This window comes from Trachemys scripta, chromosome 1, assembly GCF_013100865.1.
Source record: "Trachemys scripta elegans isolate TJP31775 chromosome 1, CAS_Tse_1.0, whole genome shotgun sequence".
Classification (NCBI taxonomy): domain Eukaryota; kingdom Metazoa; phylum Chordata; order Testudines; family Emydidae; genus Trachemys; species Trachemys scripta.
The window spans coordinates 46,099,393-46,171,481 of record NC_048298.1 but is presented as its reverse complement, the minus strand read 5'-3'; the positions used below and the strand labels follow the sequence as shown (position 1 = coordinate 46,171,481).

Below are 72,089 nucleotides of genomic sequence, written 5' to 3'. Positions count from 1 at the left end.
CAGTTTTTTCAATCTAACCTCATATGTAGGGCTCCGGGTCTGTCACAGAGGTCATGGAAGTCATGGATTCTGTGACTTTCTATAACCTCCATGAAGGATTTATTGAGCGATTGAACACAGCATAGGAAACTCTCAGGGCCCTCAGGCCTGGCCTCCCCCAGCACCGCATACCCCCACTTAGTCACAGAGGCCTTATCAGAGCTGAGTAGAATGGAAGAATTACTTCTTCTGTCCTGCTTACAACACTCCTGCTAATACATCCAGAATGATGTTTGCTTTTTTTGCAACAGTTTTACACTGTTGATTTATATTTAAATTGTGATCCACTATAACCCCCAGATCCTTCTCTGCAATACTCCTTCCTAGGCAGTCATTTCCCATTTTGTATTTGTGCAATTGATTATTCGTTCCTAAGTGGAGTACGTTGCAATCGTCCTTATTGAATTTCATCCTATTTATTTCAGACCATTTCTCCAGTTTGCCAAGATCATTTTGAATTCTAATGCTGTCCTCTAAAGTGCTTGCAACTCCTCCCAGCTTTGTATCATTCATAAACTTTATAAGTGTACTCTCTATGCCACTGTCCAAATCACTTATGAAGACATTGAATAGAACTGGACAAATCACTGCAGGACCCCACTGGATATGCCCTTTTAGCTTCACTGTGAGCCATTGATGTAAGGAACCAGGGCGTAGGCGGTCTGGCCTAGCATTCACAACTGATCTAAGGTCCACACATCAGGGACAGTAGTCAGTTAGCATGGGTTGGAGGAATTGCTAGAGCCAAGTTCAATAAGCAAGAGTCAGGATCAAAGTCAGGCTGGGGTCAGAGACTGGAGATCAGGAGACGAGATGAGGTCGGCAGGGTTAAGTAGGACACTTACCGTCACTCTGGGTCCTTTGGGCAGTACTTCCTGAGGCGCCTACTCTCCACAGTGCTCCCTGGCTGTGACCCTGCATGGCCTCCGGGTGGCACTGTGGGAACATCAGCCATCCCAGGCTCTAATCCATGGATCCTTACAAATGGTAACTATTCTCTGTGTACAGTTGTCCAACCAGCTGTGCACCCACCATATAGTAGGTTACTCTAGGCTATGTTTCCCTAGTTTGTTTATGAGAAGGTCATGTGAGACAGTATCAAAAATCTTTCAACTGTCAACCTACCTCACATCTAATGCTTCCCTTCCTATCCACCAGGCTTGTTACCCTGTCAAAGAAAGCTATTAGGTTGATTTGACATGATTTATTCTTGACAAATCCATGTTGACTTTTACTGGTTATCATCTAGGTCTTATAAATTAATGTTTTGATTATTTGCTCCATTATCTTACTGGGTACCAAAGTTAAGCTAGGTTGTCCTCATTGCCCTCTTTATAGATAGGTGCTATATTTTCCTTTTTACAATCTTCCAGGATCTTTCCTGTCCTTCGTGAGTCCTCAAAGATAATCGCTAATGACTCAGAGATCTTCAGCCAGTTACTTAAGTATTCTAGAATGTATTTAGTCAGGCCCTGCCAACTTGAAGACATCAAACTTGTCTAAGTAATTCATAACTTGTTCTTCCCTATTTTAGCATCAGATCCTACCCTATTTACGCTGATGTTCACCATGTTAGTTGTCTGATCACTGTTAACCTTTTTGGTGAAAACTGAAACAAAGGCATTTAACACTTCGGCCATTGCTCTGTTTTCTGTTATTGTCTTTCCCTCTCTATTGAGTAATGGGCCTACCGTGTTCTTGGTCTTCGTCTTGCTTCTAATGTATCTGTAGAATGTTTTCTTGTTACCCTTTATGTCTCTAGCTAGTTTGATCTCGTTTTGTGCCTTGGCCTTTCTAATTTTGTCCCTACATGCTTATGTTTGTTCTTTTTACATTCATCCTTTGTAATCTGACCTAGTTTCCAATTTTTGTATGACTCTTTTTTTGACTTGTAGGTCACTGAAGATCTTCTGGTTAAGCCAGCATGGTCTCTTACAATACTTCCTATCTTTCCTACACACTGGGATAGTTTGCTCTTGTGCCCTTAATGTCTCTTTAAAAAACTACCAACTCTCCTGAACTCTTTTTTCCCCTTAGACTTGCTTCCCAAAGGATCCTACCTACCAATTCTCTGAGGTTACTAAAGTCTGCCTTCTCAAAGCTCATTGTCTTTATTCTGCTGTTTTCTCTCCTAACAGTCCTTAGAATCATGTGAACTCTTATTTCACACAAGCTGCCTTCCACCTTCAAATTCCCAATCAGTTCCCCCCTATTTGTCAAAATCAAATCTAGAATAGTCTTTCCCCTAGTTGCTTTCTCCACTTGCTGCAATAAATATTTGTCTCCAAGAATTTACTGGATAATCTGTGCCCTGTTGTATTATTTTCCCAACAGATGTCTGGGTAGCTGAGCTCTCTCATCACAAACAATTCCTGTGTTTTGGATCATTTTTCTAGTTGTTTAAAAAAAGCCACATCCACCTCTTCTTCCTGATTAAGTGGTTTATAGTAGACCCCTACCGTGACATCACCCTTGTTCATTTATTTTTTCTTTACCCAGAGACTTTCAACAGGTCTGCCTCCCTCTTCTATATCAACTTCAGTGCAAGTGTATACATCAGGGGTAGGCAACCTATGGCACGCGTGCCAAAGGCAGCACGTGAGCTGATTTTCAGTGGCACTCACACTGCCCGGGTCCTTGCCACCGGTCTGGGGGCTCTGCATTTTAATTTAATTTTAAATGAAGCTTCTTAAACGTTTTAAAAACCTTATTTACTTTATATACAACAATAGTTTAGTTATATAATATAGACTTATAGAAAGAGATCTTCTAAAAATGTTAAAATATATTACTGGCATTCAAAACCTTAAATTAGAGTGAATAAATGAAGACTCAGCACACCACTTCTGAAAGGTTGCTGACCCCGGTACACATCATTGATATACAAGGCAACACCTCTTCCCTTTTTTCCCTGCCTGTTCTTCCTGAACAAGCTGCACCCTTCTATACCAATATTCCAGTCATGTGAATTACCCCACCAAGACCTGTGATGACAACTATGCCATAGTTGTGATCATTCACTAATATTTCTAATTCTAATTTTCCTGTTTATTCTCCACACATTAATATACAAACATCTAAGATGTTCATTTGATTTCCCCTCTGCATTCCCTCTTGTCTCTCCTTTGTCCCTGCTATGATTAAGTGCCTATACACAAATGCAAGAAGCCTGGGAAACAAGCAGGGAGAACTGGAAGTCCTGGCACAGTCAGGGAACTATGATGCGACTGGAAAAACAGAGACTTGGTGGGATAACTCACATGACTGGAGCACTATCATGGATGGATATAAACTGTTCAGGAAGGACAGGCAGGGCAGAAAAGGTGGGGGAGTTGCGTTGTATGTAAGAGAGGAGTATGACTGCTCAGAGCTCCTGGATAAACCTGAGTGTCTCTGGATAAAGTTGAGAAGTGTGAGCAACAAGGGCGATGTCATGGTTGGAGTCTGCTATAGACCACCAGACCAGGGGGATGAGGTGGACGAGGCTTTCTTCTGGCAACTAGCAGAAGTTGCTAGATCGCAGGCCCTGGTTCTCATGGGAGACTTTAATCACCCTGATATCTGCTGGGAGAGCAATACAGCGATGCACAGACAATCCAGGAAGTTTTTGGAAAGTGTAGGGGACAATTTCCTGGTGCAAGTGCTGGAGGAACCAACTAGGGGCAGAGCTTTTCTTGACCTGCTGCTCACAAACAGGGAAGAATTAGTAGGGGAAGCAAAAGTGGATGGGAACCTGGGAGGCAGTGACCATGAGATGGTCGAGTTCAGGATTCTGACACAAGGAAGTAAGGAGAGCAGCAGAATACGGACCTGGACTTCAGAAAAGCAGACTTTGACTTCCTCAGGGAACATATGGGCAGGATCCCCTGGGAGAATAACATTAAGGGCAAAGGGGTCCAGGAGAGCTGGCTGTATTTTAAAGAATCCTTATTGTGGTTGCAGGAACAAACCATCCCAATGTGTAGAAAGAATAGTAAATATGGCAGGCGACCAGCTTGGCTAAACAGTGAAATCCTTGCTGATCTTAAACGCAAAAAAGAAGCTTACAAGAAGTGGAAGATTGGACAAATGACCAGGGAGGAGTATAAAAATATTGCTCAGGCATGCAGGAGTGAAATCAGGAAGGCCAAATCACACTTGGAGTTGCAGCTAGCAAGAGATGTTAAGAGTAACAAGAAGGGTTTCTTCAGGTATGTTAGCAACAAGAAGAAAGTCAAGGAAAGTGTGGGCCCCTTACTGAATGAGGGAGGCAACCTAATGACAGAGAATGTGGAAAAAGCTAATGTACTCAATGCTTTTTTTTGCGTCTGTCTTCACGAACAAGGTCAGCTCCCAGACTGCTGCACTGGGCAGCACAATGTGGGGAGAAGGTGACCAGCCCTCTGTGGAGAAAGAAGTGGTTCAGGACTATTTAGAAAAACTGGACGTGCACAAGTCCATGGGGCCGGATGCGCTGCATCCGAGGGTGCTAAAGGAGTTGGCGGATGAGATTGCAGAGCCATTAGACATTATTTTTGAAAACTCATGGCAATCGGGGGAGGTCCCAGATGACTGGAAAAAGGCTAATGTAGTGCCCATCTTTAAAAAAGGGAAGAAGGAGGATCTGGGGAACTACAGGCCAGTCAGCCTCACCTCAGTCCCTGGAAAAATCATGGAGCAGGTCCTCAAGGAATCAATTATGAAACACTTAGAGGAGAGGAAAGTGATCAGGAACAGTCAGCATGGATTCACCAAGGGGGAGTCGTGCCTGACTAACCAAATTGCCTTCTATGATGAGATAACTGGCTCTGTGGTTGAGGGGAAAGCAGTGGATGTGTTATTCCTTGACTTTAGCAAAGCTTTTGATACAGTCTCCCACAGTATTCTTGCCGCCAAGTTAAAGAAATATGGGCTGGATGAATGGACTGTAAGGTGGATAGAAAGCTGGCTAGATCGTCGGGCTCAATGGGTAGTGATCAACGACTCCATGTCTAGTTGGCAGCCGGTTTCAAGCGGAGTGCCCCAAGGGTCGGTCCTGGGGCTGGTTTTGTTTAATATCTTTATTAATGATCTGGAGGATGGTGTGGACTGCACTCTCAGCAAGTTTGCAGATGACACTAAACTAGGAGGCGTGGTAGATACACTAGAGGGTAGGGATCGGATACAGAGGGACCTAGACAAATTAGAGGATTGGGCCGAAAAAAACCTGATGAGGTTCAACAAGGACAAGTGCAGAGTCCTGCACTTAGGACGGAAGAATCCCATGCACTGCTACAGACTAGGGACCGAATGGCTAGGTAGCAGTTCTGCAGAAAAGGACCTAGGGGTCACAGTGGACGAGAAGCTGGATATGAGTCAACAGTGTGCTCTTGTTGCCAAGAAGGCTAACGGCATTTTGGGCTGTATAAGTAGGGGCATTGCCAGCAGATCGAGGAACGTGATCGTTCCCCTTTATTCGACATTGGTGAGGCCTCATCTGGAATACTGTGTCCAGTTTTGGGCCCCACACTACAAGAAGGATGTGGAAAAATTGGAAAGAGTCCAGCGGAGGGCAACAAAAATGATTAGGGGTCTGGAGCACATGACTTATGAGGAGAGGCTGAGGGAACTGGGATTGTTTAGTCTCCAGAAGAGAAGAATGAGGGGGGATTTGATAGCAGCCTTCAACTATCTGAAGGGGGTTTCCAAAGAGGATGGAGCTCAGCTATTCTCAGTGGTGGCAGATGACAGAACAAGGAGCAATGGTCTCAAGTTGCAGTAGGGGAGGTCCAGGTTGGATATTAGGATACACTATTTCACTAGGAGGGTGGTGAAGCACTGGAATGCGTTACCTAGGGAGATTGTGGGGTCTCATTCCGTGGAGGTTTTTAAGGCCCGGCTTGACAAAGCCCTGGCTGGGATGATTTAGTTGGGAATTGGTCCTGCTTTGAGCAGGGGGTTGCACTAGATGACCTCTTGAGGTCCCTTCCAACCCTGATATTCTATGATTCTATGATGGCCCATGTTCTGAGCCTTCACCCAGGCCTTCCTGTTTTGAACTCACCTGTGGGCTTTTGTCTTCTGCCCCCATCAAACCAACCTTACAGCCCACCTCCCTAGGTTAGCTAATTTGTATCTGAAGATACTCTTCCCTTTCTTGATAGGTAGACCCCATCTCTGCTCAGCAGGCATTCTTTTTTGGAACAGCATCCCATGATCAAGGAAACCAAAGCCCTTCTAGTGATATCTTCTGCACAGCCAAGCATTCACCTGCAAGGAAGTATCTGGCTCTGCCTGGATCCCTGCCCTTGACTGGATGGATCAATGAGAATGCCACCTGTGCCCTCACCTTCTTCACCCTCACTCAGGGTCATACCTTGGAATATCATTAGAGCACACATGGATGAGCAGCATGGGGTAGTAGTCAGGGGGCCGGAAGATCCTTGGCAAACCTTCCGTAATGATTCAGATATGGGTCCCTGGCAGGCAGCATACCCCAGGACGCCAGGTCAGGCCAGCAGATGGATGCATCCATCCGCCTTAGAAGGGAGTCACAAACCACCACAGCCCTTTGTTTCCTTTTGGGAGTGGTGGTCGTGATTCTCCCCTCTTGGGGGTACATGGCTTTTTTTTCTCCTCCATCTTTGGGGGAGACTCCTCATGATCCTTATTGCCAAGGTAGCATACAGACTATTTATCTCTTTGGAGGGTGGACTAGGAGCAGGAGTGGAGCACTGCCTATTGCCAGAAGTAATCAGCAGCCAGCTTCCTCACTGTGAAGTAGCAGTTTCTTTCCACCCCCCGCCACTCCCACTCCCAGTGGTGCTACTGCTTTCTATGATGGGGAAATGAAGGCTACAATCTCTGCAAATCCACAGCAGGACCTGGGTAGAGGTATCCATGGTCAGATTCTCTGTAAGGACACAGATGCAGGAGCCAGGAGCAGTGTTGGCATTGATAATGCTGCCTTTCCAAACCATGATGATTTTATTCTCTCTTCTTCCTACAAACTTCCTCTCAAACTCCTGTTTGCTGGCCTGTTTGCTAGCTCCCCTTGATCGCTTAGCATCTTACTTTTAAGCTCTTCTCTCCTAGGTCAACCCTGCCGCCTTATCAACACACCAGCAGAAGGGGAGTCACAAGGATGATCAAGGGTCAAAGGATAGAAGGCTAGAGCCTTGCTAGTCCACACTCAGCTAGTGCACACTTGCTAGTGCACACTCAGCCTCTGGTAGGTGACAAGACAGCAAATGTGAAAAATCAGGATGGGGGTGAGGGGTAATAGGAGCCCATATAAGAAAAAGACCCAAAAATCAGGACTGTCCCTATAAAATTGGGACATCTGGTCACCCTAGCTTCTGGCCCCCGTCCTACACAGTCCTCAAAAACACAGTCCCCAACAAATCACACTGTAAACTTTAAGCAACCCAAAAGAGAAAACAAACAGACAAACAAGCTCACTCACCCCAAGATTTAGTGCTTGCTCCTCCTTCATCGGGGGATCTCCCTCTCAGACTCCTGTTGCTAACTCACTAGCTAAATAGGTTACAAACACTTTGACACAAAAGGCGTCGCGATTGTTACTAAGATAAAATATTTTAAAAGGCTACAGTTCATGCTAAGTCATCATATTATATGCACTGATCTGTTTATGAACATGACTACTTTTGTAAAAGGAACTTGCTGATTTGATTGCATCACAAAAGACCGGGGCGGGGGAGAAGGGGATCCCACTGACTAAAACAGGAAGTAAGGGAGAGGAACGCATGGCTCTATCCATTTGCTGTTGTCAACTGCTATCTTAACAAAAGAAAAGATACTGGAGACTTCTTAAGTAATACTTAACTTGTGTATTATTAACAGGAAAACCACCCAAAACATTACTGACTGGTCAAAAAAACAAAACAAGCAAACTCTGGGGAGGATTTGCTACACGGTGTCATGATGCTAGACATGGATTTGCAGCAAAAATGCCTGTACAGCACAGTCCAAGAAAAAGAAAACAGCCTCACAAGCAGGGGGGGAAATGCAGGCATGATTGTATGAAAAATCCCACTCAACTTCACAAAAACAAACCCGAAGTTGCTTATTTTACACTAGTTTGGCTAAGCTCACTACAGAATGACCCTCCCCCCCCACAACATTATAGGTAACTTTGCTTCGTTCTCCAAAGTTCCTATTATCATATACATTTGTTTACACTTAGATGTATGATGTATAATTTTTCTGTTCTTATCACTCTGCCTTTAGATGCAGCTCAGGATTACAGTTTTCCCTGTATTCGAACTGACCACTTAAGAGTTACACAACAACATAAAAATGGCCATACTGGGTCAGACAAATGGGCCATCTAGCCAAGTAGCCTGTCTTCTGACAGTGGCCAAAGTCAGATGCTTCAAAGGGAATGGAACAGAAGAAAAATCACCAAGTGATCAATTCCCTGTCATCCAGTCTCAGCATCTAGCCATCAAAGGCTTAGGGACATCCAGATCACGGGATTGTATCCTTGACCACCTTGACTAATCGTCATTGATTGACCTATCTTCCATGAATGTATCTATTTTTTTTTAACCCAGTTATACTTTTGACCTTCACAACATCCTTTGGCAATGCATTCCACAGGTTGAATGTGCATTTTGTGAAGAAATATTTCCTTTTGTTTGTTTTAAACCTGAGTCTCTTGATCAGGGCTTTTATTAGAAGCAGGACACCCTCCAGTGCAGTGGTTCTCAAACTAGGGCCGCCACTTGTTCCAGGAAAGCCCCTGGTGGGCCGGGTCGGTTTGTTTACATGCCATGTCCACAGGTTCGGCCGATTGCAGCTCCCGCTGGCCGCGGTTCGCTGCTCCAGGCCAATGGGGGCTGCAGGAAGGGCAGCCAGCATGTCCCTCTGCCCGCGCCGCTTCCTGCAGCCCGCATTGGCCTGGAGCGGCGAACTGCGGCCAGTGGGAGCTGCAATCGGCCGAACCTTTAGACGCGGCAGGTAAACAAACCGGCCCAGCCCGCCAGGGGCTTTCCCGGAACAAGCGGCGGCCCTAGTTTGAGAATCACTGCTCCAGTACATGACTGCATGTCTGGGAGCTTACTAAAGGTTGACTTACACTCCAATGCTTGCACGTATTTTTCTGGTTTACTCAGCCATTTCAACTGTTTCGACATATGTCCACAGCATGTATAAGGGTTAAATTAGTCTCCTCAGCAACTTTGCTTGCTCTGAGTCTGACGCAATACCACATACAATGTAGTCTTTAATGAGCAATTCACACAGTTCTCCAAATTCACAAGTCATTGTACTGCCAGTTTTAAATCAGTCATGTATTGGTGTATACTTTCCCCATCTATTTGACTTCTGGGTGCCCTCCCATATGTGACATTTCTTCATAGTGCACAGTATGCTTCCAACTTATTCTTTAAGATCTGTATTTTTTTCTTTTATCTCCTGCATCTAATTGAGTGCTTCTTAAATGTTTTTGCTTCTTAAACTGCCACATGAAGAAGTAATACTGTTTGCAGCCATTCATCTTTGTTTGCACCACTCGCAATTCTGTACTGCTCAAATCTTTGCTTCCACTTTCTCCAGTTTTCTGCTGCATTTCCTTCAAACATGAACTTTCCTGGAGGCTTTAGTTTGTCCATTTTTTTTTTCAGGTTTGTTATATTCTTCTTACTTTTTGTTTTGTTCTGGCATTATGTAATAGCTGTTGCCAACTTGCTATTCTGACATAAAAAAAAATACTGGAAACATTTTAAGTAACAGTAAATGCTTTACTTAACTTGTTGTTTGCTAAGAACTGTACGTAGGTGTTGCTGGCATGCCTGCGAAGTATAAGCCACATGCTTCTGCTGATAAGGCTCACTTACACAGTGATTCCTCCATCCAACACTATTGGTAACTTTAACAAAGTTCCTACTATCATTACACCAATCATGATCACTTTATTGCAACTACCGTATGCCAATAAATATCAATATGTTTATATTTATGGAAACTTCCAGAGTGTATGATGAAGACTCACTAGTCAAATTACATAGATCTAGTAACCACCTCAAACACACCAAGAAATCTGTTATCTACAGCCAGGAACTCAGATACCAGTGAATATGCTCCGAGGAGAAAGTCCAGGATATACACCTTAAACATACTCAAAACTGCTTTCACCAAACAAGGACACTCCACCAGAGAGGTAGATCGCATCATGAACAGGCCACCCAAATACCCTGAAAGAGCCTGCTTCAGTACAGAAATAAAACCCCCTCTGACCTCTAGTTCTCACCTACTACCCACACACTGAACCCATAAAAGGTATCATCAAACAACTACAACCCCTACTTGATGGGGAGCCCATCCTGAAAGAAGTCTTTCCTGAACCCCCTCTTCTGGTCTTCTAACAACAACCTCTGTAAGCTCATCATCAGAAGCAAGCTCCCAGGACCAGGACACACCAACTCAAGTGGCACCAGACCCTGCCAGAACAACAGATGCAAAACCAGCAGACATATCTCCACTTCTACAATGATCAACACCCCCCCACACAACACATCTTTCAAGATCCAAGGATCATACACATGCCTATCACATGTGGTGTACCTCATCCAGTGCAGTAAATGCAACTATATGAAACCAAACAATCACTAGGCTCTTGAATGAACTCACACAGGAAAATGATAAAAGACAAAAACACTGTATTGCCTGTGGGTGAACACTTTTCACAAAGTGATCACTCTATATTCAATCTATCAGTCCTCATCCTGAAAAGAAACCTGCACAACACTTTCAAAAGATGAGCTTGGGAGCTTAAATTTATAACTTCACTAGACACTAAAAATCATGGACTGAACAGAGACACTGGATTTATGGCTTATTACAACAATCTATAACCCACTAACAACCCCGCAGTTGCCTTTCCCCTGTATGACTGGAAGGGTGTTAATGGGCCACTTCACTTTGTATGGTCCCTTGAAATACTACTAATGCTAGACAATCTGTTCCACCTTGTATTTAGCTGTGACACTTTGTGCCCTGCTCTATGCTTTATAAGACCATAAGAACGGCCATACTGGCATCAGACCAAAGGTCCATCTAGCCCAGTATCCTGTCTTCTGACAGTGGCCATGCCAGGTGCCCCAGAGGGAATGAACAGAACAGGCAATCATCAAGTGATCCCATCCCCCGTCGCCCATTCCCAGCTTCTGGCAAACAGAGGCTAGGGACACCATCCCTGCCCATCTTGGCTGATAACATTGATGGACCTATCTTCCATGAACTTATCTAGTTCTTTTTTTAACCCTCTTATAGACTTGGCCGTCACAGCATCCTCTGGCAAGGTGTTCCACAGGTTGACTGTTCTGTGTAATTACAGAATTACTTTGATATAACTACTTGGCTCAGGGATGTGAATAGTCCACTTTCCTGAGTGACGTAGCTATACCAACCTAAGCGCTGGTATAGACAGCGCTATGTCGGTGGGGCAGCTTCTACCTCACCTACCTTGTCTCTCTAATCAAATTGCAGACATTTGTAGAATCAATGATTTAGAATATTTCAATCAATTGTTTTCACATTATTTACTGTACAATTTCCCCCATCTCTTTTCTCCCGTCCTGTTTATTTCTTTCACTTTCTTTTCTTCCATTGGATTCCCTTCTTCAGTTTCTGCCCTCCCCTTCCATTTCCTCATATAGTCTGTTCTTCTATTTCCTCCTCCTCTTCCCATTCCTCCACACTTTTGTTTTACTTTGATTTTCTTGTGTTTTCTGTTTTATTTCCCTCTCTCCTCTGTTCCTCTCCCCCTTGTTCTCATTCTTTCCCTTTCTGTCCTTTTCCTCTTCTCCCCGACTTCTTTGTCCCTCTCCTCTTTCTCTATCTGCTTCTGAATGCCCGTCAATTGTCTCTCAGACTGACAGGTAGCAAAAATTCCATGTGTTTCATTCAGTAACACTGGGAAAACCAGTATTGTTCTGGACTTCTTATTTGTAGAGTTCCACAGATGTGAAAGGCAGCATTATACAGATCAAGAACCACCACTGGGAAGAGACTCTTATCACTCTGTTCTCTCTCACAGCCACTCTTCTAGTATGGTATATTAGCCACATAGATTCTCAGAAGAACAGTCAAATGCCAGTTCAGACAGGAACAGACAAGCTCAGACCTCAGACAAAAGAAGGTTACTCACCCACAAAAACACAAGAGTAAACAGAGTTTTGGGATGCACACTCTTGAAAGCAATTGCTGAGTCACTGATATCAACTTTATGCAGAAAGAAAAGCTTGGCAGAAAGTCAGTGTGACTCTCTCATCAAGGATGTAGCAGACAAAGCGGTTCTTCTGCAGTAGTCCAGGTTTGCTTGGGATATTAGGGCAGATTAGATTTCTTTGTGGAGGTGCCATGAGGGAGGCATACATGGAGTAGAGGGATTGATTAGTTGAAGAAAATAATCTTTGCAACAACTAGAAGATCACAAAAAGCAAGGCTTTGCTTATTGCAGTGAACTATGGTTGTTGTTATGTCTGACAGTCTTACCGGTCAGATGAGGGATTCCAAAATGTTCTGAAGAGTGCAGAGAAGTTGGCAGAGGAACTTCACGCTGAAGCTTTTTTCCCACCCATTCAAGAATACAAGAGTCACCAAAGAAGAAAACATTTTGATTACGAGGCACGGGATAATCCCATAAGAGACCCCAAACAACAATTCAAAGTTGAATTATTTAACCAGGTGCTAGATTGTGCAATACAGTCAGTTGAAGAATGTTTCATGCAGCTCTAGGAACACAGCAGTATATTTGGGATGTTGTATGATATTCCAAAACTCCTCACTATACCTGAAGAGGACCTACACCAGCAATGCAGGGCACTAGAGACAGTGTTGACACATGATGACATGCGTGATATTGATGTGAGTGATTTAGGTGATGAACTGAAAGCCCTTTCAAGATACATTTCAGCAGGATCAACTCCAAAGGCTGTTCTGGAATATATGTACACAAATAAGATGACCACCCTCTTTCCAAATGCTTTTGCTGCTCTGCGCATACTTCTAACACTTCCTGTAACATTTATTAGTGGAGAACACAGCTTCTCCAAGCTGAAGTTAATAAAACCACATCTATACTCCACAATCACACAGGAGAGGCTGGTCGGCCTTGCAACCATCTCACTAGAGCATGAGCTGGCCCAGACTGTGGACCTTCAGGAAGCAGTTCAAATCTTTGCAATCAAGAAGGCACGGAAAGCATCGCTTTCGTTATTCAAACAGTTAAAAATGCCAATGTTTACTATGCAGACATGAAAAGTTACATTTGCTGTTCAGGCATTTGAAAGTTAAGTGTTACTTAAAATTTTTGAACAAGGCATCTTAAGTTGTTAGTTCTCCTTTAGCAGGGTAGGTAGCAGAGCAGTACCATGAGAGGAGTAGAAAGGAAGAAGGCAGAATTGAGACCTTTCAAAGTTTTGGCCCAAGCGAGGGGGTCTGGGGGCGTTATTTGAGCTCCCCGCCTCAGGTGCCAAAATGTTGTGGGCTGGCCCTGTAGATGAATAAACTCTTCAGGGTAGGGACTGTCTCTTTTTCTGTGTCCATACAGCACCTACTTTAATGGGGCTCGGATTCTGGTACCTCCACAATATAAATTATAAATATAATAATGATCTTTGTACTGATCTAAATCAGATGCAGGGCTGCAGTGAAGTAACAGTTGTAGAGAGGAGTTAAGAATCTTTGGAGAGCTTGAACAGGGACTGTGTAGTCATTCTAGTTTGATTCACCTGGGAGGGCTGTAAACTCTGAGGCTACAAAGAGTTCATTTGCTCACAGAGATGAGCTGAAGCGAGATGCTGGGACAGTGGCCAAGAGCAGCCATTATGAGACTCAGGATCTCTCCTACAACAAGTAGATACAATCCAGGGGCTCAATAGAGGCCACTAGTCAAAATTATTTGTTGTATCTCTACTTTAAGGGTTTTATTTTCTGTTAATCTTTTTTCAAAGATTGTTTTTACTCTCCTACAAATAAACATACCTTGCATTGAATATTTTATTGTTATTACCATAGTAATAATGATAATTCATATAATATCTTAATTATACATAGTTCCTTGTGCCTAAAGGATCCTAATGTGTTTCACACAGTATAGGCACAATCGTCAATTTACTCAGGCCAAAGTTATCACTGACATTTATGTGGACTTTTCCTGAACGAAGGTGTGTAGGGGGCTGCGCAGATATATGCAAGAATCATGTAACCCTCCACTGAAATGCAGGCACCCAAGGGGTGTATCTAGCAACTCTTCAAAGCCACACAATACCACTACCCAACATTTAGGGCAGGAAAAGTGAAGATAAATGATGTACGCAGCTGAAACTGTAAAGAGAACTTTGGTGAGCTGAATGTAATTTTTAGATTTGGTCAAAAAATGAAAAATATTCTTTGCGGAAAATTTCAAGTCATTATTGTTTCAGATTTCAAAAGGGAACAATTCAAAATTTATTGCATTTTTCATAAAAAATTTAAAATAGAAAAATATTTAGTTGAAATTTTGGGTTTTCTTCTGCCACCCCAGCTTCTTCCTATTTTTCAGCTTCCATGATTTTTTCTTTCTCTCTTCCCCATTTTGCCACTGAAAAGCAGGGGAGAAACAGGAGATGGGGAGAAGGAAAAACAATAAGCTCAAACACCAAAACTTATTTAAAAAAACTGAAAAAATGGATACTTTAAAGAAAACTCACCAAAATGGTTTTTTAAAAAGGCCTTTTTTCCAATGGAAAAAAATTATTCATTCCCCCATTTTCCTTCTTCAAGTAATTTCCCTTGCCACCCATCAAGCCTGTTTCCTTCCCCTCACTTGCCATATTCCATTTTTCCACCCTCTCATTTTCCTCCTTCTCCATTTGTCCCTTCTGCTCCATTTTCCCGTATGATTTGCTACCTGAAGGCAAGTGATATCCCTGCAGGCTCTTAAGCACTCATTGATCACCTGTGAGCTATAGTACTGAGTGCATCTTCCTGCAGCGCCCCCTGTCTCAGGTTACCATAGAGACAACAAAGCAGCTGAAAGGGAGTTAGCGCTGCCCTGCTGGATGAAGCTGTTGGTCAGTTTGCCAAAGCAGAAGATTGGCAGGAAGTCATGGTACCAACCACATGCAGGCCTCATTTATTTCCTCCCAATTAAAGGCAGCCTGTAGGGGAAAAGTAAAGTGCCAGTACATTTGAACTGACGTGTACGGACCCACTGAGAGTGCTTGTTAGCGCTCACCATACTCAGCATTTCCTCTCACTGATTGATAGAACGGTGTATATATGGCAGACAGCAAATTCATTACAGCACATTAGCCAGACAGGCAGACAAATGCCCACAGGGGCAGAAAAGCTGTAAGGAATAAATAAAAACTTTATTTTAAAAAAATCTCTTCTTTTTCCCCAGGCTATGGTGAGGTAGACTGCAGGAGTGGGTGATTGGAGGGGCGGGCAAAGGGAAGAGAATGGAAAGTAGGGGTGGGGAAGTTGATTAGTAGTCAAACACACTCCTAGAACACTCATGGTCATATTTAGATTTTGTATAATAACTGAACCTCTGCTTGTGTCTTTTTCCCCACTGCTAAATGTAGTTATTTTCAAGAAAGAAAGAAACCCAATAAAATTCCAGATGATGATCTCCCAGTGCAGTCCTGGAATATCACATTTGAAATAGGTGTTTGGCCATTTCATTCACTGTAAATTAGTGTCCTTTGGTTTAATACATTAAAAAACAAGCAAACTACTGTCAGCATTTATCAACTGCTAACACCGTGTGGCATTTGAGAGACCACAGTAATCACCTATTCTGAGTAGAGGGAAATACAGTTGTATGAGCTGATACCACTGTTTGGAAATTGCTGGTAAATGTTGACTTCTGTAATGCACTGCCACTACCAAAATAACATGGGTGAGTATGAACTGGACTAGGCATTATTGCCTCTAAGAGCCATGGGGCTGTGGGAACAGTGGCAATGGCAATCATCCCATGCCTGATTGCTCCTCCACTGCTGTTGACTGCAGTTGAGTTTTGAAGGCTGCCCAGGACTTTTCCCACCAGCAGTGGAGGAGGAAAGGTAAGCCAGGAAAGCTGCCATAAAATGATCCACTGATAATGAGTATAGTAGGGTGAATCAGGTGAACCCCAGGACCATTCCACTACCCATAGGGAAAGGGTTCGGCTTTTAAAGGTCACCCACAGATTCACTGTAAGGGGGCAGGTTTAGGTCAATAGAAAGCTGAGCCTAAGTTTTCTGGCTCAGGTAGGGTGTTTTTGATCAGGGATGGGCCCAAAGAGGATCCAGTGTGCTAAGATTTACTTACCACCTGCCCCTCTGTTAGGCTGTGTTAATTCCAGCAGCCTTTTTTCCTTCCCCTTCAGGATCCAAGTGAGTTCATTATACTATAAGACTGCTAAAAACCCCAGCTTTCTACAGATAGCACAGTATACTGAATTTTGCTTTATCAATGATTGTTGGTAATACAGGTACCTCAGAGAAGTCAGACGTTTTGTTTGATGGAATGTGTGTTCCCACTGGAAAAAATCCTTTGAATCCTGGATATTGTGGAACTGGCATATAGCACCACGAATAACATGCCTGGGCCTCTTCTTGATAGTGTTTGTCCATCCGCTCCTGATCCTGTATCTTTCCTCAGAGCTGAAATTGTAGTCCAGTTAGTGTCTGCAACATAGCTTTAGTTCCTCCTGTTCCACTATTAGCAGAGCTGAAAGAATCACTGTAAAAAACACAAAAATAAAATAGCAGCAGCAATTTAATTTATATCACAATGTAAGGCTACTACAGTGAAAGAACGGTTCCTTAAATAGAAAACCAAATTAATGTTATGGTGGTTAGAGTGCACCCATAAGGACACAATCCCCAACTAAAAGATGAGAAGAAACAGTTGGCATTCAGTTAACAATCATGTTTGGAGGTTTGTGACTGACTTTGTTATTCCAAGGGAAGCCAGGTACTAGTCTCTTGGGATTATGTACAAAGGCAAGAAAGAAGTGGACATGTATGAACCTCAAAGGTGACTGCTGGGTTAATAAAACAGTCTGTTTTCTGTTCACCCACTCTTCCTCTCAGTGTGCAAGTACATTAAAATATGTCAAAAGGAAAGCCATTTGCTGGGGAGAAATAATTCAGCTAAAAGTCAAAATTTCCAGCTGGTGCATTGCCTTGGTGTGTATAAGTGCACTAACAAAGTGACCCACATATCTCACTGGATGAAAGTTGATATCCTCATTAAAGTAGAAACAAACACTCAAAATAGGCACAACTGCCAGTTAAAAAGAATAGAGCACAATTGATATAAGCCTGCAGTTTTCCTTACTCTGTTTCCTACTTGTACGATAGCAGCTATACTATATATATATGTAACTTCTTGAAAAAAACAATGAAGGCAAAGCTAATTTCATATGCGGTGTCCACTCTACTTTGCTAGAAGAATTTTGTTGCTAATAGTCAAGTATATTATTGATCCATGTTTAGGGGGCAGGAAATCTTTTATAGTCCACTTTATATGCAGTCACATACAAAATAGGGACCTACTCCTGCAAAACCCTGTTGTACAATAGTAATCCTTATAAATGTGGAATAGTCCTGCAGAAGTTAAGAGGACAATTCATAGGAGCACGTAAGTATTATTCACATAAGAATTTACAGGATCAGCATCATAGACTTTAAAATAATGTTATGTAGATGGTTTCTATCGACTTGCCCCAGGAAATTCAGAATTAATGCTTCAAGTCCATCTTTAATTTACACTGGTGGGTCTAAGTGTTGCAACATGCCTGATACATGAGATCAGGTCACCCACTGTTTGTTCCAGGCTTCTGGAGGAGGGCAATATTAGATGAAAGATCAAGCAAAATGGGGACAAATTTCACACTGTGCAGTAAGCAGCCATTTTGTTTTTTTAAAATCAGCTTTAAATAATATTAATTAATACATTATTTCATTTGAAAAAAAGGGAAGAAAGAAAAAAATCTGTGAGAGACATGTATGAAATTTGACAATTTCCAAAAATCTGTATTAATAACCAAATAGGAGCCATTAGAGTCTACCATCTAAATATGAATATAGGCAATGTTCCAAATATATATCCTCAGGACTTTTAAAAATGTGCATTATTTTTCTCAAGCTCATAACTCCTTCCCGCATTATGCAAATACTTACTTAGGGTCTTTTGAAAAATGCATTTTATGAACCTATTAGACTATAATAGCTCTTAAGTAGCTGTTATGAGCTAGCGTGTCAATACATATCAAGGAACATTAAAAATGTTTTAAAGCATTATATAGAATATTACTATTTATTGTTGTTTCTAGAGGTTCAGTGGAAGACAGCTGGTAACTTTTGTGCACTTCTCTCTCACTGAGGTTTCATCCTTCTCAGTTTATTTGACATTGGCTAAAGTGAATCCATAACGAGGGCATACTTGGTTGAACCATAATGTAATAACTTAAGCACTGCTCCTACAAGTGGTTCCATGAAGGCGGACATGGAGACCCACTGAAGTCAATGGAGCTCTGCCCACTTGGAATAAGCTGCAGGATTATGGTCTTCCTTTCTTCTCTTTTGATGTCAAAACATAAGTGAATTGAGTCTCAAAACAGCACGTTGCAAAAGTTCTATATTACAGCTGGGGACCAATGATTTAGGTAACTTGCCCCAAGTGACAAAGGAAGCCTGCATGGAGCTGAGAATAAAATCATGTGGCATCTCTTGGCTCCTAGGGCTGTGCCTTAGACACAAGTACTAAATGGCTTGTGCAGCTGAACGCAGCCCAGTGCCACCAACGAACAAGAGAAAATAAACCCTGTTTCCTTTTTATTGCATTATTTTTATCCTGAAGACATTAATGTTCTTTCGATACTTAATATGAGACAGTCTATCATGTTTCCTTGAACATCCAAAACTCCCTTTCAGTTCAATGGGATTTAGCGGCTTAGTATGAACACAGAATCAGGAACAAAATCCACCCCACTCCTTGACAGCCTCATAGGCCCTGCCCCACTTGCAGCGGTAACAGTGCCATGCTTCCGCATAGAGGAGGCTGAATGTGGGGATACTGCTCAGAGGGTGCACACTCTGGGCCTGCTCCTGCTCCCAGTGACTTCACTGAGAGATGGATCAGACCCCCCGTTCACAGCATGGAGCTTGGCTCCAGCATGAACTCCCTATGCAGCACCAGGCACTAGGTGGGACATAAGAAACAAAGAGGTGGGTTAGAGGAACCTTCTCTATGCAGCTCTTCTCTTCCTTGTACTGCAGGGTTGAGAGGGCCACATAAGGTCACAGGGACACTACTTCAGTCATTGAGCTATAATAGCCTCTGCAGTGTGGCTCCACAGTCACTCTGCAACCCATTAGCGTTTCTCCTCCTAACCCCACGGCTTATATGCCTAGGGCCTAGATGAGTTAATCAGGCTGGGTACTGGATATGAGCCCCAGTAAGTACTGAGGAGTCTGCCTTATGCAAACTAACACAAGTGGCTGCAAGAACTCCTTCCTGGGCTCTGCAATCTTATGTCAATTTGGATATCACTGTTGCATGCAGTCCCATGCAGATAAAACTCCCTCTCTAGTGTGCTAAAAATGTTACTGGATATGCAGAATAGTAGCTCTTCTAAACAAAGGAACTTAGTCATTTTCATTTATTTTTCCCCTTCAAAAATGCCCCAAGGCAGCCATCTATTTCAGTCAATGGTAACCTGAAAATATATATATGAACTATAGGAGCACAAAAGGCATCTAAACCCACAAACATTATTTTTGTACACACCAACTCAGCCAAATAGAGTTCTTCGCATTTCATTGGAACTCTTGGTTAACTCTTTGTATGCCAAGTTTTGACAGAGAGTTATATACCAATGGAATTGCATATGTATTATAGAACGCTCTCTTACAATGGCAGGGAAGGAGGACAGTAAGATACAATTGCAACAGATGTAAAAGAATCTCAAGTATTTTTTCAATTTTAAAAAGTTACGTTTGTCTCAAGATTTTTCCACCCCCAAAAAGTCATAAAAGTAAAAATTAACTTCAAATATATAAAGTATTGAACAGCTATTTCTAAAAATTACTTTCAGAATTTGTTCCAGTATGTTATTAATAACAAAACAAAGTTAAAAAAAAACCCAGCCATCTAATACTGGGTTGTTCCTCCTTTCAGAGTGGGAGCTGGGGGGAGGAAGTGGGAGCTGGAATCGTTAAGCCTTTCTTCAATTTTTTTTCTTTTTTAGTTGAAATTTTGAACTTTTCAAATTTACAAATTTCAAAATTTTCAAATTTTGAACTTTTCAAAATTATCTAACTTTTCAAAATTAACTCCACTGGTCAAGGAAATTCCAAGATTAAAAAAGAAAAAAACAAATGTGAAAATAGAGTGCAGGTTGAGAATGCATATCACTAACTGAATGGTAAAAGACCTTGCAGGGATTTGGAATTAAGGTTACATTTAAAAGAAAGCTCAACATGTTCACTTATTGAAATGCAGAGTTAAAGAATCTAGACAGACTTAACTCTGCCCTGTTGTGATACCATGCTATAAACATACAATTATGATTAAGGCATTTTAGTGTCTGTGACCCCAGATTAGATGAAGCTGATTTTTAAAGACACACTAGTGCTTATTCATATTTTTCCCCTTATGGAGTTATATGAGATACCAACTTCCTGAATTCAAAACTGGCAAGACAGTCAATGACAGAGCCAGGTTTGCAACCGGGATGGGAGGGTGGGAGTGTGTGTACAGAGGTTTTGGGGGACCTGAGGCAAAATCTGAAACTGAGGCTGACCACCCTTCCAAAAAATGTATCACTGAGAGGAGACTTATTTGGGGGGGATGCCCCACATTCACTGCACAGCAATGATTCAGCTCCTGTCCCATGGTGCTGGACTTGGCTCCCTGCTCAGGGTGTTGTGACCTGGCACGCAGGATCACAGCACCACTCAGGTGTCCCGGCCACCCCTCAATCATGATGGAGGGGCCTATGTTCTGAGCCTGTGGCGTTATGACCCCGCATACCTGGTCGCAACACCACGCGGTTTGGGGGCTCTCACAAAGAAAGCTTTGGACAAACTGCTGCTTTTGCCCCACCTCTGGTCAGCCCTGAGGGGGCATAACGAGTCACTGGTGGTGCCACTAACCCCCCACAGCAGCACCCTCCATCCCAGCTCAATAATCCTAATCCTGGCCCAGTGCAGAGGGGAGGCCTTGAGGGAGGGGGGCAATGGAGAGCAATCCCATCTTGCAGTCACCCAGATCCCCTTTTAGCTCCCTACTGGTTTTAAGTAAAAGTTTTTACATAACTCAAAGCCTGGCATGTGTGTTTTACTTCCAGTCGGAGTAAAACAGAAGATGGAGATATTTTGTACGAAAGATGCATCTTTACAAAAGACTACGGGAAACAAGTCAGATGAGCTCCACTACTAAACAATGGAGATAATGAATAAGTGGGCTAGCCTGAAACTGGGTAGGATGATTCACTGAATTGGAATTTCAACAATGATGTTTAAAATGTAGACGGGAAAGGAAAGAGTGAGAGCTAGTCAGAAAATTAGGTATGAACTTGCATTACAATATAGCGGGGGGAAAGAACACCAGTGATATTTTGGGTTATATTTCCAAAGGCCTCAAATTATGGATCAGGCAATATCCTTTCTCTCTACAGCACTGATGAGATTGAGCTTACTACTATATATAGCTCTGAGCTCCCCGCAGCACAAAAAAGGAAATTATGTGAAAAAGAATAACAGCAAGCATTGCTAAGGGATCAGGGGATTGATTTATAAGAATTAAATGACAAATGGGTGAGATGCATAATAGTCCACAAGTAGGTGAAAGGTGTAACACTGAGGAAGAAGATGAAATGTTTATAATAATACAAGAGGTTATCACTGGGAGTCGTGATTAGTATATTACGAATGTTAAACAGGTAGGATACCATGAAACATTCTTGACAGTGACTCTTAAAAGACATTGATTGGGTCCCAAAGAAAGTCCCTATCATTTGAGTCCTTTAAAACTAGACTTGGCAAAGCACTAGTACAGCTACTGGACAATAGGTCATGAACCTGTATTGGCAGGGGATGGACAAAATGATCTATCAGGTCTTTTTCCTCTCTAACGTCTTTGAGCCCATAAAGTTCTAAGTCAGATGTTTGCATCACTTGTCCATGTAATCAGCAGTGCTCAGTGTGGCCACAGAGAGAGCTGGAAAGGTGAGGGTAGTTGAACAGTTATCTGATATAAGTCAGAAGAAACCCATAATAATTAAAAATTTGTTTTTATAATTATACATATAGTTTTCTTGTCAGAGTTGAGGATGGAAAACTGAATGGAAAACTGGACTTTAAGGACATGGATAAAGAACAGTACATGAAGAAGTAATTGTTGCAGGGGAAAGATGCAAAAGAAAATGACATTAAAGATATTCTCCTGCTAGTAACAAAAGCCTCAGCTTTGGGAGGGTAAACCAGTAGCAGAGTTTGATTCATAATGAGTGGTTTTGTTTCCTCCTACTTTTCATCAAATAACTAACATTTGAAGTCAAAATCCTAACTAAGGCCCATTGTTCTTCAGCTCTTCCATGATAATCTCTTTATCTCCTCCCTGCATTAGGGTGCCCAGATACGGAAAGAAAAAATTCAGAACCAAGGAACATCAGCAGTAGTAGTCTGATTTGAAGGTGCTGTGGAAGGTGAATACATTGGTGATATTATAACTTGCTTTTAGTCATTAATTAATGTAGGATTAAATAATGATTAATAATACTTAGCTCTTATGTGCACCAGTAAAAGTACCGCAACTAGCTATAACATCTGGCCACCTGGATAACAGTTTAGGTCGAATTTAGCAGTGTTAGATCGATTTAACTCTGCAACCATCAACACGACAAAACCATTTTTATCAACTTAAAGGGCTCTTAAAATCGATTTCTGTTCTCCTCCCCGACAAAGGGATTAGCACTGAAATCGACCCTGCTGAGTCGAATTTGGGGTAGCGTGGATGCAATTCGACGGTATTGGCCTCTGGGAGCTATCCCAGAGTGCTCCACTGTGATTGCTCTGGACAGCACTCTCAACTCAGATGCACTGGCCAGGTAAACAGGAAAAGCCCTGCGAATTTTTGAATTTCATTTCCTGTTTGGCCAGCGTGGCAAGCTGATCAGCACAGGTAACCATGCAGCGCTCATCAGCACAGGTGACCATGGAGTCCCAGAATCGCAAAAGAGCTCCAGCATGGACCGAACAGGAGGTACTGGATCTGATCGCTGTATGGAGAGACAAATCCATGCTATCTGAACTCCATTCTAAAAGATGAAATGCCGGAATATTTGAAAAAATCTCCAAGGGCTTGAAGGACAGAGGTTATAACAGGGACCCGCAGCAGTGCCTCGTGAAACTTAAGGAGCTCAGGCAAGCCTACCAAAGAACCAGAGAGGCAAACGGCCGCTCTGGGTCAGAGCCTCAGACATGCCACTACTATGATGAGCTGCATGCCATTCTAGCGGGTGTCCCTACAACTACCCCACCCCTGTGCTTCCCTCCTTCCCCACCCCTCCCGGACTACCTTGGCAGTTATCCCCCATTTGTGTGACAAATTAATAAAGAATGCATGAATTTGAAACAACAATGACTTTATTGCCTCTGCTAGGGGAGACCAAAGGGAGGAGGGGAGGGCAGTTGGCTTACAGGGAAGTGGAGTGAACTAAGGGGGCGGGTTTTCATCAAGGAGAAACAAACAGAACTTTCACACGGTAGCCTGGGCAGTCATGAAACTGGTTTTCAAAGCTTCTCTGATGCACAGTGCACCCTGCTTTGCTCTTCTAACCGCCCTGGTGTCTGCCTGCGCATAATCAGCGGCCAGGTGATTTGCCTCAACCTCCCACTCCACCATAAACGTCTCCCCCTTACTCTCACAGATATTGTGGAGCACACAGCAAGCAGTAATAATGATGGGAATATTGGTTTCCCTGAGGTCTAACTGAGTCAGTAAACTGCGCCAGCGAGCTTTTAAACATCCAATGGCACATTCTAACACCATTATGCACTTGCTCAGCCTATAGTTGAACTGCTCCTTACTACTGTCCAGGCTTCATGAGCCATGGGAGCAAGGGGTAGGCTGGGGTAGGTGCGACCGTGTGGTGCTGCCGACTGGGAGAGCAGCCTGAGGCAGAAGCCTCCAGCTGGCATGATATTCCAGGCAGGACTGAATCTCCATTAGACAAAACTTAAAGAAGAGAATGACCTGGACTCATTCCCATTTTTGTCCAGGCGCCCCCGACCGACCTCACCGAGGCCGGCTAGGAGCACCCATGTCTGCCCAGGTGCCTCTTATCAACCTAACCAAGGTCAGCCAAGAGCACCCACGGGACGATGATGATGGTTAGCAGTCGTATTCCACTGTCTGCCATCCGCAAGGCAAGGCAAAGCAAGGGGATGCTGATATGTAGCATTGCACTACCGCGTCTGCCAGCAGCACACCCAGGAGACATATGGTGACAGTGAGCTGAGTGGGCTCCATGCTTGCCGTGGTATGTCGTCTGCATGGGTAACCCAGGAAAAAAGGCGAGAAACGATTTTTTGCCATTGCTTTCACGGAGGGAGGGAGGCCTGATAACATGTACTCAGAACCACCTGAGACAATGTTTTTGCACCATCAGGCATTGGGAGCTCAACCCAGAATTCCAATGGGCAGCAGAGACTGCGGGAACTGTGGGATAGCTACCACAGTGCAACTCTCCGAAAGTCAACGCTAGCCTCGGTACTGTGGACGCACACTGCCAACTTAATGCGCTTAGTGGGGACTGTATCAAATCGATTTATAAAAAAATCGACTTCTATTAAATCGACCTAATTTCGTAGTGTAGACATACCCCTTTGTTGAAACACAAAGCACTGGGTTCTAATTTGTCCCCCCTTCATAATTAACATGTGTATGAAGGAGACAGTGAGATGATTAAGGGTGCAGTGCTAACAGTGTAAGGATAAAATGCAGCTTTACAGCTCCTTTTAATTAAATACAGGCTGTCTTTGCCCTGCTTACAGGGTCCGGGGCTGAGATAGTGGCTTGGATTCAAGCAAGCTGGTTGAAGCTCACACCAGGCACAATGCATGTATGGGCCAAAGGAAGAATGTGAGAGAAGTCGCTTGTGCTGGAATCCAAAACTCTGAGAAGATTCAAACAGCTACTATTTTTAAAAAAAGAGGTCAGCTTGCCAGAGAAGTGTTTCCTTCTTTCTACACAAATATGAAATAGATGGAATATAGGCTGTTCTGATGTATACTTCCAGAGCCCTCACCGCCCCCGTCCACCACTACCCCCATTATTATAATTTGTATTGCCATAAAGCCTAGGAGCCCCATTCATGCACCAGGACCCCATTGTGTTAGGCACTGTACATATCCAGAACATACCTTGCCCCCCCGTCAGCTATTTGATTAAAGACAAATTTAACAAATGATTGAGGAGTAAGGCAATTTCAGACCATTCTTTACAAAGCCTCCTGGGGTGCCTAAACTCCAGACTGCCACATAAATTGGGCTGCCCGCCACCCTGACCAATTCTGGGGCTCCCTCTCCCCTCCCCAGTGCACAAGGCGAAAGGGAAGCCGAGAAACAGCACCCACACTCAGTCTGTAGGGAAGGAATTGCTGGAGTGGCGGGAAGCTCATGTGTCTCAGTTTCCTTTTCTGACCCTTACTGGGGTTGAGGAGGGAGCCCAAAGTCTTCATCACCCCTTACAGCTTCAGCAGAGCCAAGATGGGGATGGGTTTATTTTCTTTTAAATTAAGACAACAAAAAAGGTACCTGCGGTGTTCCTTGTGCCGTGAATAGCATTGCATAGGGAGGTTGTGGAATCTCCATCATTGGAGATTTTTAAGAGCAGGTTAGACAAACACCTGTCAGGGAGGGGCTAGACAGTACTTAGTTCTGCCTTGAGTGCAGGGGACTGGACTAGATGACCCCTCGAGGTCCCTTCCAGTCCTACGATTCTATCTCCCCTATACTCAGTAACCTAGGGAAGACCCCCATTGAGCCCAACAGCATTAAGCTTTTCAACAAATTTATAGATACATCTGAAGAAGTGAGGTTTTTACCCACAAAAGCTTATGCCCAAATAAATCTGTTAGTCTTTAAGGTGCCACCAGACTCCTTGTTGTTTTTGTAGATACAGACTAACACGGCTACCCCCTGATACTTGACAAGTTTTTCAACAGTGCACGCTCAATGCCACCCCAATGTCATCCTTTATAGGTCCAGTTGCCATATACTGCAGTCAGGCTTTAACATCCCCATTGAAAATGCAGAAGAATTGGACACCAGCTATCATTCCCAGAGAAGTCTTACTCCCTCCGGATGAGAATTTATTTCTGAGTCTGCAGATCCATGTGGACCATAACGCTCCTATCGGCTCCATGCCACAGAAGACTACATATCAGGACAGAATTTGGCTTAGAACACGGTGCAGATTACAGACTAGCCATCTCTTCATATTACACAACTAAAGACAAATAAATGCTTAGTCGATAAGGCAGCCAGTCCAAGCACAGCACAGCTAGAGGAGAGAAGTTTAAAACAAAAACTAGTGTTTCTTGACTTGAGACAATATTTTCTTCTAGTTATAAATGGTATAGTTTGTCTCAGCACACCAATCCTACCTCACCAGGTAGGAACAAGAAAGGAAACCTGTGAGGAAATGTACTTATCTTTCTTTATTTCTGTGTTCCTCTTCCTCACTCATCTTGCCAACATTTTTGGATTAAGCATAAAAAACAAATTTAGAACATAGGAAACATAAGAAGGGAAAAATGGGCCCCATGCCAATCACCTCTTTCCTGTTAAGAAACAAAATGGTGCATTGCAAAAATAGTGTTGCCCCTTTTTGACCCGAGTAGCTAGTCAAAGTTTGGGCCCTGGAGATGTTCCCATTGGAAGAGAAAATTGATGGAATCTGGTGTTGTCTTTGTTCATTTTTCTATGTTAATCTTGTTTATTTACAAAGAATGTACAAAGTCCTGCTTCTCTGAATGCAGGAGGCACCAAAAACAAAAGGTGCAGTTTCTTAGTTTACAGCCCCAAGTGTCTTCAGCCAACAGACCCGAAAGCTCGCTCTCTAGCTATTTCCAGGGTCACAGTGTTCACTTGCTACTGCTTAACTTTCTTCCTTTTTGCCTCTGCTTCTCTCTGTTCAGTGTGTTCTCGGTTTCTGTATGTTCTGCCTTCCCTCACACACATTACCCAAAACAACACTCAGCAAAAGCCCTCCACTCACTCAGTCCAAACACTGTTGGGTGAGTTCACAACTCCTTTTGTCTTAAGTGCTTGTGGTGAAGTTATCCTGACAGTTACATTAACTGAAGACAGTGTTCAGACCCAATCTCAAAGAGGGTTGTGAGTCATGCAGTCACAGGTACCCCCCTCCCCATCATAACAATAGCTCCTCCTAGCAGCACACCAATTTATGGACTCCCACCATCTGCTTTTCTGTATTTTCTCTTTACTTATTTGACTATGGATTTTTCTGTGGTGCTTGATGACATACTATATGAGTGCCACACAAACATTAGCAAATTTAATCCTCACAAGACCCCTTTTGATCCAGGGAAGTCTAATTATCTCCATTTTACTGATGAAAAATTGAGGCACAGAGAGATTTGGGCCTGATTTGTTTTACAGAAGAGCAGAGCATCTAAAACACCAGGTGAAGTCAGTGGGAGTTTTGGGATCTCTGCTTTGGTACTCAGCACCTCATGAAATCAAGTTTTAAGTGCTTGGGTTCACACAGGGAGCCTCTGGTAGAGCAGGGAACAGAACTCAGATCTCCTGAGCCTCAGACCAGTGCCACAGTCAAGAGACACTCCTCCCCTTTGAACAAATGAGACAAGAAATATAGTAGGTGAATATTAGCCATTAGAGCTAGTCAGAAAATACCCCCCCCCCCCGACCGCCCTCAAAAAAGGCACTGAAAATTCAAATTTTCAAAAAATTCAACCATCCCAATATGACATTCTGCAGTGGGATTTTCAAAAGAGCCTCGGTGACTTCAGAGTCATGTCCCACTACTGACCATCAATGGGACTCATGCTTCTAGGTCATTTAGATGCTTCTGAAAACTTCACCCCTAATTTCTATTCCTATTTTCAGGCTCATCAGCAGATTCAGAGGTTACAGTACTGAGCAGCCCAGGGACTGATTTCAAGGAGTATTTTAGCAGGACAACTGCCTTGGGATGATTTAGGGCCTGATGTCAATCAACAAGTGCTGAGTGGCCTCAACTCCTGTTGAACTCACCAGGAGTAGAGAGGGTACTTAGCACCTTCCAGGAAGTGCTCAGTTCCTCTCAGTATCTGGCCCCTAATCCCTCATGTTAATTCACTCTAGAGCCCTCTATGGGTATCTCTGTACAGCATTTTGGAGTCAGCCTCCCAGCCTGATCCCAATCCCCTCCCAAGACTTCAGAGCCCAGGTTCCAGCCTGAGCCTCCACTTCAAAGTGCTGTCTACACAGCTATTTTTAGAGCACTCGCGGGAGCCCTCCAAGTCCAAGCCTGTCAACCCAGGCTGAGAGGCTGACTCCAAAATGATGTGTAGACATACCCTAGCAGGTTCAAGATAGAAATGAGACAGCACACAAACAGCTTCTATTTTAAAAAGTTGTCTAATACTCAATAAATTCTGTTCCTAATTATGTTAATGAAGCAGACAGGGAACCAGAACATTATATATAGAAGTCTCCAAAAACATCCATAGCTGGTGCAGGATATTGGATTTGCAGCAAACTTCTGGTCCAGTTATTAATATTAAATCAGTCCCTTTGATATGAACAGCATTTTTTTAATTTGGGAGGAATCTATACCTGCTGGGATTTAAACTTCCCACCCATGGATCCAAAAAAAGTAGATCTAATAATTAACAGTAGTACTAGCAATTATCATCTTTGCAAGCCACTAGAGGGCAAGATCATCACACTCAGCTATTTAATTTGAATGGCACAATTTCAGTCCTCTAGAAATTATTGCTCAGTTCTACTTTGAATTAAGCAAATTACACCAGCAGTCCAATGATTAATGATGCAGCACTTTTATTTATCTTGTCATTTTTTTCAATTTCTATAATGCACTAATCAATACCTCCATGGGTGGCCAGTGAACTGGACGTTGGGGGAGGCTAGCCCCCAGCCCCTCCCCTTGTGCCCGAGGCCCTGCCCCTCTCCTTCCCCTTCTGCCACTCTCCCCTGCCCCGCAGGAGCCCACAGAATCCCCACTGCGCCCCTACCCCCAGCCCCAGTGCTGGGCGGCCTGGCAGCACAGCCCCAGCACCCCAACTCCGGCACGGCTCCCCTGGCCCAAGTGTGCCATCCTTGAATACCTCTTAACATCCATATAGAAAAATATAACATTATGTATATTAAAACAACCTAGAAAGGCAGACTACCAAGAGAAAGAGCTTCCCAAACCATAACAGACATTAATCCCTCCCCCAAAACAAATCTTTGTTAAAAGCCTCAGTAAACACTTAGGACTCAACATGGGCATAGGGGGATCAGGGCACAAGCAGCCCTCCCTCTCCTGCCCCCTGTGCAGTGCACTGTTGCAGTCTCTAAATTAATGGGCGCACAAGGACTGCTTCATCCTAGTGCCTGGGGGTCCAAAGAGAGTGAGGCAGGCCCCACCCATCCGCCTCCATACTGGCCCGCCAAGCTGACCTGCCAGAGGGAATGGGCTGCCTTATTTTAAGGGATGGCGCAGCATGCATGCTTCCCATGTAAGCAGGGCTGTGTTGGGATGGATTATGATTCCGGAACACATGTGGGGCTATGCAGTTGCCAACACAGGCCCTGTGTATTTGCAGAATCTGTCCCTTACATAGGCCTTGAAACATGTGTTGAAGTCAGGTTCGTTCAGATCGGGCGGAGGTGGGGGTGGCAACTGTTGAGTGAAGGGCCCTTTAATGAGAACACATTGCTCTCAGTTCCCAGGGGTAAGGGTCCTGAGCTGTCAGAAACAGCCATGCTTTGCCAGGCTCGACTTCCAAATGTATATAAAACAGTATTGCTAAACCCAAGCATTCAAAAATTGCATCAGATCCCAAAATTATGAGATTGGCTTAAAAATCACGAGATTTTTAAAAAATAATACATTTAGGTTTCTTTTTAGTTGCCTTCTGGTTTTAGAACTTCTAGGGTTCACATTTTCCAGCTTTTCTCTGCAACCATGAGGGCTAGAAACTTACTTTTTAAAAAAAAAGAAAGCTGACATTCTGTTGAGTTCACATGATTCCCAGAAAAATACAAAATACTGCATGACTTGTGAGAATACTGTGAGATTTGGCATCTCTGTGAATAATTCTATCAGAATGCCAGGACTGGTTTGCAGCTCTTGGACAAAAAATGAAGACTAACTGTTAGAGTGTTCAGCTGTTTAGCAGTTCTTGTACAGCATGATACTTCATTACAGGAGAGACTCCTTCTGGAGTAAGGATATCAAACTAAGACATGCTGATGCTTTTGAAACTGGAGTAGAAGCAATGATAGCAGCAGTGATGGTGCCAAAACCCGGTCCTGAGCGCAGGCTGGGGTAGAAAATTCCATTGTTCCTGTACTTTGGGCAGTGAACCCTACTGACAAGTCTACCACCACCACAAACCCATCTGCCAGAGGCTGCAACTTAGCACATGTTAAATTAGATGAAGAGCCTGAAAATTCTCTCAACAGCTAGTATGAATTGCATAATATGTTAAATTACATTAAAAAAGCAACATTAACTGAACATTAAGGTTGCAAAGCAAGGCACTTATCAGTTAGGAAATGCCTGAATGAATTTGTCTGTGAAACCTTAGTTCAGACCTCCTGCACTGCTGTAGTGCTTCAGTAAAGATGCTACTACACCCAGGGGTGGTGGAACAATGTGTATAGTGGGAGTGCTGAGAACCATTGAACCAAACTGTAACCCTGTAAATGATGGACACCACATCAAGACAGGGGGTGCAGCAGCATCTCCAGCACCCCTAGTTCCAGCACCTATGACTACACCCCATTGGCATAGTTAATCCACCCCTGCAAGAAGTGGTAGCTATGTCGACAGGAGAAGCCCTTCCATCACTATAGCGCTGTCTACACTGGGGGTTAAGTGGGTGTAACTGCATCACTCAGGGGTGTGGATTTTTCACTCCCCTGAGGGACATAGTTATACCGATATAAGTTTATAGTGTAGACCTGGCCTGTAGACAGTCTTTAATTACATGATTTTTTCCTTACAGGACCCCTGTCTCATTCAGGGCACAGCATAGACTATGCTCAATAAATAGGTTGCTACTAAATTTTTCTTTTTGTCCTTATCATTCAATATATGGCCACAAGCCTTATTTATTGCATAACATCCAAAGCCTGCACTGAATAAAAATGTATTTATTTCTTCATGGGCTTTTCTACGTGCTTATCACCATAGCATGTAAGTGCTTCACAAACGTTAATGAATTTATCTTCACACTATCCCTGCAAAGTAAGGAGGTGTTATTATCCCCATTTTGCAAGACAGAGAGATTCATTATCAAAAGTGTCCGTTACTTTTGGGTGCCCAAGTTGAGATGCCTCGGAGCTGATTTTTCACAGTACTTAGCATCTGTAGGTCACTTTATATGTTCAAAGCACAAGCTCTTATTGACTTCAGCTATTGTTGTGCGTGTTTGGCACTTCTGCAAAAATGAGGAACCCAAAAATGAGGAACACAATTAGTGGTCACCTATGAAAAGTTTTAAAAGATTAAATGCCATCATGAATACTTGGATTCTACTTCCTTCATCACAAGGTCATCCTTTCTCCTCCTGCAGTTCCTGCTTCATTCACTACACACCTTCCAACTTCTGCAACAAATGCAGCAGGGTTCTATAGACCAGTGGTTCTCAAAGCCGGTCCGCCGCTTGTTCGGGGAAAGCCCCTGGCAGGCCGGGCTGGTTTGTTTACCGGCCACGTCTGCAGGTTCGGCCGATCGCGGCTCCCACTGGCTGCAGTTCACTGCTCCAGGCCAATGGGGGCTGCAGGAAGCAGCACGGGCCGAGGGATGTGCTGGCCACCCTTCCTGCAGCCCCCATTGACCTGGAGCAGCGAACCGCGGCCAGTGGGAGCCACGATCGGCCGAACCTGTGGACGCGGCTGGTGAACAACCACTGCTATAGACAACACTCTCTATACAACCTTGATTTATTCCCAAAACACTATCAATTCTGTACAGGAAATAAAACAGGGCTCTTCTGGAATTAATAGTGTGTGACCATATAATTAAAGACAGTATCATAATAGATACACCTGAAAGGGGCAAAGTAAACTTGAGCGGGCTACCTTAAATTGGTCATTTCCTAACTATTGATTAGTTGACTTTGCAACCAGTTTTCTTACCTATTACGTACCAGAAGGGGGGAACATTGACAGGATAGTCTCCCTGCTCTTGTTTCTGATGACTGGCACCACAGTGGCTCCTGGCAGCCAGTAGGAGCAACTGCAGTAAAAGTGTTGCTCAGCCTCTGCAACCCTAGGCTGAAACATACTGTGGCTATGGAGCATACTCAGTGCAGATGTAATCAGGGAATTTTGCTGCCACCCTCTAACAAGAGTCTACAGATCATATGAAAAACCTCTGAAAAATCAGTTATACCCTAGTCAACTTTGGGTGGATTTCACATGGACAGCAACCTTCTTAACCCCCGGGCAAGTTTCAATTCCAAGAGTTGTATGCAGTGTATTTCTAGCCATGTCAGTCCCAAGATATTAGAGAGACGAGGTGGGTGAAGTAATATCATTTATTGGAGCAACTTCTGTTGGTGAGAGAGACAGGCTTTCAATCCACAAAGAGCTCTTCTTCAGGTCTGGGAAAGGTACTGAAGAAGAACTCTGTGTAGCTCAACAGCTTGTCAATTCCAAGAGTTGTAAGAATTTTTTAACATTGGCAAAACAAAACTATTTTCTTCTAACCTCATTCTCAGAGACAGCAGTACCATTTTGGGGGAAATATTAAAAAAAAATAAATAAAAAAATAAAAAGCAGACTCAGGAAGAGACCTGGCATTAAAAATTTTAGCCCCAAATGATTCAGCAAAGTTACAAGTAACTGAAAGTAGTGTGTTATAATGGGAAGTTTTAAGCAACCTTAACAATAAATGTTGCTGCCAGCTTCATCTTTAATATACTTTTGTTTCTTTTTAAACACCTGTTTGATCAATCCCAGCTGATATTTGGGTAGTAGCATTTGGAGGTATCCAGCTATTTCCCAGTATATTTATTTAATTGGATTCTGGTTTAACAACTTTATGAGGGTGAACTGTCCTGGCAAGTGCATTCACTAGTGATGTTTTTCTTGCCTGCGTGAGACCTTTTTCTCCCTCAAGCTACGTGACAGTAGGATCAAGAGGATGAGTGAATGGAATTGCAGTTCTCAATCACACTTCCATGTGAATAATAATCATACAGACTTACTTTCTACATTCTGAGTTAACATTCTTCCAGATACTATCTCCCTAAAAATTCGGTCCTAGGTATTAAGCAGTTGTAAAAATAGATGATTTTCTTTACAAAACAAAAATCAAAACACTCAAAACAAACAAAAAACCCACCACGCACCTCATTTGCTAGGAAGTTATAAGTGCTGCAAACATTTTCAAACTTTGACCCTGTCAAGATTTTTTATATTGTTTTGAAAATTCAGCAAAATGCTTTAGATAGGCTGTGAAAACTGATCTATTTACCCTCCTTTAGTTACCTGCTCTTCACCTTTGCCTTGAGATAAAGCCTCTCTACTCTTTCAAATAAAGAAGAGCCATGACGTATGAATATAAAGGTGTCTCTGTTGTAGGGATTTGAATATCACTTTTGGGTTTGGGCTACTGCAGGCAGCTTCTCATTATTCAGATGCAAAGCTCAGGCAGTAACAAGAGTTTACATTCAGCACAGTCATCATGATTTAAAAATAATTGGAATATGCATCTTAACAGAAGTAGTAAAACATCCACAACTTTTATTTAAATATAGACAAATATGCTGCAATACACTAATCCTATAGGAAAAGCAAACAAATACTACTCCATTTTTTGTTTACTTTTGAGGAAGTGTCTGTATTCCTCACAGAGAATGACTGATAACATTACCTAAAGCCTGTTACAAAAAAATAACATCCTGCCCCTGCCTCATATGCTGCACTGGCTGATAGTCTTCTACCAGGTGATAGGCCAGGTGCTAGAGAATAGGATCAAGCTGAATGTCTGTTCATAATTATAATCATTCTGATAGGTTTGAAGACCAGAGATTTTGTTTTTAATTCTTAACCTTGGAGCTTTAATGATGGTTGGTGGCACAAGAAAACCACATTTAACCTACATACACACAGTTTGGTTACCAGTTTATTTAAATGTGAATTGGACCTATCAATCTATTAATACCAATTATTTGCTTCTTTCCTGTTATTTTTCTGTCTCTCTGTTCTCCTTCACTCAGATTCTGTAATCCTGACTTACCGCTATGGGCCATATTCTCCCCAGTACTGGTCTTTCCCGTGAAGGGAACATTCTCCTGGGGCTGGAGTCACTTTACCTCGCCAAGCCACATGGAATGGGTAGAGGTTTGGGCCTCCTAAAGCTATTGGATCTTAGGGCACCAGTACAGGCCCTTTGTCTTCATACAGCTGCCCTGTTGGCCACTCTTCCCCATGGCAGCCGCATGTGCCCTTTAAATACCATGCTGCTATTGGCTAACTGCACCTAGGCTGTCCAACATGCTGTCCCAGTCACATTTCCAAAAGTAGTTACTTCTCACGCCACCCCTAAATTTCTGAGCATGAATAATGCTGCAGGATTCTGTTGGAGGAGTTTCTATAGTATCCCAAGAAATGGGACACTAGTTTGTAGAAAAGGGTTTTCAGTTTCCTTGTCCCAGCTAGGTTCCATTTGGCTCTTTTCCACTGATGGAAACAGAGTTGGGACTATGGCTTTAGAATTCTAGAGATCTCAGGTCTAATGTAGTAATAGTCTACAGGTGCTTCCTTGTACAGTTCATTAAAAAACACAAAAATGTCAATAAGAAAGAAAGAAAGGTATGATTCAGAATTAAAATGTTAATGTTTTAAATGGAGTTCTTCTGTCTAAATGTATCTACCTATAATAGGCTATATATAGACTAATAGTCCAGAAATTATATGTTCAATTACATAGCACCTTTGATCCTAAAGGACCCCAAAATATTTTTCCATCTCTAGGCTTTATTTTAGCTCAGATGCCAGAGAAAACTCATGTCAACTTCAGTGAGGAGTTGCACGCATAATCTAGGCCAGAATATCTACGTCAGTCACTGCGCCCAATGCTAAAATAAGACAACCTATAGAACATGACAGCTGTATAGCAAAGAGTAACAATGTGGTAAAGGTATATAAAATCATAAGTGGAGTGGAGAAAGTGAATAAGGAAAAGTTATTTACTTGTTCCCATAATATAAGAACTAGGGGCCACCAAATGAAATTAATGGGCAGCGGGTTTAAAACAAATAAAAGGAAGTTCTTCTTCACACAGTGCACAGTCAACCTATGGAACTCCTTGCCTGTGGAGGTTGTGAAGGCTAGGACTATAACAGGATTTAAAAGAGAATTGGATAAATTCATGAAGGTTAAATCTATTAATGGCTATAAGCCAGCATGGGTAAGGAATGGTGTCCCTAGCCTCTGTTTGTCAGAGGGTGGAGATGGAAGGCAGGAGAGAGATCACTTGATCATTACCTGTTAGGTTCACTCCCTCTGGGGCACCTGGCATTGGCCACTGTCGGTAGACAGGATACTGGGCTGGATGGACCTTGGTCTGACCCAGTATGGCCATTCTTATGTTCTTATGTTAATGTAGAAGTGAAGAAAAAATACTGTGTCCTGTTGAAATAGGTGGAGGAACTTTAAAGTGGCAAAATGTAATTAATCAAACCAAAATTTGGGTAGGAAACAGTGGCTAACATGCCTATTCATTCAAATACTGCTATATAATAGGTCCTTTGTTTTTGTTTTTGTTTGAAGTTTCCAGTTTTTCAACCAACTTTAATTTATGTACTTAAAGTTAAGCGCATGCATAAGTCCTTTAAGGGATTTGTCCTTCAAATTTCCGGCAGAGAATAGAATGAAAATAGAACATTTCTAGTATAGAACATCACTATAATTTGTATAATTCTTAGGTCAAATTTAGACCCAAGAAATAAAAATCTAGATCTGAAATAAATGTAAAACCACTTGCAAATACTTAGCAAATCACCAATTCTGAGAAAATGAATATTTATGTTAATAATCTACACATAATGTGATATATGCAATTTTATAGGATTTTAGTTTTAAATTATCATTACATATGAATGATCTATTTTTTAAATAAAAACAATGGTTTTATATCTGTAGCATATGCAAAGAATTCATTTCTGACTCAAAAAGTATTTTGACAGTAAACAATCTATTGTGAAAAGTCTCTGATCTTATATAAAAGATTTTTTTCTGCAAAATATCCATTAATTTTAGCAATGTCTATGATCATTGCTTTTCAAAGCCTATTAAAATGTATATGTTTTAATAAGATTTGGGGCCAAATCCTTCACTTGGTTACATCATTGTAACTCTGTTGTAGTCAATAAAGACCCATTGGTTTAACTGAGTTTGACCTTAAGAACATGATATAGTGTCTTTTTTTTTAACAATTGCTAAAAGTTTCCAAAACCCCAGTATCACTTATGCATTAAACATAGAATCATTGATACACTAATTATAAAAGCATACTTACTAGTAAAACTGCTCCAATATTTCTACATCACAGTTTATCCATTGAATCAAAGATTCCTGTCTCATATCATGTTGATTCTGAAAACTGACACTTGTCATTACTGCCTGTAGATGTAGTTTGGGATAATTGAAAGCAAAATTCAGATTTTCAGAATCTCCTTTTTCTTCCACTGTCTCTTTTTTAACATTTACTTTTCAGTGCTTTGCTTACAGTCCTGTAACAAATACTGCTACCATGCTGGCTAAAAACTCTATGCATAACAGCTAATTGGCTATCTAAGATATCTTCTTTTAGTGAGCAATGGTTATTGAATAGAATACAATGGTATTCTTAGACAGGGGGAAAAAGAAGAATAATGGGCACTGGAATGACAATACAAAAAGAGGAGAAATCGCAGATTAGCCCAAACTCCCAGGCCCTAATCACTGACAGAAGAATATCGTAAATCAAGGCAAAAGACATCAATCCATTCAAACAGGATTAAAGGTTGAAACTGAAAATCAACAAACTTGTTAGTCTTTGTGAGAAAAATTGACACTGGGATTTTTTAGAGATGAAACATCCAACTAAAATATTCCCCACTGTTGTTTAGAGCATGTAAATGTGAAAAAATAGTGGCATACTTTATAGAAGATAAGCAAATAGATATGTTTAAGAAAACTGATCCATACAAGATTCCTCAAAGTTGGAATGATCTGATTACAAATGTAGGTAGTTGTTAATATTTACAATTGTAAGATTAAGATTAATGACAAAATATTTTTTAAATATATTTCATAATTTAATCATTATTGTGTTAAAGGAAATGGATGAAATATACATAGCTATACATGTTTTGTAAACTTTCAATGTTAGGCATAATTGTATACAATGTAAAAAAAGTCAGAGGATGGGTCTTGGCATTTTTTTCTGAAATAAAAAATGAAGGCAATTGAAACTAATATGAGAGGGGTTTTTTCTGAGGAGCAGGAGTGGGCATCAGTTTCACTTTTTCTTCATTTGGGGGAATAAACAGAGACAAAAGGCTAAGATGATACAGTTCTTATTTCACTTTACTTCTGTAACGTAATTGGTTGTACTGTAATAGCATATGAAACATAACAGAACCAAAGCATAACACTGCAACACAATAAGCAGTATTCCCTCTATTCCATTTTTGTACCACTACTGATAAAGCTCATTTAGAGCTTAATTCATTATAGCTATTCTAACCAAGAGAAAGTGTATAATGTAACACAGTGCTTTCTATAAGTTAAGCATTGACTTTATCAGTTGGGAGTAACACCAGGTCATCCTTAAATTAAAATAATATCACTATTACCTTATATGTTGTTGTATCACACCTATTTGTATTCCCTCTAGTTGTTATGGAGTTTTGTAACAGAGACTTTGGAATTAGAATTGTGTGCATGTGTCAGTACAGGGGTTGTCTTGTATAGTAACATTTATTTATTAGCAGCAAAGTACATTGTTGACTGTTTGGGACTAGGATAGTTTACAATACTATTAATATAGAGCCTAATCCTGCAGCCACTTAAATTGCAGAACTCCTGCTACTCAGGCTTAGAACGATGATTTGATTTACCAATGCTTTCTATCCCCCAGTGGTCTGTCTAAACAATATTGAGGCTATTTTTTTTTTTTTGTCAAATAAACTCAAGCTTCTTCGATTTCATTCAGCACACAACAATACATTGCAAGTTTAAGTAATGACATTCTATGTGAGACTTGTTATTGGGCTGGGCATATTTGACCTAGAATGTCATTATCTTAACTTATAAATTTTAAAAGCACGTTTTGAAATGCTGCAAAACTAAGATTGTAGTGAATTTAATTTCAAAGTCATTTTGGATGTCCTTTCAAACTGCATGTGGTAATCCTTGATTTTTGCACTGATGCTAAATGTTAATGAACAGAGCCACAGTGTACCATTTCACCTAGAGCAATGAAAACATTAAAATCTCTTTAGAAGACTGAATAAAACTTTATTTTATAAATATAATCCTTGTTGAAGCTCTACCATTTCACTGTACTTTTGAAATAAGGGCAAATGGAAAATATGGAAGAGTTCCTTTGAGATAGCTAACTAAAGCTACAAAATGAGCACTGTACTGTATTTCCAAGGAACACGGTTCAAAAGTTGTACGATTACTACTAAGGTTGTTTTATTCTTTACCACATTTGGAACAGGAAGTCTGTGTTGTTCTTGAAGAATTCTGAAAAGCAATGTCACAGTCTGATGACCTCTTCTCCTCATTAAAACGTTCCCAAAGACAGCTCTCTGCATGATGTTTTGTAGCTTCAGCAGCCATGAACTAATTTGTACCTCTTATTTTGATCATGCACTGGTGAAAGAACCAAACAATATTTTTCTTTAAACACAGAGAGGTCTTTCAACAGCTCAGCATGCACTTCTACCCTCTTTTTAATCTTGGAGCACCTATTTATTTGCTCTTTTCACCACTAAATCTTCTTTGCTTCTTTCTGCCCCCCTGCAAAGCTGCTAGTTAAAATTTTCAGTGTTTTTTCTTCATAGGCTTAAACCATTAGACGGGTATTACCATAAAAAGGGACACAAGGATTTAGAGATATGGTGCATCAGAATTTGCATTTCTAATTTTAATCCAATTAAACTAAAATAATATTTATTTAGCTACTACCTTTCTATAGTGTATATAAATTCACTAAAGCCAGTGGAAAAAATTCTTCCTGCAGGAAATTAGTTATAAGTGCTCACTGCAATAAGTGATTTGTTCTGCATACTGAGTGTTTCCAGATTTTGCTTATAGATAATTAGTATTCATCTGGTTGATTTGTTTATTTTGCATACCTTCATTTTTTCTTAGTGATGGATTCATTATGCAAGTCATATTTTTCTCTACATCATGGATTTTGAGCTTATGTAAATTGTAAAAAGGTACTGTAAGGGCATTTTCTTTTAATGCATAAGGCAAATATCTGGAAAGGGAGGCTATATGGCTTGGCATTTTGAATTAGTTTAGGGCTTTTTCCCCACCGCATACTAACAGCTACTGAGCAAAAAATAATAATGTGTTGACTCTATTTGTGCTTCATTTTCAATTAATAAATGTTAATTTAAATGAATTTAATGTTTATACAAAGTATACATCTTGAAAAAAAATATGCATATAATTGTAAAACATAACCCGCTCCTATCTAAATACCTTGAAGGACTGATTCTTCTCCCATTGACTTCAGGGAGAGCATGTTCAGGCCCTGCAGTGTCAAAATAATATACATGAAGCAAAAAGCCATTCTTTTATCCTCTCTTGGGTATCTCTGGGGAATGGGGGACGGAAGGGGAGGGGAGACAGGAAAGTCTTAGAGGTAGACCTTGCACAATATTTTACAGTCTTGCCTTTCAAGAGGAGGAGAGCACAGCCTCCCAAAACCAAAAGTCCGAGGGAAACTGCAACACAGAGAATCCCAAGTCCAGCAGAAGAGCAGCCCTCTGAGCTACTTCCTCCTCTGCCTTGTGAAAACATATGTCCTATCTGAGCAAATCCCCTTCTCTGAGGACATTGCTAGGATGGAGCCAATGTTAATACTGTTTCAAAGCAGTATTAACTTAGGTATGTATGTCTGAATGGATATCTACTGCCTCTTGAGGAAAGACTGCCACAGATATCAGTTCCTCCCCCTGCCATCCTAGCTATCTCCCCTTCCAAGACTGTGGAGTCCAAACCTTCCAGAGTACACATGGAGAGTCTACTGTGGGAATGAGGAAGGGTGAATAATGCATCTGTAAAACAGCACTCCCTGCATCTGTAGTCCCCAGGGGACATCTACCTAAGCAGCGTTTGCTTTCACTGTGGAAGCAGAGGGGATAATTGAGATCCGGGAAGTGTTTCACCATTCTGGTCAGTGTTGTCTTAACAAAATGTTTGGTAAATCTCATATATTTATCTCAGTGAAATGAAACCCTTAGGCAATTGTCTATTCCTGTGTACTGTTATGCTTTTCTGTAAGACAGAGAAATTCCTGGAACCTACAAGATATTTTTCCAAATTTAAATTTCAGTTTGAATTTTTAGTTGAAGTAAATCTGCTGAAATTAACACAGTAGATTACATTTATTACCAGATCCATATTTTACATCTCCAATGGTGTAATCCTTTTACACAGTGAGAGTACATCCTACATTCGTAATAAATAACTTTCGATTGCAAACTCCAAAGAAAAAGACCAGTAGGTAAATACCAGTCATGTCTTTCAACTCTCCAAATCAGAGTCTTATTCATAACCTCCCACCCTTTTTGACTGTTTTTCATTTTATATATATAAATATCTCACTTCCTCCTAATACTGGTAGGTCATCTAGGTGCTTTCTCCTGCCAATGATCTCTCCACACACACAGACACAAAGTATAGTGTTTTATCCAATCCAGTTCTAAAAGAGTAAAGCTACAGATCTTCCATCACTTCCCTTGGGAGATAATTTCACATGACGATATGGATGAGGCTGCTGACTTTGCATATATAACCTAGAGTTGGTTGGATGATGCAATGGGACCATTATTGGTGCAACTGTCTTCGGTTGTGTTTCCTAGGCATGAGGAAAAGGAAGATTGTACAGGAAGCATGGTTATGCTTTTTTGTGCATCAAGTCTGAAATATAGGAGACTGACTACAACAAATATTTAACCAAGCGTGCCCATCTCATGTGCACATCTCAAAATAGGGTTAGTGCTTCTATATCAGTCAACCCATTACGCTCCAGAAGGTCTTGCTGGGTTTATGGCATTTTTCACTGCAGGTGAAATTGCACTAAAACTGATTAAGCCCAGTGACTTCTTTTGGAATGTAGACAATTATTTTGGATCAGCTCAGAATTTCACAGCTGCTGTGACAACCAAGGGACTGTCCCAGGTGGGGGTGATTTCTGCTCATATATCTAGGCTCTTTCTGGATCTGGTGTTTGGGTTGGGTTTAGATATCAGGAAGGAAAGATTACATCTTTGTCACCAAAACAAAGGCCATTATCTCCTTCAACCTGAGATTGGGATGATTTATCAGTGGACATTTCTGGCAGATAACCTGATTAATCTGAGCTACAGCTGCTTGGTCACACAGTGGAGCTGATCTTATGCTGATGAATTTTCTGGTTTCTTTGTACATCAGATCACTTAGGCTAGGTCTACACTACCCGCCTGAATCGGCAGGTAGAAATTGATCTCTCGGGGATCGAATTATCGTGTCACGTCGGGACGTGACAATTGATCCCCAAATCGATGCTCTTACTCCACCAGCGGAGGTGGGAGTAAGCGCCGTCGACGGGGAGCCGCGGAGGTCAATTTTGCCGCCATCCTCACAGCGGGGTAAGTCGGCTCCGATACGTCTAATTCAGCTACGCTACTCGCGTAGCTGAATTTGCGTACCTTATATCGACCTCCCCCTCCCCCCCCCCGTAGTGAAGACCTGCCCTTAGATCTAAAGTGAATTGTCTGCTGCTGTGGAAACAGGTTCGTATCTTGAAAGGACAAAATATAAAGTCTACAAAATACAAAGTTTGAGTTTCAGCCTGCCTCTCTCTTTGAGGCCCCTGGACACCACCCATGAATGGATCCCATGTTCTTCCTAGCTTGTGAAGGCCAGCAGAGAAGTACTGAACCTATAGCAGTTGTCATCATTGCCCTACATGGCATCTTGGTGCTACTTGCTTTTAGAGAAGCTATAGTGAGGCCGACCAGTCTCTCCTGTGTCATGGTGGAGCACAGATGTGTTTTTATTTAACTTCAGCTTGAAGAAACTGCGTTCTCCACTGGCAACTGTTACAGGAAGTGTTAGAGTATGTGCAGAGCAACCAAAGCATTTGGAAAGAGAGTGGCCATCTTATTTCTGCACATATATTCCAGAACAGCCTTTGGAGTTGATCCTGCTGAAATGTATCTTGAAAGGGCTTTCAGTTCATCACCTAAATCACTCGCATCAATATCGTGCATGTCATCATGTGTCAACACGGTCTCTAGTGCCCTGCATTGCTGGTGTAGGTCCTCTTCAGGTATAGTGAGGAGTTTTGGAATATCACCATGTGGCACTCAGTGGTTTCAGTGTCAGAGAGGATGTTCCCAGATGTTGCTTCAAAATTTGCCATTGATGAGTGATGCAGAGAGAAAAACATAGATGCTTTGAATTACATTAAAAAATTCAGCAGGCTCACTAGAAGCTGATGCTGCATGACTGACCACCAAGTTCAATGAATGAGAACTGCATGGGACAAAAAAAAACTTGAGGGTTTAACTCTCGGATCCATGTCTGCAGTCCTCTGTTCTTTCCTCTCATGTTGGCACCATTATTGTAGCCCTGACCTCTCATGTCAGCCAGAGGCGTAGCGAGCGCTCTCTGTACCCTCCGACCGCAGGGAGCCCCGCAAGGAAGGGGCCCCCTAAAAGTGGCAAAAAAAATGTAAGGGGCCCCGCCCGGACATATGTTCGGAGGGGGCCATGTTCTTTGTTGCTACGGCCCTGATGTCAGCTATCGTAATTCCTGTATCTTCCAGCTTTTTAAGAAGCACATTTGTCATACCAGCTCCTGTAGTATCATCAATGTCAATAAATTCTAGAAAATGCTCTCTGACAGTCACCATTGCAGGGACATTTTCACTATGTTCTGTTGTTGTTACAAAACGCACCATTAAAGTCATTTGTGCCGTATGGCTGATGTTAGGTCTGCAGTCCAGAATAACAGAGTAATATCTTGCTGACTTCAGAACTGCCACAATCTTCTGTTTGACTTTTGTTGCCAGTAACTGTATGAACTCATTTTGAATTGGTTTTCCAAGGTAGTGGTGTATGTACATTTCCTGGATGGTGACTCTTCTTAGATGCTCCTGGAATACAGCATCAAACTCAGCCATCAGCACCAAATTTTAAGGAAGTTTCCATTGTTTGGCACAAACAGCTGATCTGAAGTGCCACACAGTGCTAGTTTTTGGGTAGCAAGCATTCTCACAATGGCAATGAGACTTTTCAGAACATTTTGCCAGTAAAGAGACTCTGATGCAATCTTCTCTTGATGCTGATCATCCATGGTGGACTTTAACCTTAGTCTCATCTCAAGCTCGTTCCACCTATGGAATGCTCTCTGGTGATTTGCTGTCTTCTCATGACATGCCAGATTTCTAGCCAGATTTTTCCAGTCCTGTGTTCCTGTAGAACCCAATGTGGCTGGGACATTAGACTGGAAGAGTTTGCAACAAAAACAATATGCAGCATTCTGGGTTTTTGAGTACATAAGCCATGGCCTCTCCACTTTATCACCACTGGGGATTTCACGCCAGTAATGTGTTGGATGGAAACTTCTATTTTCATTGTCTTTGGGGAACATGAAGTATTTCACTTGCTGTGGCCCATGCAGTACAAGGAAGTCCCTCAGGCTACTGCTCAAGTGGGTCCAGAGTCCTGGATCATCTAGACTTAAGGAACTAAACTCAGCAGCAGCTGTTTCTTGCACCTCCACCACACTCTTCTCAGATCTACACTTTTCTTCAGGAATGTGCCTGGTTACATCCATTTGAGATGGAGATATGGATGCTGCAGTAGCTGCCAGGTCACCTGCATTCTGACTAACTGGAAGATCAGGCATCTCCTCACCATTCACATCCTCACTGGGGCCAGAAGGCTCACCGTGAACATTTGTGTCTATGTATCTCAGGAGAGCTCCTTCCTGCTTAGATAGAAAAGCTTCCTTTGCTTTCTTTCTTTTTCTGAATGCTGCCCCAGAGAGGTGTTTTCTTCTTTCACTCATGACTGCTGTTCTGTGCCAGCTATAGTGGCTCGCAACACTCAATTGAAGCGGACAAATAAGCAGGCTGGTAGCAGGGCCTGAGTGTGGGAAGATATCAGCATCTTAAGGGCTAACTGGCTCCTACTACTTCAGTTGATTGCCTGCTCTTCTCAAGTGGGCTCAGGGAAGCAGCAAGAATCAGGAAGCTCCCGAGAAGCTGGTGTTAATCAGTCCAGGCTCCTGGGGGTGCTAGAGAGGTACATACGAGGCTCCTCCTCCTCTCTCTCCCTGCAGCTCCTGCTGCTTTCTGTTATTCTCTCTCACCTTTTCTCCTGCCTGCCTGTTATGTCTCTTGTGCCCTCCTTCCTCCAGCACAGCACTCCACCCTCTCTGTTTATCTAGAGCAGAGAGAATACATATGATTCAGCAGCAGACACAGTTTTCTACACACCTCAGTTCGCCTCATGGTAAGGCCAGACCTGACCACCACTAGATAGGCAGCCTAAGTATTTTTTGTTTAATTTCAAATCCTTCCTTTAGATATACCTCCCTGGTCACCCTAAACAATTCCTTGGTATTTACATCTTCTGATAGAGCACTTCAAAATGATTGCAACATCCCTCCCCACTTTGGCCATGCTATACGTATTAAGGGAGTCTCTTGTTTAGTCATTTTTGTCGCTCTTTAAAATTCCTTCCAATTTGTTAATATTCTTGTTTGCTAGTGGCCAGCATGAAAGCAATATTCTTAGTGCCATTTCACTTCATAGACATACTGCGTAGGACCAAATCCTGATCCGAAAGCCAATGGTGGTGTCCAGCTTTCAAGGCCATGGCTCAACCAGATGTTGCAGTCCCAATGGGGAAGCTAAATCTTGAGGATAGACTCATCCCTGGTGTGGCTGCTGTATAGATGCTATATGGCTGCAGAGCCCCATCCTCCTCCCCAGAGACAGAATCAGTAACCCCACACCTCCCACCACTGCCATATGTAGGAGAGGGGCCACTGGAAAGTGTCCTGACTTCCCAGACTGTGGGACATAATCACCCCAGCTGAGTGACAGCCAGGGATATAGTGAAGGGACCAAGTGGCCTTCAGAAACACTGGAGCCAATTCTAAAACAGAGCTGGCAGGTGAGGATGAAGGACCTATTGGGGCCCAAATTACTCTTGCATACATGCAGCTGCAAAGCAATCTAGACACATTAGACAGAGTATAGCTCTTGGCAAGCCCCAGCTATTTCACCCAAAGAGGGTGTTTTTGTACCCTCATCCTCAGTCTTCTCTTTCAGAGTGTAGCAACTCCACAGGCAGCCACATTGCTGCAGTAGCTTCCATGGAATTTCTGAAATCCTGACCAATCTCAGGATATGTCAACCCTGTGCAGAGTTCCCATAAGCAGAAGTCAGGAGCTAATATGCGTCTTCTTTGTGGGAGAGTCAGAATTACTCAGGATAGAGTCAGAATTTAGCATTTAGCATATGGCCAGTGACTAGATACTATAGTGATAGGATAGAAACAGACTGATAGATTAGAATCTAATGCAATAGTCCCCAAAATCAAAGTACATTGATAATGCTCCACCTACTATCACAGATAATTAAAGATTAAGTTCAATAAATAATAATAATACTTAACAATTACAAATTAACTTCAATGCCAACTTTTCCTGCAAAAGAAGGCCCATTTACACTTCCTCTGATACAGCATGCCCACATGATCAGGGTTTAACTTAGCACCATATTTGCTGTCGGGAAGGAAGTTTTCCCCCAGGTCAGATGACAGAGACCCTGGGGATTTTTCACCTTCCTCTGCAGCATGAATCATTTGCAGGTTTAAACTAGTGTAAATGGTGGATTCTCTGTAACTTGCAGTCTTTGGATTATGATTTGAGGACTTCAGTAACTCAGCCAGAGATTATAGTTCTATTACAGGAGTGGGTGGGTGAGGTTCTGTGGCCTGCAATGTGCAGGTCAGACTAGATGATCACGTTGGTCCCTTCTGACTTTAAGACTATGAGTTTATGAGCATCTTTCATCCAGGGATCTCAAAGCACTGTAGGAAGGTGGGTAAGTATTGTCCTCCCTCTATTCAGATGAGGAATCTGAAGCAGAGAGGTTAATTTACTTTCTGAAGGATATATAGCATTTCTGGGGAAGGATATTTAATAGAACCATATATCCAAAACTAAATTAAAATAGTTAAAATGTGTTATTTAAAGGCATGTACAATGCGTTGATTTTTATAAACACTACCATTAAAAAAAAAACAGATCCCCCTCCCCCTTTTTCTGGAAGCAAATACTGTTGGGTTTTAAATTAGAGCAAACTTTGGTGCAAGTAATGTAGCTCCTGATTCTGTCTTAACTATAGTGAGAAAGAAACATCCTTAGGAAACTTTATGGTATTTTTACTATTTTAGCTTTCTCCACTAGATGTCCCCAGTATGTCACATTAAGCACTGGCTTCACAGATAGAATCTTTTTAATCTGAAAGAGTATATACTTCTTTTGAAGTGTGTGTTATTAAGATGTCATGATTAATGATTTTCACTCCAGAGTTCATTTTATCTGGAAGATTAATAAGACACAGATCTACAAGAAGAACGCAATAATTTAATTCTCTGCCTAAGATATAGAAGCTACCCAATTTAGGAAGCAATTAAGAATCTTGTATGCTTTCTTCTGTGGAAATATTTAAGCAATCAAAGCATTAAAAAATAGACATCCTTACAGTAAAAATTCTTATATTTCAAAAAGAAAACCTTAACAGTTCCTCCCCCCACTCCAACTTTATTACTTTCAAAGGGGATATAACAGTTACACAGGCCCATTCACAGTAGACCGGGTCAACAGCAGGAGTCTTGCTTAATTTGAGTTTTAATGGGTGTTTAAGGTAAGATCACAGTAAAATCTGGCATGATCACAAATATCATTTTAAGCCTTTCCCACCTTCCCAAAAATCCCTCTGCAACAAAGCGTGGGAGGCTGGAAACAAAGCTGTCATATTAGAAACTTAAAGCAGGTAAGCTGAGCTAGAACTAATCTTCCAATACCTTGACTGGTCTCAAAACTCAGTAAGCTGTATAAAGCTTTAGATTTTTGCACTTATTCGACTGTAAATGCTGCTGTGGGAGATCAGTACAGTAGATCTGCACTGTGTCTGCTGCTTTCCGGGAATGCAACAAGGATACCTAAAAGGCACCAGTGGATCTCAAACTGGAAACACTCTAGCAGCATGTTTTGACTCTCAGGGCATCACACTGTGCAGATGAGCAGCGCCAGTTGGATGGAGTGGGGAGGACAAACCAAAACAAAAAGAACCAAAAAAGGTGGCGGGGGGGAGTACTCTGAATGACCTTTTACTCTGCTGCTAATACACGCCCCTGGAACAATGGTAAACACTGACTGAGGGTCTACAATCTCCAGTGGTTTCATGGCACATCACCATCCCCAGCAGGACTTAATGTGACAATAAAGTGCATGATTCCAATAACAACAAAACTTAGATGTAAGAGAAAAGGAAACAAAGCTATGTGCACTTAGCCCACCAGTGCACATTCTCTACAGCCTTTCAAGTCTTTCAGTTTCCAATAATAAGTTGAGAATGCCTTTACGATTGCACAAGGGCCGAAAGAGTGGTTTGTGTGCAAAGGTCCTCAAACATTTTTCAACAGAAAAACAGCACCCTTAAAAAAGACCAATTAAAAACAAAAAGGAAGAGGACGTCTTTTTTTTTTTTTTTGCGCTTATTTGTGATAAATAAAATCTTTCAGTTTTTTTTTTAAAGGGGGGAGGGATGGGTTATTTTTTTCAATTTGTTTCTCACATTATAAATTCAGATCCTCTCTAGTCCATAAGTCTTTATGACAATGCCTGAAAAACTAGTGAAATAACATGACAAGCACTGTAGTGAGGAAGAGGTTTGCAGACAGATTGTTTAACATTTGTGCCACACAGATTCCCCCTTTCTGGGGGAAATCTTTGGTTACCACATTAGGGCAGCTTTATAGCTCCTTTGTGCTGTGTGGGGGTTGAGGGGCACACTGTATCAAGAGCTAAGAATGAGGCCCATTATGTTTTCCTTACTTCTGAATTGACAAATCCTTTTAGCCCAGCTCTGTTCTCACACTGATAAGTGAAAAAAACCAGTCTCAGTTCCAACAGTCTTTTTAAAAAAATTCTCAGCATCTTCCCACTTGACATATCAGGCCTTGCTGCCTCTGAGAAGCCTTTTTGGGTTGATTGCATATGGTTCAATACCTAGGCGAGGTGGGGAGCAGTGGAGAGTTCTTTCAGAGACTGCTTTCATCGTGATTTAGTTAAAAGCAGCATTGACACTGTTACATGACTGCATGGGCGGTGCGTGACTCCTCCATTTGGGAAGGCTGCACACACATGGAGCATGGCCTCGCCCTGAGGCCCGCCCCCACTCAACCTCCTCCCCCAGAAGCCCTGCCAGTGCTCCATCCTTGGCCCTGCTCAGCCCCCTGCTCAAGGCCCTCTCCACCCGCCACTGGTGCCTCTTTGTCTTGCTGGCTGGCCAGCCGCTCACACGCCTCTTTGCCCCGTCTCCCACCCTCTCACTGGCCAGCCAGCTGGCCGGTCACCTCTCATGTGCGCCTCCCATGCAGGTGGAGCGGGGATGGGAAGAAGCGAAGTCTTGGGGGAGGAGGACGACCAGGAATGGGGCCTTGGGGTGGAGTGCAGGCGGGGCCACAGCAGGGGCACCCATCCTTTCGACAGCAGCGCGCTCCAAAGGTGGTGGGCCAGCTGTTTGGGGAGGCTTAGCCTCCTCCGGCCTGTTGTACCCACCGTCCATGCATGACTGCCATGGCTGCTTGTGGGAGAATAAAGGATATAGCCACAGAAATGCATTCCCCTACTCTGACTCAGGCTTCGCTAACGACAAAGAAGCTGGGATAAGATACCCACTCTCCATTCAGCCCTTCCTCCAGCAAGGCACAACACCTAGGGTATGTCTACACTGCAATGTAAGCCCAGAGTTAGTGGGACTCGGGTCAGCTGACCTGTGTTAGGGAACCCTGGGCTTGAGCTTCCACATTGTATTTTAACCCTATGTTAAGATTTTTGTAATCCATGCTCAAATTTAGGGCTCTGGCATCCAGAGTGCAATGCACAGACCCAGGTCAAAGTAACCATATCCCAGAGTTCCCAGTGCCGCCCCTCTCCCCCAAAATGTGGCCGCTCTAGCACTAGGACCACTGTGGGAAAACTTACTGACTGCCATGCATGTTACAAGGAAGCAGCTTCCTTTGCAAAATGCTTGATCAGTTCACTCTCCATTGCAAATCCAGGAGGCTCTCTGATAGTGTGCTTGCAGACCAGTAATCAGAAGACAATGGGTTAATGCTGACCTGAGCTGCTGCCGTTTGCAAAGCGGGAGAGTGGCTTCCATTTTCAATACAGCAAATTGCAGATTGTTGGGATTGAGAGAACAAAGCAAGTTGTCCCACAGAATTGTGAGATACTTCCCGCTGATTCCCAGGATCCAAGTCAAGCAGGGCTGCATCTTCACTGCAAAGCAATAGAGCTCAGACCCTGGGTCCTGTCCTAACTCAAGCTCACACCCTCCAGGGTCCTGAGACCCTGGGTCCGAGCCCTGGGTTAGCTCAATTGCAGTGTTAGACACAACTGGGGTTAGATTTGAGCCCAGGCTCAAGCACGGAGCTTACCTTGCAGTATAGACATACCCCTAGTGCACATTCAGAGTTCTCAGAGGAATTCAGCATTCCCTATGCCCTATGATGCACTCAGTGTCACCAAAACTCTGGAATGGAGCAGGTAAGCTGAAAAGCAATACAACTAGTTCCACTGACTATCCGATGGGAAGTGCTAAGAGTCAGTGAAGTAGGAGACAATAAGAAATGAGCTGCCACCATGGAGGTGACCAGATAACACAGTGGTGAGCATGGTGGAAGAACCTAAGTAGGGTCAAAGGTTCTATCATTAACTGTAATCCTATCTGGATAAAAAGGCTCACCGACCACGTCTGGAATTCACACACCTGGGGTCAGGGGTTGGAAATCACTGCTTTAAAAATAATGTACAAGAGCAAAATTTACAGGGAAACAGACCTGAAATGTAGCAAGACAAGGGAGAACAAAAACAAGAGAGTCTCAAATAAAAATAACTTCCTAATAACATGGGTAGAGAGACACCTAGTGGCTAGAGAGAAATAAGGCAAACACTTTAAATAAAATGATAGAACAATTGAATGTTTAGAGCTGAAATTCTGTCTCCACTGAAATCTGTCAAAACTTCCATTGACTTCAGTTGGGCCAGGATTTCACCATATAGCTCTATGACAGAGATAGTCAAAAGGTGAAATTTTGATGACAATTTTCATTGAAATTTTGACCAAAAAAAATCCTAACCTACATTTTTGTGAAAATGTCTGCATGAGATATTTTGTTTTTTAGAAGCTCTACACTAAATGTTAGGGGTATGATTAACCCAGCTAAAAGGAGGGCAGTAAGCATTAAATATCCTGGGGGGGGGAGGGGAAACAGTGTTCAGTTGCTATACTTTAAAATTACACCTATCGCAACACCACTAATACAGCTGGGCAGGACAATATTTCTATTCCTCTTATACAGAATATAAGGGCAGAAAAAATGGCATAGTCATTCTCGGTCACAAAAATATACATCTCTAGTTATCCATCGCTCAGTCAAATGAATCAAACAAAAGAATTCCAATATCAGGAAAAATTAGGCTAAAACATGTAACAAACCAAGATCCCCCTGATATTTTCAGACTGGCTGAAGTACCTGGGTGATCATTTTTAAAATGTGTCCTGAACTGAAAAATACAGAGGGCAGCTCAGCACTGAAAACTCAAACACATTTATGAAGGAGAATGAAATATTGGGCAATGTGGTCCAGTGAGTCCCATCAGACTGAGAATTAAGGGACCAAGGTTTAATTCTCTCTTCTGCTACTGACATCCTGTATAACCCTAAGCTAGTCCTGAGAACCTCTAATTCTAAACTGTTCTTGTAGTTTCACATGAAACAACAAGGAGAAGGCTTCCTTATAACCATTAGCCCAGGATGTGGGACACCCCAGTTCACTTGCCCCCTATGTTTGATGACAAGATGGAATTTGAACAGAGGTTTCAGACCTCTCAGATACATGTACAGGTACACTGGACTACAGGGTGATTCTCGCTCTCTGGCCAATTAATGTTTAATTATTTAATAATGGCTTCAGCGGGAGAGACTGAGAGACGTATATTGAAATATCCTACATTGGAACAGCCTCCTCCTCCTCCCCACTTCCAGCACTTTTGTGTGGAGTTGCAAAAATGGCTTAGGCACCTAAGCTGCCTGACTCCAGGAAAGGGTTCTTGGCTGGGGATTGCAAGCATCTCTCTGCAGCCCAGACTGAACTCTGTGAGAGCAGCGGGACTTAGGACACACCCCTCTTGTCACCATCTCCCAATGGCTAGCTTATGCAGCTCCGCCCCTAGCATGCTGGCTCCCATTCTCAGGTACATATCTTTCCCCATGTATTATATAGGGAGCCTAGCTCAGTCTTTGGAGATTCTAGTGATTTTCTATGTGCATAAGTCAATTTGTGGATCCAGGCCTAAGTCTCTGAGCATATTGTCTGCAAGAAAAAAAGTGTAACCGGACCATGAGAGGTGCTTGTCAATAGAAAAGAAGAACTTTTCCTCCCAGAGGTTCACATGGTTGGCTGACTGAGGCCCAGGGAGGTTGTCCAGCAGACTCAGGAAGGAGAAATATTCGCCCCCACCCACCCCAATTTCCTCCATGTTAAGACATCTGTTCTCTCCCAGTCTCCTCCTGCCTGTAGACTTTCTGAGGTCCGGTGAGGCTCCCTTGGAGTAATGCTCCCCTCTGACATACCGTAGAAGGTTCATATGGTAGACAGGATAAGAAAACATTAGTGTTTTTCCTTTGCCATCTTTTGCACCTCAAGCTGCTCAAGAGTCCCCTTCCCTGCCCCTGAACCCTCTGCTCCTGACAGACTCCCTATGTCCTCTAAAAAAACACATGCTCCCTCATGTCTAAATGGTGTCCTGCTGCTGAAAACCAGGGAAGGTTCATCGGCTGTGGAAGCCAGAGAATTGTTAATGCTTCCCCAATGTTTTCTCCTGCAGTCATGAGCTGCTCCTCCAGTCCCTCATTTAGCCCTCTCTGCTCTTTCCAGCCTCCAATGCCCTCAGCAGCCTCTCACTGCCAAGTTCCTAGGGCTTACACCTTATAGAGACTCCACAAGCATAAATCTGAGGTGTGGGAATAGTTAGAAAAGCCCTGATAAGATTTACGACGCTTGCAAAGCAGTTGATGACCCAGGAAGAGCCCTACTTTTACAGGTGACTGGATCCTCTCCTCCAAATCTCTGGAGCTGCTTAGTGAGTCTATCTTCCTACAGACCACAAGAAGTCTGGAAAGGGGGAGGAATGCCTCCCCCTCTCAGCATTCTTCAATTCTCGACACCATATAAGAACTATTTGAAAAATGAAGGAAATAACAACACAAATAACTTCATTTAGGTGAAGTACAATTGCAGACACATGTCAGAGTTTTAACTGCATGTTATTTTCAAGAACTTCATCCCCACCTTGCCACACACAAGAAGTTAGACATTAGAAACCCAGGAATAGCAAAGTTAAGGCTGCACTTCTCAAACAGGAGCAAGACATCCAAACTACCTTAACTCTGCCAGCCTACCATCTCCTCAACTTTGCAAGGGCTGTATCAAAAATATGCATAGATTGATTTTATCATTTGTTTCATACTTACACATCTCCCATACTGTACGAGATGAATTGTCAACACACTTATTTTTACTCGTGGAAGTGCAGTAGTTTCTCACTTGGGGGTAATCCTCAGAAGTTCTGACCACCACCGTTAAGTGTCAGAATGCTCTCAGAATACCTCACAGGATCCAGCCTGCAACGAAAAGTTTTATGCTATTTGTCTAACCAGGACATTATTTTTTGTAATGTAAAGCTGGGTGGGAAATGTTTTTTCCATTCTATGAGAATTTTCAAGATTAAAAAAAAAAAGAGAGAGAGAGAGAGTCACTATCTGAATCAGGATGAAAAGCTGAAATTTCAAAAATTTTCTCATGCTGATATTTTGAAAAATAATTCAGATTGGGTCAATTAAAATGTTTCATTTTGATTTTGTTTACTTTTTTAATAAAAGCCTATAAATTAACTTAAAATTTTAAATGAAAAAAAAAAGCCATTTTGACCTGAAAAATGAAACTGTTTTATTTTTAAAATGTCAAATTGGGATGTTTTGACAGTTTCAATTTGCAAATATTTTCAGAATGGGAAATTTATCAAAACCAACCCTTTCCCAAGAACTAAGGTGACCAGATAGCAAGTGTGAAAAATCGGGACAGGAGATGGGGGGTAATAGGCGCTTCTATAAGACAAAGCTACGAATAACGGGACTGTCCCTGTAAAACTGGGACATCTGGTAACCCTACTGTGAGCAATTGTGGTTTCAGTGAATCTGCATTTACTGACAAAATATATTTTGTTGAAAAATTCCCAAGCTGTTCTACTTCTATGTCTTTATGTATTGCCATAAAGCAGTATAATAATTAGGGCTGTCGATTAATTGCCGTTAACTCAAGTGATTAACTCAAAACAAATTAACTCAATTGAAAAAATTAATCATTATTAATCACGGTTTTAATCGCACTGTTAAACAATAATAGAATACCAGTTTAAATGTATTATAAATATTTGTGGATGTTTTTCTACATTTTCAAATATATTTATTTCAACTATAATGCAGAATACAAAGTGTACAGTACTCACTTTATATTATTTTTATTACAAGTATTTGAACTGTAAAAAGATAACCAAAAGAAATCGTATTTTTCAATTCACCTCATACAAGTATTGTAGTGCAATCTCTATCATGAAAGTGCAACTTACAAATGTAGAATTATTTTCATTACATAACTGCACTCAAAAACAAAACAATGTAAAACTTTAGAGCCTACAAGTCCACTCAGTTCTACTTCTTGTTCAGCTAATCACTAAAACAAACAAGTTTGTTTACACTTACGGGAGATAATGCTGCCCACTACTTATTTAACAATGTCACCTGTAAGTGAGAACAGGCATTCACATAGCACTGTTGTAGCTGGCATTGCATTGGTATTTATGTGTCAGATATGCTAAACATTCATGTGCCCCTTCATGCTTCGACTTGTAGATTGCATCTTTGGGTTGGGTGCCTTTTATAAGCAGTGCAATCTTAACTCCGAACTACCCAGTTTTCTAAAGTCTGCTTTGTTTTGTGTTTTATAACTAGTGTTCTTGAAAGGTAATATACACTCAACTACCTATGCCCATAACCTTAGCAAAGTTTTTTCTTGTGAGGGAATGATTATTAACTAAGTCTGACAGATACCTCAAGAAAGACTTATACCGCAGAGCCAACCACCTTTTTCAGTAGCATACAAAAAATTTACTCCAGGATGGACCCCTTTTTTATGCTAGAAATTCAGGCCCAGCTTCTGCATGTACTTTACTTATGGGTTTAAAGCTACGCATGTGGTTAAGTCATTGGGATGTAAAAGTTAAGAATGTGCTTAAGTGCTACAAGAGGCTGAAACTTACTGAATTTTGAATTTCTGGAGAATGCGCTCTTCAAAATAATTGATTTTCAGTGGAAAAAAAAACACTGACATTTTTTAAATAAAAATGGTTGTAAAAATGTTGTGATTTTTCAAGGAGCTCTATTAATTACCTTGCTGAATACAAACCTCCAGAAGGTAAACATTCTCTCCTAATATCTCTTGCATCATCCACCTGTCTTCTATATGACCACAAGCATCCCCTAGACCATATGTTAAAATCATTGCAGCTTAACTGCTTGACCTTAAAAAGATTTTCCTTTTCAACATTTTATATTGATGGAAATAAAAAATTACCTGCACATAAACAACAATAAAGAGGCATCACCAATAATCCTGTGAAAAACCCTAAAAGCAAAAATAAATGCTTTCTTAAAACAAAAAAGCAATGGACAGAATTTCAAGGGATTTGATTTTTCTATAATTTCAGACCTAGAAATGCAAGACAAAAAAATTCAACTGAGAGGTGCTAAAAATCTTTAAAGCACAATTGAATTCAATTGAATAAAATTAAACGAAAACTGAACTGCCATGTATAAAATAAAACTTAGGAACAGTGGAATAGAGGGAGGACACTGCTGGCATTTCATCTGAGGAAGCAGCAGTCCTCCAGAATAATCCTCTACATTTGCCAACTAATACAGAATAAAATAACCAACAAAGGCGAAGAACTGTCTCCAGCCTTTGCTAACTATTATGGGAACTTTACAGTGAATAATGGCAATCCCTGATCTCAGCACCAAAATATAGAATTTCCTGATTAATCATATTGAACGCCAGCAGCTCTCATAGAATCACTGGAAACAAAAGAACAAGAAAATGTCATTAAATCCCATAGAAAGCACAAGACTCTGAGGCCAATGGCAATTGGGAAGATTTTTACCAAACCTTCCTGGAACAAATACAAACAGTAGTTACCATTAAAAAGAAATTAGCCATCATTACCACAGATCAGATATGTGAAAGTAGAGCTTTGAAGGAGGTAGGGCTAAATGAGCATTCTGTATGCTTTATTATAGGCTGTTCCAAAGCGCACAGAAGTCATGGGGAAATCTTTCTATAGACTTCAAAGGACTTTGAATCAGGGCCCTAATATGTTTGTTGAATGAAGCAGGGCTTCAGGAGACCTGCCTTATTCAGCACTCTGCTAACTAGTAATTGACAGCATTTTAAAAATCTTTATTTATTGGAGAAAAAAAAGTAGGAAAATCCATTCCAAAAACAACATTTAAAATATATTAAGTTTGCAAGATAAGCTGGTCTAATGTTAGGGAAGTTTGTCATGCAACTTTAATTCTATCCCCTGAGGCAAATTAATTAGGGTGCAGCCTTTAATTATGGAATCACATAATATTTTTTCCTCAGGACCTGCCTCATCCCATGCAGAAATTGGATGGTGTGTAGTGCACAATACCAAAAGATAATCCAGCTGTGGATAATAATACTTTGCATATCTGTAAATGTTTTCCATCCAAAGATCTCAAATGTTCTTCTGTCTAGATATTTATACCATGGTATTCTAGCAACCTAAAAATTGTAAGAGTAAACACATTATCTCTGCCTCCATCATCTAATCATTGGGGGGATTTGGTATATTTTTGTTTTATTATTCTGGGAAGATCAGGTCAAAGGAATGGAGTTTACAATTTGATCCAACTCATAGGTTATAAAGGGCAGAAGGTCATCTAGTATGGCCTGGTGCATAACACAGGTTTGTAGAACTTTCCTAATTTATCCCTGTTGAACTAGAACACATATTTTAGAATAACATCCCATCTTGATTTAAGAATTGACAGTGATGGACCTGAAGTCAGCATGATTCATGGGGGGTTTCTTATTTCCTGGAACAGAATTACATAGCCAGTGGTCAAGAAAGCTCTCTCCCCTGCAAGTTTGAAAGTCTCACTCTTAAGTACAACAATTCCACTTCACTAATAGAACATAGCTCTCATGGAAGGTCATGACCATGTAGTATAAGGCAGTGCCTCAGGTAACTTGGGCCAAACCCATGGAAGGGCTTTGAAAATAAGGTCCAAATCTTTTAATTTGATTCTGTAGTCAATGAGGAGCCGGTGTAGAAAGTAGAGCACTGAAATAATGTGATCTGATCAGCTAGTATTGCTGAGTTACTGGGCAACTGCTTTTTGAACTAATCAGCATTTTGAAGCTGGTGGGTTCATTTCTAAATTCTTACTGAATAAATCCTTACAGTAAATCCTTGTGAGGTTGAGTAAATATATTTATTCTCATTTTATAGATGGAAAAATGAGAAACAGAGTTAAGTGGCCACTGATTTCCATGCTTCAATTGGCACCTTCCCATTCTGTGCCTGATTTTCAGATATGCTGAGTTTCTACATCTCCATTGACTCCAAAGGAGTTGCAGGTGCTCAGCACTTCTGATATATAGACCCCAGATGTCTCAGGGTAGAATCCTACAAAGTGAGGAACCCAAAATAAATGTCTATTTTTGAAAGTATTGGTGGAAGTGAGTTGCCCGAGATCATACAAGAAGTCAGTGCCTGAGCCAGGAATATAACCAAGATCTCCCAATGCCCAGACCTGTGCTTTAACCACAAGACCATCTTTCCATAGCATGTGTGATTGTTCCAGGACTTTACTAGCTATTGCTGTACTACAATGATCTCATGTAGGTTTGTTTTAAATCCCCTTTTAGAGTAAATGAAAACAAAGACCTATAAATAGGTTTTGAATTACTGTCTCTATCACTTACGTTTGTGGAGGACACTATCTCCTGGGAGTGATCTGTGTTAATTAAATAGAAAAAAATCTCCATAAGGTCCAAAGCATGCTTAATGAATTAACAAGGGGGCCCCATTGAGCAGAAGCCTTTTAAACTCTAGTGAAACAAATCAATTCACATTTTATTATTATCCACTTAACGAATTAAATCTGTCACTTTATATCATATGAAACCAGTTTTTAGTAAATGCTAATTAAAACCATTAAAAATGGAAATCTGCTTTGAAAGAGCTTATGCAAAGTGTGAATATTGATGCAAAGAGATAGAACTGTTTGTCCTTATGAATGAGAGAGAGAACTTCTACTATAAGAAGCTGTACTTGCTCTTCTGGGAATAGGAACCTAAACAGAAACCTAATTAAATCTGAGACATGGAGAAAGGATTCAGAAAGCTGTACTTAAGGGAAAGTCTCATTGCTATTTCAGTGAATGGTAGTGATTTGTTTTGAAGCTTGCTTTCAAACTTGAACCTTAAAGGCTCGAAAATTATAAAATAAAATAATAATCAGCTGTAAACAAAAAAGATTTCTTGGGGGGTTATCTTTTAAAAATCTCATTTTAAGCCAATCCCATGATTATTTGAGGACTCACTCGTGATTTTTGAACACATGGGGTTAGCAATACTGTTATTATAGCAACTGAGTTGGCATAGTTGGCTTAGCTAAGGTACACAGAGCGCTTTGCTGAGTCTGTCAGCAAAGATCAGGAAATGATGGATTTTTGCATGGAATGTGTCTTGCTTTTGGCAACTCTTTTTCTTCTCCCCAGCTCATGGGCTTTTATCCTATAGCAGATAGAAAATGAGTTGATCCAGATGGGTTTCACCAGGTTTTCTGCCATCAGATTCTAGGCAGAATGATAGTTTAGTATAAAGAAACAAAACAAAATTCACAACTAAAATATCCCCCAATGCCTCAGGACGCATACAGTACTGTCTAAGCAGTCACCCAATCTCCTTACTTTAAACCTTGTCTTCTTTTCACCCTACCCTTATCCCCTTGTCTGTATCCATGTTTAAAAACATCTCTTTATTTGGAGTATAAGCTCTTCAAGGCAGCTCACTGTTAGGACACTAAAATAAATATTAAGTAATATTTGCACCTCTGAACTCTGCTGGTAAATTTCACACTTTCCAATGAAAATACATGTAAGCCTCATGCCAGAATTTGGCTTTAATAATATACAGTGACAATAAAAAACCTAATCAAGATTTGCAATAGCATCAAAATGCACGTTTTTGTGTTTTGTTTTACTTTGAAAATTTTGCAAAAGTTTTGCAGTAACTAGCACAGCAAGTAACAATTTTTAGATCCCCTGCTTCATGTTTTAAATTTAAGGAAGCATTCAGTGAGACACTGATACTTTTTCTCTTTCTCTGCATTGTTCTAAATCCTACAAGACTGCAGACTTAAACAGATGCTTCTGAACTATAAACTGTAGTTGTTGTCCAATAGTAGTTTACATTGTCACATGCTATAGCACAGGTTTATCAAACCGGTTTTGCTGAAAAAGGCAGGCAACTACTATGGGAATATTTGATGGTATTTTATTAAGTCACATAAGTACAATGTGAGATTGACTCACTCTCACATGATTTTAAGAGCCCACAAAGAAAAAAGTGTACACAACTTCTCATCCCCGAGACTCAATACTTCATAAATGTTAGATCACTGCTTTCATTACAGTTTCACTTCTTGTCAACGTAACATCCTGAAATAAAGTTATGCAAACATTGGGCCACATCCTCAGACCAGCTCCAAAGCTGAATAGGGACCATAAAATTAGTTTAACTGGCCTTCTGAGGTTCTCTCCTACATAAGGGGATTCCCTAGGATGATGGCCAGAGCCAGGATATTAGCTCTATGCCAATCCCCCCACTGGCTTGAACACAGTGAGATGAGGAAAAGCAGATGAGGATGGACCACCACTGCACTGGCTATTCACAGCTTGGGGACAGAGTGGCTTCCTACCAGCCCCTTAATTAGGGAGCTGCAGAAGTGGTATAAAGTCATCTTTGCCCCCTTCCTCTGATCCTGTATCAAGATTAGCGCAGCCTCATCAGAGAATCTGGGTCACTGATACAAATATATTTCTCATGACAATAAAACAGATGTATATAGTTGGGGAGGCATCCTAGTATTTATTTTCTTAAATCAAGGGCCCAGTTCTAACATCCTTTCAATCAGGCTAGCCACAGAGAAGTCAAAATAAAGAAAGGTGGCAGTGTCAGATTCTAAAAGAGAAATAGAAACTAATGTACTAAGAAGGAAAATAGAAGCCACAGAGTAAAACAGGCAAACAGAGGGCATTTTAACCATAAAAACTGGGAACAATCAAGGCTGGGATGTTTTTAAAAATACAATATGATGTGAAAATAAAAGTATAAATGGAAGCAAACATTGAAATTCTTCTTTGGGTGAAGTGGTTGAACTGCTAAATTGAGATGCATAGTTTCTCTAACAGAATGTTGGGAATCATTAGGAAAGGGATAGATAATAAGACAGAAAATACCATATTGCCTCTATATAAATCCATGGTATGCCCATATCTTGATTACTGAGTGCAGATTTGGTCACCCAATCTCAAAAAAGTTATATTGGAATTGGAAAAGGACCAGAAAAGGGCAACAAAAATGATTAGGGGTATGGAAAGGCTGCCATCTGAGGAGAGATTAATAAGACTGGGACTTTTCAGCTTGGAAAAGAGACGACTAAGAGGGGATATGACAGAAATCTATAAAATCATGACTGGTGTGGAGAAAGTAAATAAGGAAGTGTTATTTACTCCTTCTCATAGCACAAGAAGTAGGGATCACCAAAAGAAATTTATAGGCAGCAGGTTTAAAACGAACAAAAGGAAGTATTTTTCCACACAACACAGTCAACCTGTGGAACTCCTTGCCAGAGGATGTTGTGAAGGCCAAGACTATAACAGGGTTCAAAAAAGAACTAGATAAGTTCATGGAGGACAGGTCCATCAATGGCTATTAGTAGGGATGGTGTCCCTAGTCTCTGTTTGCCAGAAGCTGGGAATGGGCGACAGGGGATGGATCACTTGATGATTACCTGTTCTATTCATTCCTTCTGTGGCACCTGGCATTGGCCACTGTCGTAAGATAGGATACTGGGCTAGATGGACCTTTGGTCTGACCCAGTATGGCTGTTCTTGTATTCTTAGTTCAGACACTAACAAGAGTTCTAATATAGACACTTAATCAGTAGTTCAAGCTCTTTGTATTAACTCTGATTCAGGCCAGCATGCCTACTGCTCTAAAAAAGCTCCATGAGTTTCTGCAGTTGGTATTAAAGTGTGGAAAATATGTAATGTGTTCAGTATCTGGGAGCAGGAATCCCATAGAGGTTTGAGATGGAAGAGATCAAGGAGAATAATTTCATAGCAGTTCTCTTACTTCTTGAGCCCAGGGATCCCTACCCACATTTCCCCCACAATCCGTAGAGCCTTCTTGTCAAGGACATTTACTAATTTTATTCAAAAGTGATTTCTCCTATCTGCACTTGAGTCTTTGCTAGTGTTGCTATCAAAGATTAGACTTCGGTAGGGGATGGCAGCTGCAAATTGGCCTAGGTGTTATCTTTTGAGCTGCCTAGGTTAGACTGAATGATATGTAGTGGAAAGAATAAATCCCTTATGCAGGGCCCAGGATATCACTCCATAGGATATTTTTTTAAGACAGCACCTATTATTTGAGGCAATATGGTGTATTCCAAAGACACCCCCCTCCGGAAAAAAAATTAAAGATCTAAAGATAAAAGTTTACTCTGGCAGGCATAATATAGTAGTCCCCAGTCAGGGATAGATTCTACCAGGCAGGAAAATCATACACACCTTTCAGTACTGTGGGCCTGATTTTCACCACTTTGCATGTTGGGTAGTCAATTATACCTGTGCAAATTAAATGTAAGATGATACCAAAGCAGAATGATAGCATTCTGAATTACCAGGTGCCAATGTGTATACATTCACTATTTACATTGACAGTATTTTATTGTAATAGTTTGGCATTCCACTTTCTATTAAATATATTCTTCTAAAATTTGCTACAGGTGTTGCTGCTTCCCTCTTATGCCTTTCACTTTTTCCTTTCATTAATTATTATTATTATTACTGTAGCATCAGAAGCTTACTGAAACCCCAAACACCTTGATAAATAGAGAGATGAAGCTTTGTGATCAGTATTCTGACCTATGGGTCTGAAACATGGCCTGTCATGATCAAAACTGAAAAGAAGTTGAACACCATTCAGTTGAAGCATCTCCAAATGATCAAAAACATTAAGAGGTACAAATTCAAGTCAAATGAAGAGATCCACTTCCTAACTAAGCAGGTCCTGCTCTCTCAAACAGTTGCCCAATGCTCTCTAAGAACATCATGGAAGCCCAAAACACATTTAGTGTCATCGACACTATCTAAGTGACAGCAGGAGAACTGACCTAACTCAACCTAGGGACTGAGTCCTATTGTAAATCTTTTGTCTTATGCTAGTCTTTCAGTGTCTCTTAGTTTCTCTTTCCTTTCATCTTCCTTTTTCCCTTTCCCGCTCTTCTTTTACCTATGTTATATTTGTTCCCTGCCTTCCTCCATGTTCTTTCAAATCACTTCCATGTCATGGAGAGGATTACTAGAGTGAATAGTGAAATGCTATATGTTAAAGAGGAGGAGTAAAAGAGCTTCACAACTCAGAACTGTTTCACACAAATGGTGGAAAACATATGGAATACACTAATGAGAAGTTATTGTCAAGAGTAGAAGTGAGTTCAGACAATAATGCGATAGAAAAAGTAAGTCAAGGGCCAGGTGAAGGAAAAGCAACACAGATTTGAGAGTCAAACAAACAAAATAAAAAGAGCTTCTCAAAGCCAGGGCAAATCTGGTTTCCAAATTAGCTCAAAATCCAGAGAAAGAGACTCTTCAGCACTCATTCCTCTTATAATGTATCCCTCCTGACAGAATAATTCCTTCCAGCCACAGTCCTTTCACCTTCCATAGGCAAACCCTGCAGTGTAGGATGAAATCGGTGCAGGGAAAGTGTGTTAACCTTCTCACCACCAACCAGTGAATGGGAGGTCCCCGAACCTACTCACCCAGAGACTCCTAGATTCCTTTCCAGAGAAAGAAGGGGTAGAGAAATGGGGGGGGGGAAATAGAGTTGTACCTAAAATTAACCAAAAAAGGGCACGTATGACATTGTCTTTTTCCAAAAGGGCTTTGTTGTGCAGTCTGTTGAAAAATATAGATCCCAGAATTTTTGTATCTAAAAATATGTAGTGACATTTGAAAGGAGGAAGTGTGCCCTTGTGTATAAGCAGATGTGGGGATTTCAGCATTGTCATATTATGCTGTTAAAAATGTTACAAAAATAATTAAGTCATGGTTATATATACTCTTAAGGCATCCCCAGCAGTGGAGCATTTACAGGACATCATGTATTTTCCAAACTCTGTGGGCCAGATTCTGATCCCCTTACTCATGTTAAGTAGTTCCTTACCTCTTGAATAGCCCCACTGAAATCAATAAGACTACTTGTGCAGCAAGGTAGTACTCAATGTGAATAAATGTATCAGAATCTGATGCTAAATATCTCATTGTGTTATGCATTTCTTTTAAAATAATTGTTTGTTCCTTGATTTTCCAAAAGTGTGAGAAAAAAACTGACATTTATAATATGTCATTATTCTACTTTTTGTGAATTTCTTTTGTAAGACAATTATTGGTATGGGTCTTATGGATGGAACAAAGCAAATTCAATTGATGTGCTTTCATACCAATCAGCTCTTATGAAGCTAAATAGTCAATGTATGATACTAAATACATGTGTGCATATGCGCTATATGAAATAATTTGACATATGAGAGACTCTAATGTCAATTAAGCTGTATTTAAAAATATTGAGTTTTATTTTGGACTGACCTCAAATAGTTCAGAGGTTGAATAAGCCCCTAGATCTTTTGGATGCTTATCTGAACTTTTAATCACTTTTCCCCAATTGTAGCTTTCTCTATTTCCCAGTTATATCAGTCCCACACCAAAATCAGAGCCCTCTCCCATGCCCCAAATGCCTCCTGCACCAAATACAATACTAGCAGATTTTCCTAAAACTAGATTTGATGACTCCCATTCTACATTACACCTCAGGCTTTATTTTTTTCTCCCAATACCCCACCTTACCCCAAATATCCCTGGTATTCATTTACGTTCTTCAGCTGGCATAAGGCCTCCACCACTTCCTTCAAACTTATAATTTTGTCCACATCCACAAAGGAACTCAGGAGTTGCAATGCCTAACTTTTAGGCACCTTAAAAAATCACTGGAGTCCAAAAAGCCCGGATTAAGTGCCTAAGTTCTCTGTACAACAAATGGGGAGAGATAGGCACCCAAATATGGGATCCACAAAAGCCAGCATGCTAGGCAGGTGACCATATGAACTAGCCAACAGCAGATGCTGATGAGAGAGATGTGTCTCACAGAGATATGCATCGCAGGCCAGGCTGCAGGGAAGCACCTAACTCTGCTTGCGATCCACAGCTAGAAACCCCTCTGCTGGACTTAGGCAGCTTAGGCACCTAAGTCATTCCTTGCAAGAAATGGAGGACAAAGTAGTGCCTTCCTTAGAATTTTTAGCCCAGTAGTTAGAGCAGTCACCCAGATATGAAAGACTCATATTCACTCGTCCTCCCAGCTCTCAGCTGAGTGCTTTAATCATTGAGCTTTGGGATATTTTGAGGTGGGTGTCTCTCAATGTCTCCTGTTGAAGCTAGTCCACTTCAGCTAACTGCTTAAATAGCCATTGGACCAGAGAAAGGGAGAGTGCAAATGACTAGATCCCTGCAAATCCACGGGTATCCGCTTTATATCCATGGACCATTTCTGCAGATAGCAGCACGGATGCGGATACAAATTTTGTATCCATGCAGGGCTCTGACGGTAAGAGCCGGTGGGCAGCTGTGACGAACTGCAGCATTGCTGTGGGAAGGAGACCTGGGGGGCAGGGACACTGGGTGGTTTGCTGTTTAGACCCCACGCCCAGGGCAGGTGGAGGGTCTGCCACGGCTGCCTGCCTGGACCTTAATGTGACCGGGCAGCGGCTCCGAGCCACCCCCCGGCCCGGAGCTGGGTCAGAGAGAGCCGCACTGGCAGCTGTGTGGAGCCTGGGTCCCTCCACCTGCCCTGGATGGGGGGCAGGGACATTGGATAGGGGCTGCTCGTGTCCCCCGGCCAGGGCAGGTGAGGGTCTGCCGCGGCTCCCCACACCTGTCCACCCGGCTCTTACTGTGTCTGGGTCCCTCCACCTGCCCTGGGGGGCAGGGACACTGGGCGGGGCAGGGGCAGGGACAAGAGCTGGGGACTGCTCGGACTCCCCGCTCAGGCCAGATGGAGCGTCCGCCATGGCTCTGCACAGCTGCCTGCCTGGCTGTTATTATGGCCAGGCTGTGGCTCCGAGACGCCCCCCCGACCGGACCTAGGTCCAGGAGAGTCACGCTGGCAGCTGTGGGGAGCCTGGGTCCCTCCACCTGAGCTGGATGGGGGCTAGGACACTGGACAGGGGGCTATTTGGGCTCCCCAGACAGGGCAGGTGGAGGCTCCCCACAGCTGCCAGCATGGCTCTTCCTGACCTGGCTCTGGCTGGGGAGGGGGGCAGCTCGGAGCCACAGTCTGACCACAGTAAGAGCTGGGCAGGCAGCTGTGGGGAGCTGCGGCAGACCCTCCACCTGCCCTGGCCAGGGGGCCTGAACAGCTCCCAACCAGCTTCAAAGGTCTCCACCCTCCCCCGGGCCAGGCCAGCGTGGAGCCCAGCCGGGGAGCCACGGCACACTTTCCACCTGTCTGCAGTGAGTGGGTGGGGGGAGGTTGAGAGCAGCCCCCAGCCATGTACCCACCTCCCACGCTCTCCACCCAGCTGAGGGCAGGTGGAATGTCCATGACTCCGCGCGGGCTCCGCATAGCTGTCCAAGCGGCTCTCCCCAACCGGGCTCTGGCGGGAGGATGCCTCGGAGCCGCAGCCCAGCCCCAAGTGTAGAGCCCTGCAAATCCATGGATATCTGTGGATATTTTTTGCAAATAGCAGATCAGATGCAGATACACATTTGTATAACCGCACAGGGTCTACAAATGACTTTGTAGCCCAGTGATTAGGGCAATCACTTGGGAGGTAGAAGACCCCTGCTGGTTCATTCTCCCTGCTCCAATCACTCTTTAGACAAAGTGGAACAACTTCTATGGAGATTGAGGGAGCTCCGCATTAGAACATCTCATATCCCAATGGTGACCGCATTCTCCTCAGTAGTGAGAGACCCCTCTTCAAATCCTGTCTCCTCAGCAGGCAGAGGGGGAATTGAATCCAGGTCTCCCACAGGTTGGGTGAGTGCTCCAACCACTGGGCAAAATCCTTCACTAGCCTGATCTGGAAGGCATGCTCAGAGCAAGTTTATGACGTCAGGCCTTGCAGGCAAGATAGATGGAGGCACACCAATCTTTCCCTGGTTTGTGGATCTAATGTAGCTCAGGGTATGTCTACACTGCAATTAAACACCTTGGCTGGCCTGTGTGAGCTGACTTGGCCTTGGTGTGAGGGTATAAAGCTGCAGTGTAGGCGTCTCAGAGCCTAGGTTTCAGCCTGAGCCCAGACATCTACACTGCAGTTTTATAGCCCCACAGCCCAAGCACCACAAGTCTGAGCCATATGACGCAGGCCAGCAGTGGATGTTTAATTGCAGTGTAGACATACCCTTAGGCATCCAATACCTAAAGTGAGGTAGTAGTACATATGCCCAGAGGCAGAAACTTAGGTGCCTAGGGAACTTTTACAGTGAAAATATAGGTGCCACAGCCTACAGGGCTAGGTGGCATCTGAGAGCAAGTTTTGTAGATTGCAGTGGTGCATCTGGGATTTAAGCACCTAAATGTAGGGTTTAGCTGCCCAAGTCCTTTTGTGAATTTAGGCCTGGGGTCTCTAGAATTCTATAAATTGCTAGGTTCAGAATGGCTGCTAACATCAAAATCTTGCACTCTCTGTGACTTCAGCAAAACATATCAGAAAAATTACTTATAGAACAAAAAAAGTTATGTACTCAATGCTAATCCCCAAATGCCTCTAATGCTAGGAAGCAATTAGAGCTCAATTTAAATGAAAAAAGTCAACTAGATATCTACTATATAAAGTGGGGTGGGTGTGTTATTCCTTGACTTTAGCAAAGCTTTTGATACAATCTCCCACAGTATTTTTGCCAGCAAGTTAAAGAAGTATGGGCTGGATAAATGGACTATAAGGTGGATAGAAAGCTGGCTAAATCGTTGGGCTCAACAGGTAGTGATCAATGGCTCCATGTCTAGTTGGCAGCCGGTATCAAGCGGAGTGCCCCAAGGATCGATCCTGGGGCTGGTTTTGTTCAATATCTTCATTAATGATCTGGAGGATGGCGTGGACTGCACCCTCAGCAAGTTTGCAGATGAAACTAAATGGGAGGAATGGTAGATACACTGGAGGGTAGGGATAGCATACAGAGAGACCTAGACAAATTAGAGGATTAGGCCAAAAGAAATCTGATGAGGTTCAACAAGGACAAGTGCAGAGTCCTGCACTTAGGACGGAAGAATCCCATGCACTGCTACAGACTAGGGACCAAATGGCTAGGCAGAATTCTGCAGAAAAGGACCTCGGGGTTACAGAGGACAAGAAGCTGGATATGAGTCAATAGTGTGTCCTTGTTGCCAAGAAAGTTAACGGCATTTTGGGCTGTATAAGTAGGGGCATTGCCAGCAGATCGAGGGACATGATCATTCCCCTCTATTCGACATTGGTGAGGCCTCATCTGGAGTACTGTGTCCAGTCTTGGGTCCCACACTACAAGAAGGATGTGGAAAAATTGGAAAGAGTCCTGCAGAGGACAACAAAAATGCTTAGGGGACTGGAGCACATGACTTATGAGGAGAGGCTGAGGGAACTGGGATTGTTTAGTCTGCAGAAGAGAAGAATGAGGAGGGATTTGATAGCTGCTTTCAACTACCTGAAAGGGGGTTCCAAAGAGGATGGATCTAGAGTGTTCTCAGTGGTACCAGATGACAGAACAAGGAGTAATGGTCTCAAGTTGCAGTGGGGGAGGTTTAGGTTAGGTTGGATATTAGGAAAAACTTTTTCACTAGGAGGGTGGTGAAGCACTGGAATGGGTTACCTAGGGAATAGGTGGAATTTCCTTCCTTAGAGTTTTTTAAGGTCGGGCTTGACAAAGCCCTGGCTGGGATGATTTAGTTGGGGATTGGTCCTGCTGTGAGCAGGGGGTTGGACTAGATGACCTTCTGAGGTCCCTTCAAACCCTGATATTCTATGATTCTTTTCTGAATTTGGTAATATATTTGGCAAGATGCCTTCCAATTTGTACAAAAACTTAACAGCATGAACCTGCAGCATATCCATCCAACAACTAAAAATAAAACAGGGTAGATCCATCAATCACCAACACAGTAATACCACATTTTTAATTGTTAGTAACAGGTATATATCCCGGGGGGCTTCCAAATCTAAAATTAGCTAAGTGCTGCATAAACAAAATTCCAACTATGCCTGCAATACCAGAGACATACTGACCTCAGGGCAAGATGTCTTACCGCTCTGCTTCTCGTAGCACAAGGAACAAGTCTGCTACTACTGATGCCAGCTATAATTTGCTGCTCAACAGAGCATATGTACTCACAGGACAATAGGACCCCTTGACTACATAAATATGCTCCCTTTGACTGAAATGCACATTGTATCAGACTATGGAAGTGCACCGTCGAGTGCACTAAGGGCCTGATCCAAAAACCCCTGAAGTCAATATGAATCTTCCATTGAGTTTGAATTGGCTTTGGCTCAGGCCCTTACACTCCAGCTACCCGCACTGCTGTTTGCAGGTGGATTTCTTGCCACCCTTTTCCATCTTTGTGCCCTTCACACCCCCTGGCTGGATTTAGCAACAGTCTTTGTCCACAGTACTGTCTGTTGAAAACAGACACTGAGTTTTGTCTCGGTTGGGTAAAAGTGGTTTTCCACGGGAAGAGTAAAGAGCAGGGGGTGTTCAGTGGTGCTGCTCAGTAAAATCACTTTTTTTATTGGCATTTAGCACTGACACCATGAAGTTCTTTTCCTGTCTTCTGTGAATTGGGATCCATGGGTCTCTGTCCTGGGTCCCCTTCTTGTCTCCTTCTGAACCTTATCTCTGGGAAATTTCAGCCACAAACATCTCTATGCTGACAACTCACAGATCTACCTTTCTTCTCCAGACCTGTCTTCTTCTGTCCAAATTCAAATCTCAGACTTGTTGGCATTTCCTCATGGATGTATAGCCATCAGCTCAAGCTCATCCTGGCTAAAACAGCTCTTAATCGCCTTCCATTACAAGCCATTCCCACTACCTACTTTCTCAATCATTTTGAACACCACCACTATACTGCCTGTCACTCAGGTCTGCAACCTGGGTGTCATCTTCAACTGAGACCTCTCCCTGGGTCTTCACATCCAGGCTCGGACTATATCTTGCCTATTCTTTCTGCATAAGCTCTCTAAGATATGGCCTTCCCTATCTATCTGCACAGCTAACACTCTTATCCAAGCTCTCATCATCTCATTTACTGCAGCATCCTCTTCTCTGGCCTGACAAATGCAGTCTTGCCCCCTCTTCAGTCAGAATGCTGCTGCAAAAATCATTCTCCTAACCCATCGCTTTGACTATGTCACCCTCCCCCGCCTTTTTTTTTTTGCCTCCCTCCACTGGCTCTCCCTTTTTTATCACATCAAACATACGCTACTTGACTTCACTTTCAAGGCTCTTCATGGCCTAACACTACCATACCTACCTTCTCATTTTTCCAACAAAGTGACCAAAATGTTTGCACTTACAATTTTCTTTTTGGTTGAAATTTTTCCTTTCCTTTGTTGTTGTAGAAAATTCAGAAACCAAAATCTGAGCTTTTTATTGTTAAAATGTTTGGTTTCCAATAACATAGTGGGTTTTGGTTCAGATTTTCGGTAAAAATGTTTAGCTTTTGGTTGAAAACCACCCTGGTTTTCAGTAAACGTTTTCAGTTTACGTAAACCAAACATTTTTACAAAACCTAAACCTTTTGACTGTATAAACTGTTTTCAGAAACAAAAATGGTTTAGGTTTTTAACTGGAAACTAACAACTCTAGTTATTAGACCATTGGCTCAGTTTGGCAACATCAGAATGATATATAAGGTGGAATTATATGTCCTGTTATTACTTTGGTCTGCTAAGTCTGCCCAGAGAAGTTTGTTTTTCATTTCTTGTTTGTTTTATATTTTATTTCTCTTTGCAACTAATCTATCTGAGAAATGTATGTACACCTGAGTAATTATAGAATCCTAATGATATATGTCACTTGCTGGTGGTGCTAGAGAATTTGAGATTTATTGTTACTAATATTATTAGACCAAACGTGCTAAGTGCTTTAAGAACGTGGCTATATGGATGTGTTCAATGTGAAGGCAGTGACTACTATATGGAACGTAGGAAAATTACCCTTTTTGCGTGAGAGATGTTCTGGCACTTTGTAATGAACTGCTGGATGGAACAATACTTAGTCAATGAACTCAGGAAGTTTCACCGCCTTTATAAGGGCAAATTTCCCCTTTACAACAACAGGAATTTTGCCTGCATCAGAAGTGCAGGATCACAATCTTAGTAAGCAGGATGATAAACTCTTGCTCCTTGTTTTTTTCTGTAATTAGTGTTAAGTACACTATACAAATACTTACTCCAGCCAGTACCTACAATTTATGAGCATTAAATTTACACACAAGTTTGTAAGACAGTTTTTAAAAAATACACTGAAGAATGAAACTCAGACAGGAGTCTATGTAAAACATAATATCTGCTTAGCCTCAGCCTCATGAAAATTTACAATTTATGATACAATTTAAGAAAGCAGAGTATCAACTGAATTTTAGACCCAGTATTGAATTCCACAACATACACACAGCTGTCTATGAATAAACGTTTGCATTATTGTAACGTGTCTCCTTTGCCCCCAACTTTTCATTGACCTGTTAAACTTTGGTTTAAACTAAGATTCTAAGCTCTATGAAGGCAGGGAGTGTCTTTTTCTATAAATCTAATATAAACCTCTATAAATCTCATTGGGATCTGTAGGCACAATGTAATACAAATCAATAATAATCTATTTAAAGACATTTTAATGCTCACAACTTGCTATAATGAAGGTACTACGTATCTACTGCCTCTAAAATTATTCAGAAAAATGTTACCTTCAGTAATGTCTCAGGCATATGATCTGCTGTATGTATTTTCTTCACTGGCTTTTCAGATACTGTATGTGCTTTCCTTCAGTTTTAAATGAGCAATTCTGTTCCCCGAAGAGAGGTCAAGCTATATCAACCGAAGTTGCTTCCTCTTTTTCACATCAGACTCATCTCTCATTTATTAAACTAAAATGTTCAACAGAATGACTAATAGTATACTAACACTGTTTTAACAGTTCACAGCCAACTGAGTTATTTTAGCATGTTTCTTGAAGAAGAAGAACAGGGTGCTTTTTAAAAATGCCTGTTCCTCTAAAATAATCCTACTGCAGGTGCCCTGAAAAAGTACAATATTCCTTACCCAATATACATTATACCATGTTACAGGAAAAAAAAAAAAACCCAAAGTGCACACTTTCATTTCAGTAGATTATATTAATTCCCAGTCTCAAAAATTAAATAAAATTGGACAAATGAATATTTATCTTTATTGTCCAAGTATGTTAAAATAGTTATGTATATTTTGCATTAACATTTTAATATATGAGTTTGATTTCTCTCATATAATTTAGATCTTTCAATAAATCAATATTATATTATATGTGTGTGTATATATAAATCATAAAAAAATTTATTATATCTTTTAAAGCAGGATGTATACAATTTGGGGGGGGGTTGTCTATAATATTGACATTTGGATTCAGGCATTAAAGTATATGGCATTTCAACATTAAAGTTTTGGGTAAAGAAGCACAATTTTTTGGCTGAAAATGGTGCTGAATACAGTTTCTCCTCAGTTACATTCGCTGCTGAACTTGTTAGCACTAGTTCAACTGGGTATTTTCCCCTAGTGTAGCTG

The 72,089-nt window shown here is 41.9% G+C and overlaps 1 long non-coding RNA gene across 1 annotated transcript; it reads right to left on the bottom strand.

The window, feature by feature from the left end:
- Positions 1-16,616: 16,616 nt before the first annotated feature.
- Positions 16,617-71,318, bottom strand: LOC117876704. The gene is made up of 3 exons (XR_004645525.1): positions 71,237-71,318; positions 53,335-53,484; positions 16,617-16,737 (listed from the first exon to the last, which is right to left on the bottom strand). It is a non-coding gene; the product is annotated as an uncharacterized LOC117876704 (long non-coding RNA).
- Positions 71,319-72,089: the final 771 nt, after the last annotated feature.